Below are 57,573 nucleotides of genomic sequence, written 5' to 3' on the forward strand. Positions count from 1 at the left end.
ACTTATACTTCAATAAGTTTTGAATGCAGGACTTTTACTTGTAGTGGAATAATATCACAGTGTGGTATTAGTACTTTTACTGAAGTAAGAGATCAGAATACTTGTTCCTCCCTGGCTCCCCTGACCTTCGCCTACAAAACATCACTTAAAGAGACACAAAAGGACCACAAAGAGACTTAAAACAGCCGCAAAGAAATAATACCATAATATATGATATAAACCATAATTATAGTCCTGGGATAATTTTCTTAATTCAGCCACATATTCAGCAACAGATTCTGTAGGTTTTCTCATGCGGGAATCAAATTTAAATATCTGGACAATTTCAGTTGGTTTGGGATTAATGTGGTTTTTCAGTAATGCTCCCACCTGTGCAAAAGTTTCTTTTCCCCGTTTTGCAGGACTTAACCCTCCAGAGTTCATGAAACCACCTTCAAATTACAATTTTCAAGATCAGATTTTATGTTTTCCTTTGTTTCTTTTGGGCTCAAAATTTTGATCAAGTAAGTCAAAGTTAAAAATTAATTATCAGGACATATAGGTGAGGTTACGCTGAAAAAACTGATACCAACATGGCATGGTAAAGATTTTCTAACAGATTTTCTTAACGCACATAATAGCCAAAGATTTCAGAGGGTTAAGAGGTTTTTCATCAAACTGTAGTTTTGTGCCCCCACCACACTGAGCAATATGGATTTTTTTTAAATCTTCATCTTGAACATCATTTGCAATAAAAAAAAAAAGTGTTCCATAATTTCACAGTATTCCTCCCAAGTTTGCACATTGCAATTAAATGGTGGCAGTGTCCCTATTATTGCAATCTCATCCACGTGTCCTCCTCCCTTCTCCAAGTACTTTGTTCTCAGGGAGTCTTCAAACAATCAGCCAAGTCCTCTTCATGTGCCCCGGCCTCGGTGCAGCAGATCTCCAAAGTATCTTCGTCGCCAACATAACATTGTGGATCAGAATTTGTTACCCTTTATCGGGCGAAGAACTATATTTGGTAACTTCAGTGGATATCTAAATGGGGTCCCCATGTCTCTCTGTGAGGTCGTAGAACCACATGGATTTATTCAAGCTAATCAGCAAAGATCAGGCTACGTCACAGATGGTGACGACATGACGTTTGACCAAATATTTTGAGAAAAAAGTTGTAAATTTACTAGATTAAAGTGGCAAATCTAGGAGAAAAAAAGTTGCAGATTTAATAGATTTAAAGTGGCAAATATGCGTGAAAAAAGCCGCAGATTTACAAGAAAAAAGTGAAAAAAGCTACTTTTTTCTCACAGATCCACCACTTTAAATCTCATAAAACTACAAAAATTTTTCTTGTAGATTTGCCACTTTAATCTCGTAAACTTTTTTCTCAAAATATTACCCCCCTCCCCCGGGTCCGTATGCTGTTTTACACATTCTGGCAGTATGTAATATCCTCCAATATTCTCTAGGGTTGAAATTTGGAATTTGCAAGTATTTCATTGAGTGCCCTATTAAGGGTTAAAGGAGGACACAGGGCTTCAGGAATAGTTTCTTGTGGCTTTACTCAAACATTTGGCAGCATAGACATTACACCATACGCCACCAGGGGGCATCTACATTACCTTTCGTGACAGGTAACTTTCTGCCAGGTAACACACACTTTATTCCCAAAAGCTCCCTCTAGGGTAATACCAAATAACAATCTCAGGATATTACAGACATGAAACTATGGAAAGATACATAAGAACAACAAAATAGAGGCAAACACTGTGGGGGCCTGTTGTCTCATAATCTGTCCGTGCTCTCCTCACAGAGAGGAATTTATAATATCAACAGTGTTTTATGCCTGAATGTTTTTTTGTTTTTTTTTAAATAAACAGCAAATAATAACAAACACAAAATGACAAATGACACAACATGACATCTAACAAACTCTACACAAACTCTTGCACTGTTGTACACCACACAGAATAAACAGTCTTTTGTCTGTGCTATCTTTTATTATTATATATGGTGTTTTTGGATGAATATTACTGCTGCATTAATGTGTACGTTGTATTTCACTTCTATTTAAGGTTACATTCATTTAAACTCTTTTATACACTGTTAGGGTAGTTTAATCTTAAGAATCTTAAAATAAAATGATCGTGTTTGTAGCTTCACTGCCCTGTGAGAACCACATATAACTAAAAACTCAGAAAAACAGCTGCTTGTAGGACAATCTTCTCAAGACATAAAGGAAATCTTTTTATTACAAACATTGAAAACCAACATGTGGAGATACATGGTTTTAAATGAAGAGGATAAAAAACTGTAGTCTGAAAATAAACTAAAGCTGTGAGACAAATGTAGTGCAGTAAGTAGGAGTATAAAATAACATAAAATGGATACACTTAAGTAGAGTGAAAGTACCTTGAATTTTTACTTAAGTGCTTGAGTAAATGTACTGGTAGTAATGACGGATCAGCAGGGTAAAATTTAAGGCTCAAACATGTAAGATGTGATCATCTCCAGAGCGCCGTGTTCCTCTCATCGCTCAAAGCTGAACATACACTGTAAAAAAAAAAAGTTTTTACGGTAAAAACAATGGCAGCTGCGATTGCCAGAACTTTACCGTATTAAATACGGTTTAACTTTTTTTTTAAATATTACAGTAAAAAGATATTGGCACTGTTGATTTCACATTTAAGATTGCCATTTTATTCAATTTTTTTTCCGTATAAATAAAACATTTTTCCATCAAAAGAAATACTGTTCTGCCATATTATTGACAGGAAAATACTTTATAAATGCTGAAAACGCTAAATATTACAGTATATTTTTGTTAGAGATAAGGTGTTTAGTACATTTAACAGTGAGAAAAAGTATTTTTACAAAAATAAATTAATATATATAGTGTCATCATATATAGTGTGTATGAAGTTACAGTATGTCTGAAAGTAGTGTTTCATAAAAGTAACACTGTTTCAGTATATTTTTGTTAGATTTATGGTGTTTAGTACATTTAACAGTGAGAAAAAGTCTTTTTTACAAAAGATAAATGCAAAAGTGCAGTGTTGGCTTGTATATTACAGTATATATTTTTGTTACAAAGTGTATTTTACAGTGGAGAATTTTTTTTTTTAAACTAAAAATACTGTTTGGCTGATATATACATTTATGGTGTTTCATTGTTACTGAAACTGATTTAACACATTTATCATTTTACGGTCTTTTACTGCCAAGGTTTAGCAGTTTTTCACGGTAAAATCCACAGACATTTTTTACAGTGTACTAGTCAGCAGAGCTGTTTAGAATCTTTTACACGGCTGAAGAATTTCCTCAGTCATGGAAACTGAACCCAAGTGTGATCCAGCTTCCTGCCTTCTTCCTCTTCTGTTTCCTCCGTCAGTGTGGAGCAGCAGCAGCAGCAGCAGCAGCATGGTGGAGCGTGGCTGTGACAAAAGCAGAGGAATGCTGGCGTTGGCTACAGTAAAGAGCATCTAGCTTCAGCCTCTGAGCTGTAATTGTAACATGCTGGTCATAAACACTGAGGGGCGAAGACGAGGGAGGCCCCCAGGAACGAACAGCGATCAGGTTTCAGCACCATGATGAATTCTACATCCCGAGGTGTACAAGTGGAGACACAAACTGCTGTTAACAGCAAATAAACCAGCAGCAGAAGGAAAATAACACTTTCTGAATATCAAGTGAATGTTTATGTTTTTGAGGAGATTACAGTGGTGGAGAGTAGATTTACAGGTATTTGAGCTTTACTTCAGTATTTCTAATTAATACTACTTTTTTACTTTACTAGATTCTCCTGAAGGCTTTAATTACATTTCAGATTAACCCTTAATAGGGCACTCAATGAAGCACCTCATCAAATTTCAACCCTAGAGAATATTGGAGGATATTACATACTGCCAGAATGTGTAAAATAACATACGGACCCAGGGGAGGGGGGTAATATTTTGAGAAAAAAGTTTACAAGTGGCAAATCTAAAAGAAAAAAATGTGCAGATTTATGAGATTTAAACTGGTGAATCTGCGAGAAAAAAGTTTCTTTTTTCCCACTTTTTCTCGTAAATATGTGACTTTTTTCGCACAGATTTGCCACTTTAAATCTCTTAAATCTGTTACTTTTTTCTTAAATCGGAGACTTTTTTTCTCGAAATATTACCCAAAATCCGACATGGGGACCTCATTTTGAATATCCGCTGAAGTTACCAAATACGGTTCTTCGCCCGATAAAGGGTTAAGAGTTCAGATAAAATATGACTCTGTGTTGAATATTAAACCAGTGGTTCACAATATTTTTGACATGTGACCTCTCATATGAAAAGCAGTGTGTAATTGAGGCCCTTTATCTTCAGATCTCTTTGACTTTTTGTCAGTTTCATCAAAGCTAAATTTTCCCTCTTACCTCTTCAAATATTTTCATTTGAATAAATGTTTAACCCCAAATCCTGTGTCCAATTGGGTCGAATAACAAATGATTCATGAGCATGTTGGGAAATCGGTGAGCTGTAGTTACCACTTATGGCCATGGGGGCGCTCTTCAGCAGAATTTAAAAAGGTTATCACAGGTCATTGTGTGCTTAGAGGGGACAGTAGAAGTATTCAAATCCTTTACTTCAGTCAAGTAAAAGTAAACCTGAAACGTAACTAAAGCTGTCAGCTTAATGTAGTGGAGTTGAAGTATAAAGTTACATAAAATGGAAATATTCAAGTAAAGCACAAGCACCGCAAAATGTATTTGACTTATTATTAATAGTACTACCTTTAAATTAAATAACATATTATCATTGTTGATTAAACTACCCAGCCTCTTGGAATTAAGGCTTTATTTGTGACAAACTTTCTTGACAAAGTCAAATATGTGATTACTTTATTCCGCCACTGAGTGAAGGATGATAAAAGGCAAGTTATCTTCAGAGTAAGAAGCACATTGATTTTATTACTTTACAGTTATATATTTTGTATTTTCATGTAAACAAGTCAATATGTGATGATTGATAATGAAGCCACAGTACTGTGATGATGTTAACTCAGCCCCTCTGGGACTGTCACGCTTAATTATTCAGGTTTTAACCTGCAACTTCTGTCCAAAGTAGAAACTTCCCTCCCAGATGAGCTCATCAGCCTCCTGAAGAAAAAACAGATCCAACACTCAGACACTCTACTCCTCTTTTCTTTTTCTTTTTTTGCCATTAGCCTCTTGGCACACGGTTCACTCTGTGTTATGGATTTTGTCCCTAGCAGCACCTGCTGGCCTGCCAAAATCTGCCCTTAGCCCCAAACAAAGGTTTTTAAGTAGCAGAGCGTCGGAGCAGGATGACACATGAAAGTTCAGAGAGCGCTGGTGGCTCTCAGAGAGACGAAACACGAGCTTGTGTTTTTCCAAAACAGAATTATGGAAATAGAAAATGGAAGTGGAAGAGATTTGATGCGATGAGGCCCTGTGTGTGTGTGTGTGTGTGTGTGTGTGTGTGTTTGTGTCAGTATGTGTGTGTGTGTGTGTGTGTGTGTGTGTGTGTCAGAGGAAGTCAAAACCAGTTGGCTGTCAGCTCCATTTGGCTCCTCTCACACTCTCTCCATTTTCTCATAGAGAGCCATAAGGAAGGCCTCAGTATGACCAGTTCCCAGAATGTCTCTCTGCTGTTCCCAACGGTTACAATTCACCCACCACCCCCCCACCCCTCCTCTCCTCCCCCCTCACAACTCCCCTGAGCCCTCATTTAAACCCATTTAAACCCTCCGATATGACTGGGATCAAGTGTCCTGCAGCTTGTCGGACAGAGCAAGGCACTCTGGCTGCTGAGGTCGAGGGTTTGAGTCTCACTGGGGCCGCAAGTATCTGCACTCAGACTACTGCAAGGTGCTTCACATGGGACACGTCAGGCGATACGCTCTGTAGAAGCACCTCTTGTGTTACAGGGACAATTTTCCATCTAATATTTAACCCATAAGAAGCCATGGTGACACACGTGTAACAAACATTTTAAATGTTCTAGAAGCTCCCATATTCAGCTTTCAAGACTGTGTGACTGTGACAAGAAGTGACTTCTCCAAAATGTGGGTGTGACTGGAAACAGAAATGTGTAAAAGTACGTAGCTAGTATCAAAAAGCTTATTTTACTGTCCCTACAGTAAACGTCACATCAGGCTTTTAACCTAAAAATCGAAAACCTGATGTGACGTATACAAAAATGGTAATAGGCCACTCAATTATTTTCACTGTTTAAATTATTTTTAAATTAGTATATGCTCTGCTGTTCAATGTAAAGTACATTTGACCAAATATAAATTAAAAATAATCATATCCTATCCTGTCACAGTTTTGGTATATGTTGTGGAGATGCAAAGAAAAAGGCAAATTTGTGTTTCTGTAAGCAGAAAAGGTGTCTAGTTTATTTATTTTAGAGTAAGAAATATCATAAACATAAATTCCATAAACGCCCAGTTTAACGTATATGTCACATGACAGATCTTTGACATTTAGGGGTAGAATTTTTTTTGTTCTAAAATATTATAAATTAGTTCTATGTGGTCCACTTGGTCTGCGGTTCCTTCAAGGATAAATAAGTCTGGGTTCTTATGGGTTAAGCTTATTGTAGGTGACAGGTGAAAGTAAACTTAGTGCATATTCCTGCGAAAAGTACATTCAAGCCTCTAATATGACCCATTTTATTTTCATTTTCTTTGTGCATTTTGAAGATTTGCATGAGAAACACCAAAATTTGATAAAACTTTTGAAAATGCTCTAAAAAAAATTCTCATTTCGAAAAACAGTTAATGTGGTAAACAGAAGATGGAAACAATTTTTTGGGATAAGTTCTGACGTAGTGAACATTTAAATAACATGACAGCTGTTTGTGCTTTGCCGGAAAAAACAAACAAAGAAGAAGAAGAACCATTTCCCCTTGTGGGCGGCCAAAATTGTCCGTTCAGCAACCTCTTTTTTGTTGTTGTTGTTGTTTTCTCTCTACTTATTCTCCTGTTTACTGATGGATTAGTCTATAGCGATACATTACACTGCTATCTTCTGACCAAAGTGTGTTTATGCAGCTTTGTTTATTTGTTGTAAACCAGTTGATGGAAACGTCCCTAATTCACATTTTCTTTAATACGACATTTCAAAGTTTGTTTCGACTTTAATGGAAACACAGCTAGTCTTTCCTAAATTAGGGCTCCTACTGGTGGCAGGATATCAACATGTCCTCACACCTAAACACAAAGGTTGCACTTTAAAAAAAGGGTTAATATTTTGAAATAGTAAGCTTGTTAGTTAGATTTGGGCACCATAACTAGGCCTACTGATTAGTGACTACAGATGAAAAATAGCCTCTGTGCTAAAAATGTCTTCTTCTTTTTTTTTTTTTTTTAACCATGTATGTTTATTACTTTGCACTCTCAAATAAACTTAACTAAATTGCTTGTTAACAGCAGACCAAACACAAAGCAAGTAATAATATAATGATTTATTAATAATATAACAGTCTAGAAACAGTGTTTCTGCATTACAAATTATTTTGGACAATTTGGATGCAGGAATTTTACTTTTAGTGGAGTTTTTTTAGACTGCGGTATCAAAGTAAAGGATCTGAATACTTTTTCAGTAGTATTTCAATAAAGTCTCTATCAAAACAAGTTCAGATTTCAGTTCACTGATACATTCAACTGTTTATATTATTACAATGTTTGAGTTTCAGCCCCATAAACTTCCACCTGCTTCAGTCAGTGCCCGTTGCTCTGCTCTGTGGCCGCCTGAATACCTTGAATGTTCTGTAATGGTGTTTCAGGCTCTTAATCAGACATTTTCTTTTCCCCGGGTCAGTGGATTTAGACAAACCGCAGGATATAATCCCGTTTTCCACTCACAGATGAATCCGTGAACCCGGCAAATTTTGTCCTCTAAGTAGAGGAGGCGCCGTCCTGCCCTCCGCAGCCCGGCAAGCAGCCAGGGCTGGGTGGGGGGTCCCCGGCTCCAAACACACCAGGAACAGCAGGAACAGACCAACAGGCTTTCTGAGGAGAGTGTGTGTAGGTGTGTGTGTGTGTGAGAGAGAAAGAGAGGGAGAGAGAGGGAGTGAGCAGTGTGATGAAAGAGAAGAACAAGCTGTGAGAGCCAGTCTGACTGCTGGAGGACAAAAACGTTTTTGGAATTTTTGAACAACTTTTACCTTTAAGATTCAACACTCACCCACATTTAACATGAGACTGAAGCTCAATGCTACATTTTTACACCCACATGTCAAGGACATTACTGTGCTGTTTTGAAAAGCCTGCAGTCTTCTGGGAAATATTTTGATATTGGATCCCTGAAACACGGCTAAGAAACGGCCTTCGATACCAAAATGCCTGCAGGTTCGAAATGAAATCGAGCGTGCAAGGCAGTATGGGTATACCCAGGCTAGGAGATATTTGCATCTGCATAGCAATTTTGTTGTTCGTGCAATCAAAACAAAATGGGTTTAATAGCAAAACTACTTGACACTGCAATGAAAAAATACAAAAAATAAGTAAAATAAATGTGTGACCAAAAATGTATTATTGCAGATCAAAAACTTTCAACAAGATCTCCAACCTAAACGACAGAAAACGTGGTTCGTCAATACCCATAGCGACCCATATGATCGTTTCGTTCTAAAAATAGCGCACATGTCATTTTTTTAACACATACGGTTCATAGTTCTAAAAGAAAAGGCTGCAGTTTTGTTAAATTTATGCCACAAAACCTGACCTTGGTTTATGGCAAAAAACTATTTTATAAAAGGCATTATAAAAGATAGTATCAAAAGTAAACAAATGTATGTAAATTCTGGAAGAGAAGTACACGGTCGGCAATTAAGTTGGAATTAATTTGTTTTCAGGTACAGTCTTCTGTGAATTGTTTTTTCATTTTCATTGTGATATGTTTGGAAGAGATTGATTAATAAAGTTTTTAAAGTTTTATATCTGTCAAGAATAAATCCCATTGCCACAGTCATTTCATATGGAAAGAGGTAAAATAAAAAAAACAACGTTTTATTCCTACTTAATATAACCAGAAGGTCGCCAGTTCAGATCCCAGGACTGACAGTCCAAGGACTGAAGTGCACTTGCCCATTTTGACCACGTGTCAACCATCTCTAAGCAATATTTCTTCCCTTTTGCTGGTGAAAGTTCTATAAAATCCATCATCAAATGTTCAAATGGTCTGTCTGGTGGTGGGTGTGGGTGCGTTGGGTGTTGCACAAACCATACATCCCTCCTTTTGACACATGGTCCAATCCATGATCTGACACCAAAACAACATCCTCACCTATTTCTCTACGCCGATCTTTGATGGGGAATGATGAGCAGGAGATTCAGCTCTTGCGTTCCCTAGAGCAGCTAGCTCTCAACCTTGGGGTCGGGACCCCAATTGGGGTTGCGAGACGATTTCTGGGGGTCGCCAAATCATTTTGGAAGTCAGCTCTGTCTCCACTGTGTTAAAGTTTCCATGTGTTAATGTGTTTTAGTCTTTTTGGTCACTTAATGTCTTTCTTTAGTCATTTTGTGTGTGTGTGGTTTTAATTTTGTGTCTTTTTTGTGTCTTTTTTTGGTCATTTTGTGTCTTTTCTGGTCATTTTGTGTCTTTTTTGATCATTTTTTGGTAATTTTGTTTCCTTTTTTTGTTCATTTTGTTTCTTTTTTGGGTGATCTGAACTGTGTGTGTGAGATTCTGTTCAGTGAGCAGGGGGTTGCGGACAACATGCATGTTAAATTGGGGGTCGCAACTCCAAAAGGTTGAGAACTACTGCTCTAGAGAGACAGAATCTAAGTTGTGAATATGGGCAAAGCATTTACAAACAGCAATTGAGGTTGGGAGCAAGATGGCACCTAGAAGAGCTGCGACTTGTCATGGTGGAGAATAGGAATGGGCCACATGTTATTGTTTACGATATATTGTCAAAAACATCCCCCACGGTAAGAATATGTCATCCCACGATAAAAACGATAAATTAAATTCCCATTGATGACCTATGTAAGTGTGCAATACACTCGCAGCCCAACATGTGTGAAATATAAACACCAACTTCTAAAGTTGGTGTGTTTCAACACAGGCGGAATTACACTACTTTTGCATTTTTTTCATCAAAATAATTGCAAAAATGTGAGTATAAGAATATGAATATGAAAACATTTGCAATAGTACTGGAAACACTTTATTGTCTAATCCAGCTATTCTCAACCTTGGGGTCACAAGATGATTTCTGGGGGTCGCCAAATCATTTTGGAAATCAGCTCTGTCTCCACTGTGTTAAAGTGTTCATGTGTTAATGTGTTTTAGTCTTTTTTTGTAATTTTTGTAAAAGGAAAAAAAAATATCATTTTGTGTCTTTTTTGGTAATTTTGTGTCTTTTTTTAGTCATTTTGTGTCTTTTTTGGTCAATTTTTGTCTTTCTGTGGTCATTTTAAGTCGTTTTTTGGTCATTTGATTATTTTTTGGGTAATTTTGTGTCTTTTCTGACAAATCCCAAAGTATCAAGTTCTTACTTTCCAAGGAGTCTCTGGCTTGAAGCTGACTGTTACACACTCAGGAGGTCAGGATGGACCTTTACACTCATAGCAAAGGACTTAAATTAAAAGTAACAATAAAATATAAAAAAAATCTATACAAATGCACAGACAGAGAGATGGTTTAGTTGTTGTCTGCTTCATTATTTGTTCAAAATTCGTCGTATCAACTGAGTTTATGTGATCTGAACTGTGTGTGAGATCTGTGTGTGGGGTCGCGGACAACATGCATGTTAAATTGGGGGTCGCCACTCAAAAAGGTTGAGAACTACTGGTCTAATCAACAGTACTGGTGTTGATCCTTGTCATGTCAGTGTTTAAATTTTCCTAAAAAAAAAAAACAGACCTGAAGCTGGACTATCTTACCTCACAGTGGCCTGATTACAAAATACATCAAACGCCTCACATGTGTAAAGAATGTATTTCTGCCATCTCTCTCTGCATATATCTATGTCATTAATCATTGTTTAATTTCTGCCACATAACACTGCGCCATCCATTTACTCTCCATCCCTCACTGGACCACACTGCACTATATTTGTCTCCTTAATGAGGAAGGGGGCATTCCAAAGGCTTTCTGGGTAATCACAGCATCTGGCACAAAAGGCATCCAGGCAGGGGGATTGTGGTGGAGCATCTCACCGGGCCTCAACCGCCACACTCAGATTTACTTTCCTCCAATGTCAGAGGACAACAACATCCTTCAAACGGTCAGGGTTTATTTCATCCGATGCAGTTTACAACATAAAGACGAGGGTTATGGTCCCTGTAACGAGGCAGACTGTGGTGTCGGGTACCGGCTGTGAAACTGGGCGCCGCCACAGTCTCAGATGTCCCGCGCTCTGATCAGTGATTGTATTTACCTTTTCTCTGTCTTCCCTCCATTAAGGGCGGTAATGAGGCGAGTTGTGAGCTGAGGAGTTCTCCGCTGATGACGATCCGGAGGATTCTTAACAGACAGCTGTTGGTGCAGTCTAACGAGAGGTCCTGCTGATCTGTTTGACAGCTGTGACCCGCTGCAGGCCAGCCCAACGCCGGCCCAACCCTGCTCACTGAACATGTCACACCTCTGATGAGATGAGACTTAACACAGATTGTTTTAAAAATGTTGTATTGCAAGTTGAGAGTAAGATATTTCAAAACTCCTCTGGTAAAAGCTACTTATGATAACTGTTCCCCCCTGTGTTGGAGGTGTTGTGGTATAACAGGGGACTTTTCCCACATCTTCTGGGATTGCCTTAAATTGCAAAACTTTTGGGAGAATGTGAAGCAACAAATATGTGAGATTTTGAATTTAAATAGACCAATTGAACCACAGCAACTAATTTTGGGTACTGTATCATTAACGGATTTAGGGAAAAATAGTGTGTTTATGCTCAGGGTTCTTTTATTGATTGCACATAAAATAATCACAGTAAATTGGCTTAAGCCTTGTCAAACCACATTGGACCAGTGGTCTCAAAGGCTTAAGGATGTAAATTGTATGGAACACATAACTGCAAACCTTCGACTTAACACGGACTTGTATCTTGAAAAGTGGTCACGTGTTATAATGTATTTGGAAAGGTGAGAATACTGTCTCTGTTCAACTGGGCTAGATGGTGTTTTTATTTTTCTATTATTTTATTATTATTATTATTGTGTTTTTTATTACTATTACTAATAAGATCTACAAAGAATATTCCTTCACCTCTTTGCTAAATAGCAAAGAGGTGAAGGAATATTCTTGTCCTTGTATTTTGTCAGTTTGATACCAATATGAGGATTGATACTTGCCATAATGTGTGAGACTCTAATAAAGTTCTAATAAATGTAAAAAAAAAAAAAAAAAAAAGTTGTTCTGCTGTCACTCAAGATAATCCACAGACCTTGATGTGATCAGTTTCACATAATGGAAAGAAAATAGTTTAATCAATTAATTAAGGCACATTATAAAGGGGAACTACACTTGAGGGAAGTGCTGTCACTTGAGTCAGCATCATCTCTGCTGCAGAAGAAACACACTACCTTTGCTCAAAATAAATAGGATTCAAAAGATGACAAATTTGGTCTGATGCCCTCCAAGAGGAATAAGTGGAATAAAAAGGAAGTTTCTTCTGAACTTTCAGCAGTGCTTCACTGATTCAGTACTTTACTAAATTATAATATTAGACTGTGTTACATCCACTGACCAAACCCAGCCAGCAGACAATAACATGACAATCAGAAAATCAAACAAAGTCAAAAGTGAAGTGAACAATTATGATTTATTTTACAACAACAAAAGAAAGACACACTAAGGTGGGGGAGGATGGGACAAGTGATTGTGCCAAAAGAAAGTTGAAACAAATATAACAAAAGAAGGCCTATCTAAACTAGTTGTGAAGTAAAACAAACAAAAGGCCAAACTAACTTCTCTACAAAAAAAGGCTTCTCAAAACAATACAGGGGTGGCACAACCAATAAACTAATGGAGTAACATAAAATAATGTACGTGAATGCAAAATGTACAGGGTACCCCCAACTCACCTAGTCCCCACCTCACCACCACAAAATAGCACTAACAAATCAAATTCAAATGTCAAAACACCAGTCTCAAAGACAGAGGCTGTATCCCAATGTCAAGGATCCTTCCTTGGTAGGATCCTTCCTTTGGAGTCGGGTCCTCCGGAGGCGAGGCAAGAGTCCTTCCTTTCACTGGTGTAACGCACAAATGGGACAGCCTTCAGAGTGTGCAGCTGTGCGTCATTGCGTAACTGGACGTCCTGCTTAAATTCAGCGCCGCTCTCAGCCTTTTGGCTAAGATCAAGTGTAGTGTCTGTTCTTATCAGTTTAATAAAAATAAATAAATACATAAATAAATAAATTCAGCGTCGCAATTTCAAAATCAGTTCATGACATGGATGTGTCTTTGGCATCAGCACTCTGACACATATTTGTAAAAATGGAAGAAGATGCTTTAAGGTTGAATCTCCACGATTTAGCAAGTAAAAGCCACAAAGTGGATTAAACCTGAATATTTAACTGATCCTGGCTGAATTTGGCCGCTACTTAGTTTCATAACAGCAGCGGAGCATAATCATCATGGAGATATGTTCTGTGATTTTTTATTTTTTATTTTACAGTACAGTACAATAGCAGTTATTTATAAATAACAATAACGGATAATAGCGGACTTTCGGTCCCTGTTAACACAATAAAGAAATGTATAACTTTCTGAATGGCATAGTTGCACATAGTACATCATCATCGGACGCATATAAATTAATTAACAATAACTTTAGCGACTGAGACAGCATTAATTAACTTAACCGGCAATGCATTAAGATGACGTTTATTATCTTTAGCTTAATATTCTGGCATTTGTTTATGTATATGTTTTTGCTTGACTTTGTTATGTGACGTAAGTTATGTGACAACATTCAGTGTAAACTGATAATACTTATTTAAATACATATTGCGCCGCCGGCACCGCTGTTTTTACGCTCGCCATTTTTAAATCTCCCGGTAGACCGGTGTGTGCAATGCTTTATGGGTAGTCGGAGTGCACGGAGGACACACACATGCATCCTTGGAATTTGGGCAAAAGAAGGACTCTGTCCTCCGGAGCATCCTCGACATTGGGACAGTCCTTCGGCGGATGTTGATGACGTAGTGTCCTTCAAATCCAGCCGTTTGAGCATCCTTCCTTGACATTGGGATACAGCCAGTGACACAACAAAAACAAGATGGCCACGGTGATCCTCACAATGGTCCCATTTCAGCCTGAACACACCACCTCTGATTGGCCAGCTCCACAGGTGGAAATCAGCTTTCCAGGTGGATCCCAATCAGAGGAGAGGCAGAAACACAAACAGTCCTCTGGCATGTAACAGACTGACACTCATTATCATCCTGTTTTAACACACACACAGCCTCACAAAGAACAGATGACAGAGACAGTTAACGACAGTTAAATGACCAAAATTGTTACGCTAAACACACAAGACACAAATAAAATAGAGTCACACTAGAATAAAAACTAGAGTTGGATGACGATTTCACACACAATCACATTATAACAATCATGATCACATTTATGTTGGTTTTTCTTTGTTTACTTTGGTTCAAAATGTTGATCCAGTATGTCAGAATAAAAAAATCATTATTAGGTCATGAAGATGAGGTTGTGCTGAAGAAAATATACCAACATGGCATTTAAACATTTGTGGTGTATACAGGCAGGGCCGGTTCTAGCCCATCCCCCCCCCCAGAAATGGCATTTTCTGACAAATCAGGAGAAAATAAACTTTGTTTGAGACCTGTTGCTGTCTCAGCAACTCACGCTCACAAAGAGAGTGGCAGTGTTACACGAAGTTTCAGTGTCATAACACCCTAGCTCACTATTTTATCCATTCATCCATCCATCCATTCCAGACACCCCTCTCCCCAGCCACAACGTCCAGCTCCTCCTGGGGGACGTTCCCAGGCCAGGCGAGAGATATAATCCCTCCACCGTGTTCTTGGTCTTCCCCGGGGCCTCCTACCAGTTGGACGTGCCTGGAGCACTTCTAACAGGAGGCGCCCGGGAGGCATCCTTACCTGATACCCAAACCACATCAGCTGGCTCCTTGCGACGCAAAGGAGCAACAGCTCTACTCTGAGCTCCCTCTGGATGTCTGAGCTCCTCACCCTATCTCTAAGGCTGAGCCCAGCCACCCTACGGATGAAGCTCATTTCGGCCGCTTGTATCTGCAATCTCGTTCTTTTGGTCATTACCCAAAGCTCATGACCATAGGTGAGGGTTGGAACATAGATGGACCGGTAAATCGAGAGCTTTGCCTTGAGACTCAACTCCTTTGTCACCACGACGGTCCAGTATAACACCAACATCACTGATGTCGCTGCACAATACCGCCTGTCCATCTCACGCTCCGTTCCCCACCCAGAGGGGGCAGTCCACCGTTTTCCGGCAGTGAACCATGGCCTCAGACTTGGAGGTGCTGACTCTCATCCCTACCGATTCGCACTCAACTGCAAACCGCTCCAATGAGTGCTGGAGGTCCCGGTCTGATGAAGCCAAAAGAACCACATCATCTGCAAAAAGCAGAGATGCAATTCTAAGGTCACCAAACGGGATCTCTTCCTCCCCCCGGCTGCGCCTTGAGATCCTGTCCATGAAGACCACGAACAGAATCGGAGACAAGGGGCAACCCTGGCGGAGGCCAACACCCACCGGGGAACGTGTTTGACGTTGTGCCGAGTATGCGGACACAGCTCTCACTTTGGTTATATAGGGACCGGATAGCTTGTAGCAACCAGCCCGGTACCCCACTAAATCTGACTTTAAGCTGTGGAAATGTTAGCAAAAGATAATATAATTATTTTTGATGGTCACGATACTTCTAAAGAGTGTCGGGAGAGGTGACCACGCCCACCAGTAGACAGAAAGTGTTTACGATTTTATTGGATCGGCAAAGCTTGTAATGTGCTATCTTCCTTCCATATCCAGTATATTTGTTTGTGTTCATTACATCCAATTAAGAGTTTAAGATGTTGAATCACAAAAACACATTAGTTCGTTTCTACATTAAAATGATCCAACACACATGCACCAAGCTTGCTTTTATAAAATCCAAACAGCAGTAACATTTTAAATTTCTCCAGAAAATCTGACTTGATATTCAACCTATACTTGAATATCAGCATCAGCAACATAAATATCAGATCCTGAGCAGCGTCTTTGATTCCCTGCAGGCGTCAGATGATCTGTTTTTGTTCTGTTTCGTGCACCAGCTCTCCTGTCTGAAGCATGGGACATATTTATAAGCTGGGTCATGTGATGAGAGACAGGAATTCAAACATGAGGCGGTGGTCCTGAGTGAAAAAAATGTCTTCCAGAAAAAGAGAAGAGAAGAGAAGAGAAGAGGAGAGGAGACCTTTGACCTTTAACAAGTCCTTTATTGGTCCAGTTTTATAATCACAAAAACAAATGCAAGGAAATTAGACATACGTCCCTGTCACTCCACAAATAAAGTAAATAAATAAACAATAAAATAAAATATATATATTTAGATATAAACATACATACACACACACACACACACACACTCACACACATATATACATACATACATACACACACATACATACAAACATATTCATACACATACATACCCATACACTTTTTTGGAAACTGAGGATGAGTGATTCCTGCGAAACACTGCACAAAATGCCTCCAATTCCCCAAGTAGAAATAAACTCTGCCACTTCTGACACCATTATATAATAAACAAATTCTATTTTAATATGTGCAGCCACTAGACCTTTAGCATCAGCTCAATGTTGGTAGATCCTGTTCCCATTTTTTGATTCCTCCTTGTGAGCCAAATGCTCATCTTAGCCTGGCCCAACAAGAAATGAATCAAACAGACAGGATACAAAGACTGTCTATTATTTTACCCAAATATATATTTCATTACAGTGTCACTTAAATGGGAAAATGCACATATTTAGGGGGACCAACAACATTGATATTGATGAATAAGATCTTCATTCACTTACATAAATGCAAACACATCCTGGAAAGGAGGTTGACAAACAAGGCAACTGGTACTGAACATACCCTGTGGACACACATCAAAGACACACATGGATTTTATATTGTACAGATGTGTCAAAAGAAGTGCACTGTCAGTCCAAGACAATTGTGATTATATTTCAACTTACTTCACTTTCTTCAAAATTAACTTCTGTCCGACCTCCCGTGTCATTCTCACCGGCACCGCCAGTCCGGATTCTTTTCTGGCCCTTCTGGAGCCACGCCAACATATGTGACCAAGATTTGTTCACTTATCCATTCTGCCGTAGGCTAACAGAACTGGTTTCGACCACAGAGGGTTTCGACTTGCGCTGTTGACCGCAAGATCTCTCCGTCACGTCCTTTCCAGCACACTCGACTCACAAGTGCCAAATATAAAATACTGTTCACTCTTTCAAGATGTGATATATTGTCTTATAAGTTATTGTTTGGGTGTATGGCTACTTGTTATTCTTCAAATGTATTTTGTTCACTGCCCGAGGGCAGGTGTGTGGCGTGTCCCGGTGCACACTGGGTAATGTAGTATAGCCATAGGAGTAGAGAGAAATAAAACAGGACAGGGTACTATGAGCTCATGAGAAGTCCCAGTACGGCGTAAAAAGTCCCAATACGCAAGAGGCTAAAATCGAGTGCTGGTACTCCGTACCGGAGAGTACCGGCCCACTTAATGCACTGCTTCCACCTAGACAAACTATCTAACATGCCATCCCAGTTTTTCTTCTGAAAGTCGTTGTTGCCAAGAAAGACACCTAAGACCCTCATGCCCTCCTTGTTCCACTGCAGCCCAGCTGGTAAGGTTGGCTGCTGTTTATTTCTCCATCTAACCAGTAAAAGGCCCTCACACTTTGACCAGTTAACTCAAGCAGATGACGCCTGTGTGACATCAGCATAAACTGACAAGCCAACTGTTTTTCCTCCAAAGGATACCCCTGTGAGGCCCTGTCTGAGCTGCTGTAGGAGGGGCTCAATGGCCACAGTATATAGTAGGGATGTAAATCTCCACCACTGAGGCCAATTCGATACGCATCTCGGTAGGCTGCCACCAATGCGATACATTAATGATATACTGAAGCTCCCTCCAATACGATGCAATATGATTCACTCCTGTTCACGATCCGGAGATACAAAAATGATTTGATAGCAATATGACTTAATTTTAAAACGATTTGGTTCGATATGATCATTCGATACAGTTAGTTGTGGTATGAGACAGTATGTGCCAACATCAGGTTTCTTACCTCAAAAGCACAATTCTGCTTAATTCTACAAACCAATAAATCATAATTTAAAAAAGACATGATTCAGAATTTACAGACAGAGGATTCAATTTTATTTATAATAAGCACTCCTTTACTCCTAATTGTGCTCTCTGTCTCTATAATTATACAAAATGTATCAAACTTCAGTTGAACAGCTTCAGAAAGCTCAGTATTAACAATACTGAAAATAACAATAGTGTAAATAATATGACCAGCAACACATACTACTGTCTGCCAGACTGATGTGGTCGACAATATTTTAGTTAGTTGACTGAATAGTGAACATAAATGGCTGTAATTCCATCTTACAAAGAATGAAAATCAAATAATGTCTTACAGACTCAAGTGTATGAATACAACTATGACTGGCAGCCAGTAACAGCTGCTGTAAACAATACTCTGTGCTCAAATAAAGGTATTTCTTTCCAAAGTGCAATGTCCATAGTACTTCTGTGTACAAGGAGGAAAAAGTAGTGGTGTAATTTCTATGAGAAATTGAACATGTAAATAAAATAACATTTCCCAATAAGTCTTTCTTAACTGCTCACAATGTAAGCAAAAAACATCAACTACTGGCAACCAAACAATGTTTAAGAGCCATTTACTGCCAACACCACACTTCACTGTATGATTTATCTCATATGGCTTAGTTTCAGGTTTTTCTTTAGAATTTAACTGGTCTACTTGTTCTGGGAGTAGCAGACTGAGGTGAGCAGTCACTATGTCACCAGCAGTACTGAATACGTGTTCAGAGGGAACACTTGTTGCCCGGATAGAGAGGTAGGTCCTGGCCAATTTGGACAGAAGAGGGAGATCCACTTGCTTTTTCCACCACTACAACACATCACCATGCAAATCTAAACAATCCCTCCCTCTGTATTTGGCAGTTTCCTCCTTAGCTCTTTCTCTTGAACTCTTCTTCTCTGCTCTTGGAGTGGAGAAACCTCCAAACATCAGGTCCAATGCTGACTTCATGGGAGGCTCTGGGTCATCATCTATGTTGGAGAAGAGAAGAATAATGTTATACAATTTCACAAGAATAATCTCATATCAATTTTGTAAAAAAAATAATATATATATATATACACAGTCCTAGGTTTCAACCAAAACAAACCTTTTTCCTCTTCTTCCTCCTCTCTGTAGGAGCTCTGTTTATCATCCGGGATGGTGGCCAGTCTCTCATTCATCCTGCCATCTTCATCTGCCTGAGAATAATAAGCAGATATAAGCCATTCAATTTCTTTTAACTAAATCAGATAAAAACATCAGTTTTAAGGCAGAACCAATATAGGAGTGAAAATATACTTAAAGGAACACTCCACCGTTTTTTCATATTAAAACATGTTATTCGGGTAAGTAAGACGAGTTGATACAGACCTCTTGCGTCTCAATGCATGCACTCAATCGCCCTGGCGCGCGGAGCTTCTTGGCTAGCACTTAGCTTAGCCCAGTTCATTCCTTAGGATCCAAACAGATGGACAGTTAGAAGCGACCAAACTCCTCCACGTTTTCCCTATTTAAATACAGCTACACGAGTAGTTAAACGACCAAGTATGGCGACACAAAATAAAACGTGGCGATTTTCGAAGCGGATAAAAAGGATAACTATAATGTATGGCGGAATAGCACTTGGGAGCACTTTGACTCGTCGCAGTAATATCATCACTTCCGCTCCCTCTCACTTCCGTCAGGAGTGATGATATTACTGCGCCGAGTCGAAGTGCTCCCAAGGCATTAAACGCTGCATGGTCCTGCTCTCTCCATCACTCCATCTCTCGTTGACACACGTTTGTTACCACTGATGTCGTACCGCTCAGACCTGATCGTCATGAGACACTCTACAAACAAAATCACGGTTTAGAAGTTACAGTAATCTAATTACTGTTTTACTTTACTCATTGCTTGAAAAAAGTAATCGGATTACAGTAACACGTTACTTCTAACGCGTTACTGCACATCACTGTTAACAACACATTTCATGTTTTCATTGTTTATTTTTTCAACAATAAATCAACAATCAAAACAAAATTATATAAATATATATATATATATATATATATATATATATATATATATATATATATATATATATATATATATATACATATATATACATTAGGGCCGGGACTCGATTAAAAAAAAATCTAATTAATTAGAGGCTTTGTAATTAATTAATCGAAATTAATCCCATTTTAATCACATATAAATATTTGACCTGAGAACAGTGAGAAGTAATTTTTTACACATGGATTTTTAGTATACCATTGAATAATGACTGAATGCATAAGCTTAAGACACAAAAATATTGTTTATTTTTGTTCAAGTCCAACAGACCAGTGCAATTTTTGCCATTAAGTGTAACAACAGCATATTTAGAAATATAGTACATTTCAGAAATGCAGGGAGCCTATAGGTAGGTAGATCTTCTGTCAACTATAATACTTTGGTTTTTGAAGTTAAACACAATACTTTCTAGTACATTATATATATATATATATATATATTTTTTTTTTTTTCTTTCTTTTTTCTCATTAGCCTTGGTGAGGCTGCCTTTTATGAGCCGGGTGTCTTACCGGTGTTATGTCAAAGTCTGTTCCCCCGTAGATATGTGTCTGCCTTACCTTAACCTGCACCAACCTGACCCCTGACCCCAACCAGTCCTCCTTTAAGTTGCTTAACATGAGCCCAAGTTTACCTTAACCCCAAACAGTTATCTCTACAAGGCCTAACCTTCAACTTAAATCCTAACTCCAACCGCGGGGGTGATGCTACGGAGAACACCATTCAAACATCATTTGATGGGTAACAGATTTCCACATAACACCTGTATTTTGAAATTTGGCCACACAAGTTAGTACTGTAGGTAAATATTGTTGTTTCTCCCGCTGTCCTAGTCATTCTCTATAAAGTCGAGCCGTTTATGTACGTTCTTCTGGGCTTTTAGTAGTTTAGACATTTTAAATCCTGCTTAAAATGAATATTCAGTGTGCTGTTCATTGTTTGTTTACATCCGAGTACTTCCAATATGGCTGACATCCGGGTAACTGGCTACAATGCACTGTGTAAAACACTTTTAAAAGTGCCGGTCAGAGCTGCTCTGATTTCCTTTTTTTATTAAAAGCCTCCTTCAAATAATAGCCTGCCCCTATTATTAGCCGGGTCCCAGACCGATTTTTTATTAATAGAAGCCCCGGCTACTATTTGAGGAAATACGGTAGGTAAGAAAACAAGAATAGGAGTTACAGGGCAGTGTAAGAAATTAATGATTATTTGATTAAATCAAAGGTAAACAGAAAAGTTTTACCTTGAGAGTTGCAGCAGACCAGCAGTTTTTGTCTCAAATATATGGAACTGAATGCTGCTTCTCCGTGTTTAGTTTTGACTGTGATCAGAATCAGAAGATCAGAAATGGTATATTATACGTATTGTTTACAGTATTTATTGTATACGTTTAATGTATTGTAATAATGTAAATTATGTCTCCAGTGTCTTTTCTGTGGCCTGCACAATTCTACTTATAATTATTGGAGGGGGAGAGTAACTGTAGCCAGTGTGACTCTATCAAGTCGTGTACATTCACAGTCCAGCTGGACAACAACAACAGCATCACATCGTCTGAGTGGAGCTCCGAGTGTGTGTTGACAGCTGCAATGCCCAACAGCCCTGTGTGTGTGTGTGTGTGTGTGTGTCTGTGTCTGTGTGTGTGTGTCACAGTAGCATTGGGGGAGTTGTAACAATGGCAGGGTTCATGCATCTGAAACTCAGCATTACCACCAGCTTCAAACATCAAACCTTTTTTCTCTAAAACTCCAAACCTATACACTTCAAAAACCAACTGACAAAAAATGAGAAATAAATAACTAGAATTAAGCAAATACGGCTTGAAACAAGTAAAATTATCTGTTAGTGCAGTCAGTACATTTTTCTTTGTAAGAATTCTTTAAATAAGTAAAACATATCTAGGCACTGGAAAACCAATGATGTCCAAATATACTTATTTTGAGCAATTGTGGCTTGAAAAGCCCAACTACAATACGCCAGCAATACTTGAAACTAGCACATTTTTTCTCATTTCATTATCTGTGGGTAGATACTGGTGGTAGAAAATGCTTTTGAAATACCATTTAAACTACATGCAACTAAAACTCTCAACTGGAGCCAATATTTTAGGTAAAAACTCACCATATTCAACAGTTGAATAGATTGAAAAGCATGAAAAAGCTCACAATGTCAATCCTAACAACAAGTCTTTACACAAGACTGAAATCCCTGTGAAGAGGTTATTTACTCATATTAGTTACAGAAAGAAACATGTTCCTAAAATAAGCACACAAAGCTATGGTCAGTAGCTATATTATACTCAAAACAAGATAATTAAGATACTATTGCTAAATATAAGAAGAAAATACCTGGTAAGCTTCATGTTTTTTGCAGTGTAGAGTTTAATCAACCTGTATTCACTCATATCATCAACATTATCACGGTATTTAACAAACTGTCTGAATCCCACATAATTAAAATGATTATAGATACAAAAAACAACCAACTAATGAGCATACAGTTCATGGTAACTGATAATCAGATTGGGATATAGATCCTATAGATCAGGGATGGGCAACTGGAGGCCCGGGGGCCGCATATGGCCTGCACCCTCACTTGAAGTGGCCCTCAGCACAACTACATGCATTTGAGCATGAAATCTTAAAAGTGCAGTGTAAAAATGCACAAAATTACTTCTTGCAATTAATGTTGGTCTGCTGTTCTTGCACTGAAAAAAAAAAGAAATGACAGTAAGTGGTTATTTTTTATTTGCTTCAAACCTTTTGTATTCTGATTTATACTGTTAAACATGCATTTGAGCATGAAACATGTTAAGTTACTGCACTGTAAACATATTTAAAATTGCAGTTTCATCATATCTGGTTAAGTGCACGGTCCTATACGTGGCCCTGTGGTAGTGTCGATGAAAAATTGTGGCCCCCTCCGGTATTTAAGTTGCGCATTCCTGCTATAGATCATGTAGTCCCTGATCAGCTGAGATGACCCCCTGGTTCATCCTCCTCTCCGGTTGCAGGATGAGTGACTGGAGGGGCTGTCCGCTCCTTGGGGGGTCAACTGGTCCAGCAGGGAAGAAAGGCCGACTCTCAGCTCGGCGCGCCCAGAGGGTCAACAGTACCCTTGACATGACCCTCCCAGACAGCTCAGCAATCACCTGAGCTGGACCTCGCTGTAACTACATGCAACTAAAACTCTCAATTGAAACCAATATTTTAGGGAACAACTCAACATATTCAACAACTCACAATGTCAATGCTAAAAACAAGTCTTTACACAAGACAATATTCCCTGTGAAGAGGTTATTCACTCATTTTGCTACAAAAAGACATGTTCTTAAAATAAGCACATAAAGCTATGGTCAGTAGGTAAATTATACTCAAAACAAGATAATTAACCCATTGACGCCTAAAACTTCCTGTAAAACCTCTGGGCGATTTTAAAATGAGCCCCTAAAACCTGAAGTTTTTCTGGAAATTCAACAGAAGTGTCAACGCTTCTACTAAATAATAGATTTTTCAGCCTCTGTAGCAGATAGAAATGAAATTCAAAAAGTATATGAGAGCTTATACAAATACTACAAAATGACGTATCCACTTTCCAGGCTTCAATGGGTTAAGATACTATTGCTAGATAGAAGAAGAAAATACATGGTAAGCTTCATGTTTTTGCAGTTTTCTAGATCATATTCTAGATTTTTTTTAAAATCTTCTTCTGGATTTTTTTTCTAGTTTTTACAAGAGCATTTCTAGATCAGTTTCTAGATTTTTCTAGATCCTTTTAATTTTTCGAAATCTTTTCTAAAATTTTCTTAATCCTTCTCTAGAGTTTTCGAAAGCATTTCTAGATATTTCTAGATCTTCTTCTGGATTTTCTAGATATTTGTTTTCTAGATTTAAAAAAAAAAATCTTTTTCTGGACTTTTTTAATCTAGATTTTTCTTGATCTTTCTCTAGATTTTTCTAAAGCATTTCTAGATTCTAGAAAAAAAATCTAGAAAATCCAGAAAAAGATCTAGAAATATCTAGAAATGCTTTCAAAAAATCTAGAGAAAGATCAAGAAAAATCTAGAAAATAATCAAGAAAAATCTAGAAAAGCTCTAGGAAAAACTAGGAAACAAATTGAAAAAAAGTTTAGAAATATCTAGAAAAGCTTTAGAAAAATTTAGAGAAGGATCTAGAAAACTCTAGAAAGTGATATTGAAAAAATACCTAGAGATCTACAGCTTTTCGAAATTTTTCTAGATTATTTTCTAGATTTTTATTAATCCTTCTCTAGATTTTTCGAAAGCATTTCTAGATATTTCTAGATCTTTTCTGGATTTTCTAGATATTTGTTTTCTAGATCATATTCTAGATTTTTTAAAATCTTTTTCTGGATTTTTTTCTAGTTTATACACGAGCATTTGTAGATTTCTCTAGATCCTTTTAATTATTTGAAATCTTTCTAGATTTTTCTTGATTATTCACTAGATTTTTCTTGATCTTTCTCTAGATTTTTCTAAAGCATTTCTAGATTACAGAAAAAAAATCTAGGAAATTCAGAAAAAGATCTAGAAATATCTAGAAATGCTTTCAAAAAATCTAGAGAAGGATCAAGAAAAATCTAGAAAATAATCAAGAAAAATCTAGAAAACCTCTAGGAAAAACTAGGAAACAAATGGAAAAGTCTAGAAATATCTAGAAAAGCTTTAGAAAAATTTAGAGAAGGATCTAGAAAACTCTAGAAAGTGATATTGAAAAAATACCTAGAGATCTACAGCTTTTCTAGATTTTTCTTGATTATTTTCTAGATTTTTATTAATCCTTCTCTAGATTTTTTGAATGTATTTCTAGATGTTTTTCTGGGTTTTCTAGATATTTGTTTTCTAGATCATATTCTAGATTTTTTTTTATCTTTTTCTGGATTTTTCTACATCCTTTTAATTTTTCAAAATCTTTTCTAGATGTTTCTAGATTTTTCTTGATCCTTCTCTAGATTTTTCTAAAGCATTTCTAGATTCTAGAAAAATAATCTAGAAAAATAATCTAGAAAATCTAGAAAACGATCTAGAAATATCTAGAAATACTTTAGAAAATCTAGAGAAGGATCAAGAAAAATAAAAAAATAATCAATCTAGAATCTAGAAAAGCTCTCAAAAGAACTAGGAAAAAAATCTAGAAAAAAATCTAGGAATATACATTTTTTTGAAAAATTAAAAGGATCTAGCAAAAAGCTAGAAGATGACCTAGAAAAAAACTAGAAAATCCAGGAAAAGATCTAGAAATATCTAGAAATGCTTCAGAAAAAAAATAAAATATTAGATATTTTTTACTTGTTTTGGAAAGTCTTGACAAGCCAAATTTTCTTGTTCCATTGGCAGATAATTTTGCTATTTTAAGCAAAATACACCTATTTTTTTTAAATTAATTTAAACAAAACACAACATAAATCACCACTTGACAAACACAGTAAAAAAAAAGAAAAGAATAAGAACAACAATAATAAAATCACAAAACCAACCTAAATAAATAAATAAAACAATAATAAATAACAACTTTAACACATTAAATAACATTAAAACTAAACTAGTCACAAACAAACATCAAACATAACTAGAAAATTTCCTCTGGGAAAATTCTGAAAGGGCCACAGGGGCTACTGCCGGTGTGTGTACACTATGATGAGATTCTTCAACTATGCCCTTTAACGTCAAAAAGTGTGTTTATGTGTGTGTGTGTGTGTGTGTAATTAAAATCACATAAAGTTACCTGTGTGTGTGTGTGTGTGTGTGTGTGTGTGTGTGTGTGTGTGTGTGTAATTAAAATCACATAAAGTTACCTCATTCTCGTGGCTTAAATCAGCAGTTAAACAACATAATTTTCTAGGACAAACAGTTCATTAGTTGTGAAAGGGGGCGTGGTTAATCAAAAAGGGCGGGACTTTATGAAATATTGTTATGTAGAACTGGTCACTGATGAAACATCATCATGCATGACAAGTTTGAGGCAGATTGGATAATGTATGCTCAAGTTATGTGTTTTCAGTTAAAATGTCTATGTTGGGGGGGGGGGGGGGGGGGTTTGGTAGCTAAACAACCAGGTGGAGTCGACCAATCAGAGCAGAGCAATCAACTGAAATTAACCGACAGTGGAGACAGTTCCGCCACACTGAGCAGCCAGAGGTCGACAAACTGAAATTTCTGGCCTCAAACAGAAAGCATTTTTGGCAAAACCATAATACCTATCATTGATCCGACTTCACTTTGAGCGTCCGGAGTTCTTCCTGAACATCTACATATGTTTTTTTTATGAAAGATGAAAAAATAGCTTTGTTAGAGCAATCTAAAAAAAGTGTTTGATCTCCTTTTTTCAGAAATCTTCCTGCGTTTTAAATATGGGATATTAATATTTCCATATATATATTCCATATATATATGGAAATATATATATTTGGAGTGCCACGGGACTCTTATCGACGCTTCCATCTGTTGGTTTTTTGTAACAAAATGTCCCATCCACGGGGCCAACCAAAGCGGTCTCAGTAGCTTCTTGGTTCATGTTCACTGTGGTTTGTTGTTTTGTGAACTCATGAACGCTAGTTGGTGCTCCAGTATAATCGGTCCGCCTGAAACTCATCCAGTGAGAAACGTTCCGCGGTGCAAAAATAAGTGTGATTAAAATGTGTGAATTTTTTTAACGCGTTAATTTTTGTGTAATTAATTAATTTTAATTAACGCGTTAAAGTTGTGGCCCTAATATATATATATTTATATATATTAACTGTACTGAAGTGCAGTACTGGAGGAAGACAGAAGTCAGTCGGAGGTCAGAGGTCAGGGTTAAGGGGTAGGTTTAGAAGATCCATTTTGAGGAGTTGATTTGTGGATCTATTTTGAAACTGAATTTATGATCTGAACTTTATCTGTGCGACAAAGAGGCTTCAGTCTGTAACAGCATTCTCGATTTACTCCTCATGTTCCTCCCAAAACGTCCCTTCACCAGGATTTATCTCTCCTCGTGAGCCATCCTTCATCCTGTCAGAGCAGGTTTCTTCTCTATCTCTGTGTTGTTTCTTTTTTTTTTTTTTGGACAAATGTCAAATGAGATCTCATTTTGGGACTTCATTCCGGCGAGGCATTAGTGATAGCACGGAGGGTTAAACCCCTGGAGACCTGGCCCCAGATCTGTCCCAAATCCAGTCAAGGTGAACATTCCCCCCCTGAGTACTGGAAAATTGGCGAGATTAATGCTGCAGCAGAGGGACGGCGGCACTGATGGCGTTTCCAGATGGCCAATCGGCATCAGCAGCGGTGGCGTTGGCATGTCCAAGCGTGGTCTCCGGCTGCCAGCCCTGGTTTATGAGTCATGTAAAATTGTTTCAGGACTGAGGCTCCAGGGCCCAGTCAGCAGCAGTTTCGGACACCTTGTTAACCACCTCACTCTCAGAAAGTGGCGTGTACCTCAATGAGACAACACAGTCCTTTACCACTTGCTTCAGATTGATTTTATTTTGAACTAAAGTAAAATTTGGCCCCTGAATCAGGCCATACATCTCATTCATCGAGAAGCTAAAAATCTTTTGTGTCCCGAGGTCCGGCAATTAAAAAATATTCAGGACGAAAAATGAGCTGTGTAACGTACAAAATATTCTATTTCCTTCTCTCCTGTGCAAGTTATGACCAGAAATTGCTTTTTATTTCTGGTGTTTTGGCATTTTGTCTCACACAGAAACTGCGTTTTATGTCACTAAAAACTAAACCTGTCACAATATTAGGTAACACATTCTATGAAGACTACATCTATAGTGCATTATGAGCGCATTCATAGTGAATTATAATGCTCATTATAATCAATAATGAGGTTCATATAGACGCATCTATAATGCAGTATAGCTAATCATGATTACTTAACACCAACAATGAAACATCATGATTAGCTATACTGCATTATAGATGCGTCTATATGAACCTCACTTTACTTAAAGCATACATTGATCATTTATTTATACTTATGGCATCCTATGAGTCCTTATAACAATTGATTGTTGAGGTGTGTGTATAGAGGGGTAGTTGTAATGTATTATAAGCCTCATCAGTCAGCCTGTAGTTTATAACCAGTCAAGAGCACTCATAAGACACTTGGATTTATAAGTCATTATAAGCTATATTTATAACTGTTGATATAGTGCATCATGAAGCTTTATATGTGTTTATGAATGCAGTCATAATGCATTATGATTGACTATAATGAGCATTTCACTATGAATGCGCTCATAATGCACTATAGATGTAGTCTTCATAGAAAGTGTTACCCAATATTACAATATAAATATTGATAAATGGACATGACTTTGATCATTTTGGCTGACCTTGATATCTCCCGTTGTGTTTCCATGCAGGTTGTTTACTTAATAATGTCAGCAACACTTTAGCAAAAGAATGTTTGACAAACAGGTTTTACAGACTACTATAAATACCTGGACGACTTATCATAAACATCCTGACTGTGAATTAACGGCATCACTAACTTTGCAGAGAGTGTCTAGTGCTTGTTGTAATCAATGTGTTATTATTAAATATTTGAATATTAATCGATTAGTACCCCACGATTATCTAATAATACTTTTGCATGAAATACACATCCCTAGTGTCATCTTGCTGCCTCCAGCACAGAGATACATCTAGGGTGTGTTTAGCCTAGCTTAGCACAAAGACTGAAGGCAGAAGGAAACTGCTAGCCAAGCAAGGTAGTCACTAGCCCCTCCAGTATTCAACTGGCCGAGACAGAATCTCAGACAGTTAAAAAGTGAGACGGTTCACGGACCACTCAGCGTCTTTGTTGCTATATTTAGCGACTTTTCAGACCCCCTTAGCTTAGACCCCCTTATTTTTCAAAAAAGCGACTGGAGACAAATCCAGCAACTTTTTCTGGTGTTATTGGAGATTCGTTCTTACTCTTCTGCGGGGGCTGGCGGCTCGTTAAGAAGAGAAAAAACGAGTCGAAAGCGGCACAGTCCTCCTGCAGCAGTCTCTCCCAGCTGCAGAGCCGGAGGGAATGTTAACCCCTTATCGTCCAGTCTGCAAATTGCTAATAGGCTAATAGTTAGCTCTGTAGCAGTACAGTGTGTATGTGCTGCTGCTGCTGCAGGAGGTGTTCACTTAGCGATCTCTGTTTACAACAAGCACCAGACACTGTTTAAAAAACTGTTTAAAAGTAGTTCAATAAAAATACAGATGTTTTCCCTAACATGATGGATAATTTGGATTAATAATCGGGATTACAATATTGATAAAAATAATCGTGATTATCATTTTGGCCATAATTGTGCAGCCCTACCCAGTCTTGTAAGACTGTGTCAAATCTATTTTTAAAACGTCCTAGCTATGTGACTGTTAGCTGTAGAAATATGTAATGTTAGCAGAAACTCAAAAGCAATCTAAAACAAGATAAATCTGCATTTAGAGGTATTAAGAATTAACTTTGCAAGCTACAGTCCACCTTCCACACATTATCTTCTTCTATTTTCACACACCTTGGAGAGCTGCGCTCACAATCCGTCTGCAGTTGATTGTTGCAAATTTTTGCGAATTTAAGTAAATTGCGAAAATAATTATAAATTTGAAGAGTTTAAACAAATCTTACAATGTATTTGATGCCAATAGTTTCAATTTTTATTTCAGTGGCACCAAAGTTTTAATGTTCAATAACCACCCCAACTTGAACCATATAAATGTATTTTTGGTCAACACTTTTTACAAGTATTTTTACACAGTATTTTTTCCTGCTATTCTGCGTCTTCTGATAGTAAACTTGTTTATTCCAACATATAGATGTTGTTTTATGTGTTTATGTGTATTATTTATTCACCGTGTTTTCAGTATTCAATCATATATTCTTGTTTCTCTTTTTTTGGTCAGATAGAGCTCCGCTGTGAAGGACAAGAATGATGATATAAAATTGTTTTTTTTGTCACTCCCGATGTCTGTTTGTCATCCAGAAAAGTCTGAAAGTTGTTCAGAAATAATTTAACTTAGAAATTAAAAAAAAAAAAGAAACACATTTTTTTTGGTTTTAAAAATACAAATATATAGGTGAAAATCAGTTAATTTAAAGGCTCTTTCCACATTTTTGAGCACATGAATTACATATAAATGCACACAGCAAAATTGTTGAGTCAATTAACCCTCTGGAGTCTCCAAAAGAACCAAGTCGTGACTTCTTCATCACATCCAGACATAAAAACAAAGCAGCGTGGAGCCCTACTGTAAATTTACCAATAAAGTTCTGTCTGTAAACTCCATGAGGCCAGTTTCAGTTTGATGATGATATACCAAGAAAAACTGGAGACAAGGTCAAATAGATTTTGTATAAAATGATAGAACTGGATGTAACCCTCTTACAGTAGTTTTCAATATAATAGCAGTCTAATGTGACTAACCAGATTAATCCAGGTTTTAAGTTTTTTTTTATTGCTACATGTCAAACAAGGTACCAGTAGGTCCAGTAGATTCTCAGAAAGCCAACAAGACCCAGCATTCGTGATATGCACGATCTTAAGGCTGTGCAATTGGGCAATTAGTTGAAAGGGGTGTGTTCGAAAAAATAGCAGTGTGGCATTCGATCAGTGAGGTCATCGATTTTGTGAAAAAACAGGTGTGAATGAGGTGGCCTCTATTTAAGGATGAAGCCAGCACTTGTTGAACATGCATTTCTCTTTGAAAGCCTGAGGAGAATGGGTCGTTCAAGACATTGTTCAGAACAATGTATCCACAGTACATGAATCCACCGCAAAGTCCCTCTGTTAAAAAAAAGGCATGTGCAGAAGAGGTTACAAGAGGTTACAGTACACAGTGAAGACAGTAAAGCATGGTGGTGCAAGAATCATGATATGGGCATGTTTCTCCTACTATGGTGTTGGGCCTATTTATCACATACCAGGGATCATGGATCAGTTTGTATATGTCAAAATACTTGAAGAGGTCATGTTGCCTTATGCTGAAGAGGACATGCCCTTGAAATGGGTGTTTCAACAAGACAATGACCCCAAACACACTAGTAAACCAGCAAAATCTTGGTTCCAAACCAACAACATTGATGTTATGGAGTGGACCTTAATTATTAATCCAATTGAGAACTTGTGGGGTGACATCAAAAATGCTGTTTCTGAAGCAAAACCAAGAAATGTAAATGAATTGTGGAATGTTGTTAAAGAATCTTGGAGTGGAATAACAGCTGAAAGGTGTCACAAGTTGGTTGACGCCATGCTTCACAGATGAAGGTTAAGCAGTTATAAAAAACTGTGGTCATACAACTAAATATTAGTTTAGTGATCACAGGATTGCTAAATCCTAGAAACAAAAAAGTTTGTACAAAATAGTTTTGAGTTTGTAAAGTCAACGGCGGACACTGCTATTTTTTTTAACACACCTCTTTCAACTAATTGCTCAATTGCACAGCCTCAAGAGCTGCATATCACTAATTCTGGGTCTTGTTGGTTTTCTGAGAATCTACTGCACCTACTGGTACCTTGTTTGCCATGTAGCAATAAAAAAATATACTAAAGACCTGGAGTAATCTAATTAGTCACATTGGACTGCTATTATTTTTGAACACTACTGTATATGTTATATGTGCAACCTTTGTTCACACTTGCAACATTTCCAATTCTTTATAGAGCATGATAGTGTTTTGAAAGTTAAAAAAACAAGATTCAAAACCACATTTGTTGGACTAAAGGACTCAAAAAGACACAAAATGACTAAAAAAAGACAAATGACTAAAAAGAGAAACAAAATGACTAAAAATAGACACAAAATGACAAAAAAGACACAAAATGACAAAAAAAGACACAAAATAACCCAAAAAAGGACATAAAATGACAAAAAAAGACAGAAATGTACCAAAAAAGACACACAATGACCAAAATTCTTACGCTAAACACACAAGACACGAATAAAATAGAGTCCCACTAGAATAAAAACCAGAGTTGGATGACAGGATCATACACAATTACAAGATCACACTTTCTTTTTCTTTTTGGTTCAAAATGTTGATCCAGTGAGTCAGAATAATAAATAAATTATTATTATATAGGTGAGGTTGTGCTGGAAAAAAATACCAACATGGCATTTTTAAGTGGTGTATACAGGCAGGATGAAAATGATTCAGAAGTGGACAAAATAGCCCATGACTCCTTGGAGTTAACATCTGTTTAGAAAAATTACACTCATATCAACAGCGACTTGACAGGGGTGAGGGTCCTGTATTAAAAGACCGGTCCATCATTTATGGGGTGATAGTGATAATCCTTTGAGGACAGGGTTTGAATATTTCCTCAAACACTTCAAGCATCTGCAGCTTCTAACCATCTGTCACATGTGATTGGCAGAGGTTGATGGGTAGTTAGTTTACAGCCTGCTAGACCAAGCGTGGGGCAGAGGGTGCTTCTAGTTCCTGCTGCAGGATCTGAGCTCTGCAGCGCCCTCCAGCAGCAGCCTCTGAGTACTGCAGTGATCTGAAACTGCTGCACGTTTTTATTCAAATCAATAATCTGCATTTGAATGTTTCTGGATGGAGTCAGTGCAGAGCTGCAGGTGGAGAGTAGGAGATGAAGGAGCAGGAGGTCAGTGAATATCTCATCTAGAAATAAACTCAACCACATTTAACACATTCATGCAGTATTTACACTGAAGTGGTGTGCAGCTCCGTAAAGACGTGACATACGAGTCCCGTATGAAGTATTTTATATGACACCAGTGGCGGCTGGTGATAAAAAAATTTGGGGGGTGCACTTGAGGGCGGGGTACAAAATAAACAGTACTTGAACATAAAATTTGCTCTCCTTTCCTTCTGGCCAGCAAATTTTACAATGACTCTCTGATTGAAGTCTGTCATCTTACATACAAGTCTCTTTTCCATGGACAGCATGGCCAAAGCATTCAGCCTCTCCTGGGTCATGGTGTTTCTGAGAAAAGTTTTCACTCTTTTCAAGGTTGAGAAGCACCTCTCAGCTTCTGCTGTGGTCATGGGTGTGGTGATGATGACCTTTAAAAGAGTGATAGTTTCTGAAAAGACCTCCTCTAGATTGTTCTCCATAAACAGATGGAATAGGTCCACAGCCCCAAAGCAGGCTCTACACTCTTCCTTGCTGTAGATGAGACCAAGTCCTGTCTTCAGCTTGCTTCCATTCAGCATTGGGTATGACTTCAAGGTGCAATGCACCTTCAGGAAATGACCTGTGATGTTCCTCAAACCTGTCCCCCTGCAACAAGGTGACACAGACAAGGTGGTCTGTGAAGGAGAAGCGCTGGTGTGTCCCAGGATGGTATTGCAGACCTACAGAGAGAAGTATACAAAAATATGTAGAGAAAATGTAATGTAATGTAATTCAAGTAATTTTACTGCCACTGTCACCTTCTGTTAGTGCTGCATGGTTTTGGAAAAAATAACGTTAGCTATTAAGATATTAAGATATAGCTATTATTTTGAGTAATACTGCAACTGTGAAATAATTTGAAATATTAGAGGGACTAATATTTTTCGCATGATTTTCATTTTCATAAAAAAAGAATAGCTATAGAATAGAAATAGAATAGCTGGAATATCTCTACAACATGACAATGATATATTTAGAATTGTATTTCAAAACACATTTCTCCTTTAACAGATATTACAACCTCCGATGAAACATGGATGAATCTTGAAAAAAAGCTGGCAAATCCACAAAAAAATTCTCACCTTGGAAATGTGAGAGGTGGCCTGTTGCATGATCAGGTTGAGCTGATGTGCCTAGCAGTGGATATAGTGGGCATTTGGGTACACATCTTTCATTTTCCTCTGAACACCTGCAGTGGAACCCCTCATCACATTGGCCATCATACGCCTGGCAGATGAGCTTGCTTTTCTGATCATCAGGAACAATGGCAACAAGACGCTCTTTTAATGCAGTAGCAATGGACTCAGATGTAGCTGACTACAGAGGAATTAACTCAAAAAATCTTTCTTGCACGCTGTGTTTGTCATCAATGTAGCGTAGCACAAGCACAAGTTGGGACTGTGTGGCAATATCTGTTGTCTCATCTGCCTGGATTGATAAAAAATCACTGCTTTGAGCTTCTCTGATTATTTGTTCGATTTTGTACAGTTTTTGAAGTACCCTTAAAAACAGTGGCGTTCTCAAGGGGTTCTTTCAAAGCTCCATCCAGAGAAGCAACAAAATCCACCAACCCACGCAATATCCCAGGGTTAACAGAGCTCTCACTCTCATCATGGCCACGTAAAGCCAACTCAAAGGCCCCACAAAATTTCACACAGTCTATTATTCTACAGTATGTGACGATTTTTTGTCACCTCTTCGTTGTGCTTTCTAATGCCAACTCTATAGCCCTCATCTAACTGTTCAGCAATGCTAACTCTAACGCCAAAAAACCTTAGCTTCAAGCTATTGTCAAGATGACTACGTGGCCACTCAAGATGACTACTCTCGTGGCGTTTGCATTTTTCAGCAAGATGTTTCAGGTCTCTGACGCCTGTTGTTGTCCACAAAACTTCAGTGCCAACACTGAGCAATAAAAAGCATTGGAAAGGTCACATCCAGCTAGCCAACTGTGTTTGGTGTAAAACAAGCGGAAGAAGCTCCGGGTGTAACTCCGTCCACGGTCACTTGCCTGCTGCTGGATTTTTAAGTCTGGTTGGTCCGGCCCAAGCTCCCTTCATCCGCTTTTTTTCCTCAAGCGATCACCTTGTGAAAGGATTCTTCTGTAGGAAAATTACCGAATTTTCTTTCCCTGTTGTTTCACCTGTCGCTGCCATTGTCTCCTCAAAATACGTCCGACTCCGCTGTTTGCATCAGTTACCATCGCGCCTGCGCATCTAGGCGGCCAAGGGTGTGACTTTGATTGGAGAATCTTTAAGTGACCAATTATAGACCAGCACGAAGTCACATGCAAGCAAAAAATTGAAGAACATACATACACACTCATTTGGCCGGCGTCCCTCGTCCTTGAAACGTATAAAAAACTAAACAAATAAAATATGGAATGGAATATGGAATGGGAATGCTGAAAAATGATTAGCCAGACACATATTATGAGTGAACAGATGTTATAATTATTTTTATTAGGTAATTTATGTTTACTGTGTCCATACTTTCTCTTGCAATTTTGATGGGGGCGGCGCCCTAGCGCCCCCTATTAACAAGCCGCCACTGTATGACACCTCTCTAGATTAGTTCAACTTCCATAAAAGTACAAATAAAGATGAATAATCTTTTTTATTTGTTTTCAGCTTTTTCTTCTTTCAAAATTACAAAACAACCAGCAAGATTGAGGTCAAAAGGTCAGCTGTATAAAAGAAGACACTCCTGCTGCTGTAGCATCTGTATAAAAGTAACCTCTACTTTAAAACGGCATCTTTTAATTGATCATTGTCGCACAAATTTTATTACTTTACAATATTCTAGCAGCTGAAATGAAATTTAACAAGACCCAAACTTTTGTTATTTTACAGTTTTCTGCATTGATTTGAGAGAAATTTCCTATTTTTGCCCTTTTTTCTTTACTTTTACTATTTAAGTATGTACATAAATGAGAAATGTTGTATTATTGTACATCAGATGTTTTTGAAGAATTAATGTACACAAAAAAACCCATCCTAAAATGACTAAACAAACAAGTTGATTTTCTGGAGTGCACAATAAAAATTCATGCTTTAGAAAAAAAGAATCCATATTTCATCAAAACAACAAAACAAAAGTTAGAATCATATGACAGCAACAATAAAAATAGGTCTTAATTTATACTATTGTTTATTGTTTTCTTATTTATTTTCTGCATCATTTTAATTACTTCAATTACCCTAAGTTTTGTTTTAACACATTTATTTCCTTTTATTTCATTTCCTTTTATTTTTTTGTTAAATATTCTCTTGATTGAAACCAGTCCCATGTTGCAAGAAAAATCCATTTTATTTAGATATCAAATTTCTTTGCAAGTAAACATTAAAGTATGAGTCTAAAATTAACTTTTACAGAAAAGTTTTATGAGAGCAGAAAAATCCATTTTTCTCTGTTTACAGTGTTCAAGAATGATGATATAAAATTGTTTGCTGTTTTTTTTTTCACTTCCGATGTATGTTTGTCATCCAGAACAGTCTGAAAGTTGTTCAGAAATACTTTAATTTAGAAATTTAAAAAAAAAAAAAATTCGTTTTGAAAATACAAATATATAGGTGGAAAAAAAGAAGGTCTTTCCACATTTTTGTGCACATGAATTACATATAAATGCACACAGCAAAATTAAACAATTTTGCTGTGTGCATTTATATGAGTCAATTAACATCTGTTTAGAAACTTTACACTCCTATTAACAGCGACTTGTGTTTGGTTGTTGTCAGTGGTGAGGGACCTGTATTAAAATTGTATTTAGATATCACATTTATTTGCAAGTAAACATTAAAATATTAGTCTAAAATGAACTCTTACAGAAAAGTTGTATTAGAGCAGAAAAACCCAGACTTTTTAAAAATACGTTATTTCTTTGTTTACAGTGTTTAGTGTTCAGCTCCTGTCCCACCGCTTTGTGCAGCACTATATGATCCTGCTGTTACTGCTCTGTTAGGGGTAATTGTACACTAATTACCGTGAAGTTGTAAACCCCTCCTGCTCCCAGCTGATTGGTCAGACACCAGCGGAGCTCGCCGTGCAGACCCCGCCCCCCGCTGATGTCCCAGGTATAAGAAGCTCCAGGTCAACAGCTGAGAGGACAGAACAGTGTGTGACAGGACTCCGCATTCCCCCGAAAATATTCAAACTGCTTAATTTCTTCTTCTTCTTTCCTGAGAAGAAGTTTTCATTTTCTGGCCTGAAGACGTTTCTGCCTCTTTCAGTGGATTTTTCTTCTTCTGTGGTGTGTTTTGGGACTGAACTATGGAGCTGTCGGATATGTCTTTCCCCATCCCCGCCGCCGATGATTTCTATGACGACCCCTGTTTCAACACCAGCGATATGCACTTCTTCGAGGACCTGGACCCGCGGCTGGTCCATGTGGGCCTGCTGAAGCCGGACGACTCCTCCTCTTCGCCCTCGCCCTCCCCTTCCTCCTCCCCTTCCTCCTCCCCGTCCTCCCTCCTGCACCTCCATCACCACGCCGAGGTGGAGGACGACGAGCACGTCCGCGCCCCCAGCGGGCACCACCAGGCGGGCCGCTGCCTGCTCTGGGCATGCAAGGCCTGCAAGAGGAAGACCACCAATGCAGACCGGCGGAAGGCGGCCACACTGCGGGAGCGCCGGCGGCTCAGCAAGGTCAATGACGCCTTCGAGACCCTGAAGCGCTGCACGTCGGCCAACCCCAACCAGCGGCTCCCCAAAGTGGAGATCCTGCGCAACGCCATCAGTTACATCGAGTCCCTGCAGGCGCTGCTGCGCGGCGGACAGGACGACGGCTTCTACCCGGTTCTGGAGCACTACAGCGGGGACTCAGACGCCTCCAGCCCCCGCTCCAACTGCTCCGACGGCATGGTGAGTTCAGGGACTGACAGGTGTCCGAGAGGGGGGTCAGTTTACACGAGTCTGTCTGAGCGCTTTTTGGATGTGTGCTGTGCGCCTTTACGCACGGATAAGTTGCAAGTTTTGTTTAATTTACCACTTCCTTTTTAATCATTATTTATATTTTTTTTGTTGTTGTCATGGAATTTATTCTTTAAATTTCTTTAATTTCGTTGATAAAAAAGGTCATTTTAACAAATTCCACGCATTTCAGCCAATGAAACTTGCATGTTTATTATTATTTTTTGTTCAAATTAATTATTTTAACCTTTTATTTTGGCGGTGTACATTTCGTTTAATTTCAGTGGTTCATGCACGTCAGTATAACTTTTTAATTATCTCTAATTTAGTGTCAGAAGGAAAATCACAACTAAGTATTTCCAATTTTAAATCTTTTATTGCAACATGTTGGTTTTAAGTGGACGTTATAGGTTTGTATTTTGTTAAATCTCATTAATTCTTCCCTAAACAGTTGCCAAGTCAAGTGATATATTTTATACGAATGAAAATCTCTACTTTTAGATACAAAAAATATGTTTCCTGACTGGCCTACATGTTGAGAAAGTTTGTAACGAATGTATTTTACTTCGTTGTGGCACATAATGCTGTTACACTTAATTCAATGACATGATTTCAATTTTCTTTGGTCCGTCGTAATTCAGACATTACAGAAAAAGTGCCTGAAAGCACCACTAATTAAATAACATTTTAGTTTTCAAAATTATTTTCAGCACTTGAACTTCTTTTTCACTTCTTTTTGTCGTGATCTTTTTCTTTTCTTAAATTGATTATCATGAATTTCTGTGACTGATAAAGTAACAGAAATCTTGCCGGAACGGATTTATTAACTAACGTGTTTCTCTTTTTTTCTCTGCAGACGGATTTTAACGGGCCAACCTGTCAGTCAAAGAGAAGAGGAAGTTACGACAGCTCTTATTTCTCCGAGACTCCAAACGGTGAGAAGATATCCTAATAATAATATTACATTATAATAATAAATATAACATACCAGCCAAAAGGCCAATTAGACAGCTAATTAAAGTAATTAGCCTCTTAAAAATTTGCCTAATTTAACAGAAACAAGCAATAAAAACAGCAGCCTGATGAGGCCAATAAAACAATAAAATATCCTTCAAAATCACTTCTGTCAGAAAAAAAAAAAAAAGGAGCAGCCTGGTTATATAAAATAAGTATACAAATAAATGTAAACTTATTGTAAAAATGTAATGATTTTACTGAAAAAAATAGTAGAAAAAATTTTAATCCAGGTTTAATTCATGTTAAATCATTTAAATTGTTACATAATTTAACATGAACACAGGCATTCCATGTGAGCACATTTACTGAAATATCTAATTTTAATCCAGATATTAAGTACAAATTGTATGTTTTTAATTTACAGTAAAAAAATAATAATAAACCATGTTCATAGAAAATACTCTATTCAACTTCTTTAAGCAGGAAAATATTGGCAAAATTGTTGAGTTTTGTACATAAAGATAAATTAAACCTTCATGTTTAGGCTAACTATACAATTTCAACAGTGAGACCGAAGCCAGGACAGATAAGATATATATAAAGAATTAAGTTTAAAAAATGTCTGAAAATTAATCTGTGCTGTTTTTTGTCCTGCAGGTGGTGTGAAGAGTTCCAGGAGCTCGGTGGTCTCTAGTCTTGACTGCCTGTCCAGCATCGTGGAGCGGATCTCCACCGAGACCAGCAGCCTGCTGCCGGCCCCCGACGCCACCGGGTCCCCGCAAACGGACCCCGTCGGTGAGGCAGCAGCCCCGGGGCCCGTCCAAGTCCCATCCCCGACCGCCATCCAGGACCCGAACCTGATCTATCAAGTCCTATAGACCCTCACATCCGGGACTTTACCCTCCTGTCACACTATCCAGTCATAGAAACACACTTTAATTTATCCTAAGTTATCGGGCTGAACTGACCTGTTACAAAAACCGAAGTGTCCATTCACACCAGTTTTTATTTCCTCAACATGTTTGCAAGCTCGTTCCTGCTGGGAAAATATTATAATAATAACTGAGTGTGAAGGTTTGTTAAAATTTACACTTATTATATTACTTTCTGGCCTTTTCCTGAGCTCTCAGATCGATCCTCACCAGTGGATGGAGTTTAATATTTTATACCAGATTTTATAGTTATTGAGCAAACTCAACGTGCTGATGAAGATCATGAGAAATAGTTGAAAGATGGGCCTTGAATTAACAGCAAAATGTTTATTGCTGAATCTCAATTCAGTCTTAATTCCATAAAGAACTTTTTTTTTTTAGTTTGTCAGGAAAAAATAATTATTGTTCTATGTAATAATTATAAGATAAAATTATAATTAAATTAAAATTAAATCAAATTTAGAACTGATGGGGGGATTTAAAAAAAATATATTCAAAGTTTATTTTATCATTTAAAATTTTCCCTACATTAGATTTATTTTCCTGGCAAGAATGATGTTCCTGTTCATATTTAAGATTATTGCTCCTGCTGTTTAAATACATTTTAGATTTACATAAAAACCTCTCGAATGCTGGGATTTTTATTTTTTTAATTTTTTTTTTCAATTTCTCGCTGTAATTTTATTTTAAGTTATAAGAAAATATTTTAAAGTCTCAGCTGAGTCATTCAGATGTTTTTTTCTTCCTCTCTGTGTAAAAAAAAGTCTATTTGATGGAGGACGGAGGCCAAAAACGAAACAAAAAACATCCATTTACATTCCTCCACATTCGTCCATTTAAAGTTGTAAAAAGCCCCGGCTGTATTCCCTCAGGAAAAAAAACCCAGCTGCAACAATCTTTGGATATTTTAGAAAGATTTCATGCAAAACTGCAGATTTCTGGAGAAAAACTGCAAATCATAATGTGGGAGTATCATGCATTGACTTTCCCATCAGGACTGAAGTCGGTTCAGACCTCCTTCCTGTTAAAGTCAAACTAAAAGTTTCATTTGTCGTTTTCATTCGCTGCAGTAGAGGACCATTTTTCTGTTTCTGTACATATTATGTAAATAAGAGCTGATTTGTTCCAACTGAAAGTAAATGTTCCTGTCAGTATGTGCTTTTGTTTGTTGTGAAAATGTTAAACTTTATATTTATACATCTGAAAACTGAGTGACAGTCTAATGAAAAATAAATGAACCTGCTTATTTATACAAACAAATGTGACTCTGCTTTTTAATGTTTGAACATTCCTTATTTTATGATTAACTTTTTCTTATTTGGCCCTCGGGATGATTAAATGTATTCATTTTTGTTATTTTTCTATTTATATTAATTTAAAAAAAATTCTGAAAGTGCATTTTTGTGGGAAAAGCAAGGGGTAACATTAAATGCACCCAGAAAAAAAAACACTTTTTAAGATATTCAATAAATAATACACTTAGAAAAATGTAATTATTAACTGCAGCTATACATTTTTTTAAAACGCAAAAATACTGATCTTTAATAGCTTTTCAACTTTTTATCTTTATATCAGCTTTTAAAGAATAACCTCAGGTCTAATAAATAATGAGACCTGATTCATTTTAATTTCTTATATATTTTATTTGAACATTTTTTTCTATAGGTCCAGTATTTTGCTTTATAAAGCAGTCATGCAAATTAAATTATTTAATTTTGTTTTATTTGTCAACAGTAAAACATTTGAATTTCTAATGTGGGCGAAGTGATGAATATTAATATTATGACTTGTAGGTTTTTTTAAGATATTTTTTTTCTCTTAAATCATTGTCTGATTTCGAAATACAGAGTAAATACAGAACATTCAACCTTTGAACCTGGAGAGTGAAAGAGCTGCAGCGCCATTATGTGGTCAAGTGAAAAACGGCAGGTATTTCTGCAATTTTTCCCAAGATTATAAGCCTAATAATAATAATAATAATAATAATAATAATCATTCATTTCACCTTTATTTATTTAGGGAGGGCCAATTGAGAGCAAGCTCTCATTTCCAATGACGCCCTGATTACAGCACAAATACAATTCAACACATTACATGTCCATAATAATATACACACAACAGAAGCACATAATGAATTCAACAAGCAAATGTACATTCAGAAATCATAAGATCAACAAGAATGTCTTTAAAATGATTAAAAGGAATAAGTGTATCCAACTGAAGCCGAGACAGTCGATTATTCCATTTAAAAGGAGCGAAATAAACAAAAGCGAATTTCCCTACCTCCGTTTTAACAGCAGGGATATTAAGAGCCAGTGGGTTATGTGCACGAGTGGGATAGTTAAGAGATCTGAAGCTCAGTAGGCTCGATAAGTAGAGTGGATGTTTTTTTTAGTAGTGCCTTATAAATAAATAATATACAGTGTTGCTCCCTTCTTAGAGCCAGGGAAGTCCAACCTACATTCTGATAGAGATGGCAGTGATGGGTCATCAACCTATCGCCAGTGTTGCGAAATGCATTGTGGAAACCTTTAAAATAAATTATCTGACTCAAACACAAAATCCTCTTACCTATTTCTCTGCGCAGATCGTTTGATGGGGAATGATGAGCAGGAGACGTCCAAGTTATCAGCTTAACATATTTTTTAGGGCCAGGACTTTAACGCGTTAATTAGATTAATTAATTACACAACAATTAACCCGTTAAAAAATTGACGCATTTTAATCGAAGTTATTTTTGCACCGCAGAACGTTTCTCACTGGATGAGTTTCAGGCGGACCGATTATACTGGAGCACCAACTCGCGTTCATGAGTTCAGACAACAACAAACCACAGTGAACATGACGGAAGAAACTGATGAGACTGCTTTAGTTGAACCCGTGGATGATGGGACATTTTGTTACAAAAAACCAACGGATGGAAGCGTCGATAAGAGCATGGTTGTGTTGCTATGCAACAAGGAATTCACATATCATCGCAGCACATCGAGCCTCAAGTATCACCTAAATGCAAAACATACATCAGCTAGCGGCTAGTGTGGTAGCTAGCGTGGATTGTGTTTTACTTAAAAAACCAAAGTATTATTACCCAGGGGGCAAAACCCATATTTTTTGGAAAACTGACACGGAATGTTGTAAAAGGTTTCACACCAGAAATGATATCTAGGACCTTCAAGGATCACAACCTGGGTGGACAACCCGGTCAACTAGCTACTGGAAAGCTACAGGGGGCCAAAATCCCCCTTTTGGGGACATTTTCCTGGCGAAATTTTGTAAATGCAAATATTTAGGTACTACAAAGGCATAAATAGTCCTACAACTTTAAAATTTGGCAGAGAGTATCCTGACACATAGGGGAAAACAGGAAAAAAAGATGCTGGGGTTTACTGCAACTCTAGTTTAAGATATCACCCTCAACATGCCAAAAAAGACAAAAAAAAAGTACTGTTCGCCTGACAAATGCTCATGAAAATTCATATTTTTCAACACTTTATGTTGAGTATCTATACCTAACATATATATAGAAAACTTCCCTAATTCATAAGCTTCCATTTGAGTCCAAGATGGCCTTTCTACTAGCTACTGGAAAGCCATAGGGTGGGTCCAAACAATGCAACCCCTATTGTGAAAAAAGAGTCAATTATGCGGATCAGACTCCATTCTATTTCTGAGTGGTTATTTGGAGATAGATTTGGAGAGATCATTCTATAAAAAACTGAGCCAACCTATCGAAAGAGCACAAAATACACTTTCAGATGATGCCTTGGTTAAGCAGCTTGGTTCCCACTAAAGCTACATGAGGGAACTGTGCATTTTGTGGTCTCCCCAAAATGAACAAGCAGTGCACTGGTGGTCTTCTGGATTGCTTGCTGTTCAAAATAGGTAAATATGCTTAAAAAAAATATTTCTTTATAAAATACTGAAGGATTGACATTAATATTATATACAGAAGGACAGTATGTATGTTTGCCACCTATGCTAATTTTAGATTTTTTGATGTTTCAGAAACTGAGAACTGTTTCAGCTAACATTCAGCTAACATTCTGAAAGAAACTGTAAGTCCCTTGTACTGTATTTTTCATTTTATCAATATATATTTTATATATATATATATACATATATATATATATATATATATATATATTTATCACTGATTGAGAGTATTCCATGTGATGTACCAACCATTTGTTTCAGTGCTGTATGGGATTGATGCCACACCATGATGTACACGATGAAACATCTATACTGTATTTAGCACAAGTAAAGAATAGAGTGAGTATATTGAGACAGGCTGCACTACATATGCTTCAATATATTTTTATAGAACATTATATTCAGTGGTGGCTAGTGGTGAAATTGATTGGGTGGGTTAACAAATAAATTATAAAGTAAAAGTAACTCTCTCTCTCTCTCCCTCTCTCTCTCACACAGACACACGCGGGCGCCGTGATCCACCTCATTCATGTTAGCGCCTGCCATTTTTCTTCTTCTTCTTCTTCTTTTTCTCTCCCATCTTGTCATTGGTCTGAAAACAGCAGTATTGGGCTAAATGAAATCAGCCCAAATGACAAGTAAGTCACGGGGGAGTGAAACGACACCTGTCAATAAGTTACCGGCCACCAGCCTGCTTCTAATTGGTCAGAACCGATCGGCCTGTGGGCTGAATGAAAGTAGCCCAAATGGACAGCAAATGGAGAGGGCGGGACATGGACGGGCCTGTCAATCATTTACACCCGGAAAATAAATTAGAGCACCCATTTAGAGATATCCATGTTTTCCTTTTAACTATTTGGTGCTTTTGCCACTTTAGATTTGACTAAAACTACATTACATTACATTACATTACATTACATGTCCTTTAGCAGACGCTTTTGTCCAAAGCGACTTACAATAAGTGCATTCAACCTGATGGTACTAGACATAGACCACAGGAATCAAGTAAGTACATAACAGGCCAAAACAGCCTTATTTCGGCGAGAGAAGAACAATTTCAGCCAATCCTTGATACTAATTATGATGAATCAATAAATCACTACAGGGATTGAATATGAGTCTAAATGCATGTTTCCTGCTGAGAATGAGTTGAAATCACAAGAAAAGAGTCAAAATGATATTTGGGTCTTACAGTGTTAAAACATGACTGCTGGTGGCCAAAACAGCCTTATTTCGGCGAGAGAAGAACTATTTCAGCCAATCCTTGATACTAATTATGATGAATCAATAAATCACTACAGTGATTGAATATGAGTCTAAATGCATGTTTCCTGCTGAGAATGAGTTGAAATCACAAGAAAAGAGTGAAAATGATATTTGGGTCTTACAGTGTCAAAACATGACTGCTGGTGGCCAAAACAGCCTTATTTCGGCGAGAGAAGAACAATTTCAGCCAATCCTTGATACTAATTATGATGAATCAATAAATCACTACAGTGATTGAATATGAGTCTAAATGCATGTTTCCTGCTGAGAATGAGTTGAAATCACAAGAAAAGAGTGAAAATGATATTTGGGTCTTACAGTGTTAAAACATGACTGCTGGTGGCCAAAACAGCCTTATTTCGGCGAGAGAAGAACAATTTCAGCCAATCCTTGATACTAATTATGATGAATCAATAAATCACTACAGGGATTGAATATGAGTCTAAAAGAATGTTTCCTGCTGAGAATGAGTTGAAATCACAAGAAAAGAGTGAAAATGATATTTGGGTCTTACAGTGTTAAAACATGACTGCTGGTGGCCAAAACAGCCTTATTTCGGCGAGAGAAGAACAATTTCAGCCAATCCTTGATTCTAATGATGATGAATCAATAAATCACTACAGGGATTGAATATGAGTCTAAATGTATGTTTCCTGCTGAAAATTATCTGAATTCACAAGAAAAGAGTGAAAATGATATTTGGGTCTTACAGTGTTAAAACATGACTGCTGGTGGCCAAAACAGCCTTATTTCGGCGAGAGAAGAACAATTTCAGCCAATCCTTGATACTAATTATGATGAATCAAAAAATCACTACAGGGATTGAATATGAGTCTAAATGCATGTTTCCTGCTGAGAATGAGTTGAAATCACAAGAAAAGAGTGAAAATGATATTTGGGTCTTACAGTGTTAAAACATGACTGCTGGTGGCCAAAACAGCCTTATTTCGGCGAGAGAAGAACAATTTCAACCAATCCTTGATACTAATGATGATGAATCAATAAATCACTACAGGGATTGAATATGAGTCTAAATGCATGTTTCCTGCTGAAATGAGTTGAAATCACAAGAAAAGAGTCAAAATGATATTTGGGTCTTACAGTGTTAAAACATGACTGCTGGTGGCCAAAACAGCCTTATTTCGGCGAGAGAAGGACAATTTCAGCCAATCCTTGATACTAATGATGTTGAATCAATAAATCACTACAGGGATTGAATATGAGTCTAAATGCATGTTTCCTGCTGAGAATGAGTTGAAATCACAAGAAAAGAGTGAAAATGATATTTGGGTCTTACAGTGTTAAAACATGACTGCTGGTGGCCAAAACAGCCTTATTTCGGCGAGAGAAGAACAATTTCAGCCAATCCTTGATACTAATTATGATGAATCAATAAATCACTACAGGGATTGAATATGAGTCTAAATGCATGTTTCCTGCTGAGAATGAGTTGAAATCACAAGAAAAGAGTGAAAATGATATTTGGGTCTTACAGTGTTAAAACATGACTGCTGGTGGCCAAAACAGCCTTATTTCGGCGAGAGAAGAACAATCTCAGCCAATCCTTGATACTAATGATGATGAATCAATAAATCACTACAGGGATTGAATATGAGTCTAAATGCATGTTTCCTGCTGAGAATGAGTTGAAATCACAAGAAAAGAGTGAAAATGATATTTGGGTCTTACAGTGTTCAAACATTACAGCTGGTGGCCAAAACAGCCTTATTTCGGCGAGAGAAGAACAATTTCAGCCAATCCTTGATACTAATTATGATGAATCAATAAATCACTACAGGGATTGAATATGAGTCTAAATGCATGTTTCCTGCTGAAAATGATTGAAATCACAAGAAAAAGAGTGAAAATGATATTTGGGTCTTACAGTGTTAAAACATGACTGCTGGTGGCCAAAACAGCCTTATTTCGGCGAGAGAAGAACAATTTCAGCCAATCCTTGATACTAATGATGATGAATCAATAAATCACTACAGGGATTGAATATGAGTCTAAATGCATGTTTCCTGCTGAGAATGAGTTGAAATCACAAGAAAAGAGTGAAAATGATATTTGGGTCTTACAGTGTCAAAACATGAGCTGCTGGTGGCCAAAACAGCCTTATTTCGGCGAGAGAAGAACAATTTCAGCCAATCCTTGATACTAATTATGATGAATCAATAAATCACTACAGTGATTGAATATGAGTCTAAATGCATGTTTCCTGCTGAGAATGAGTTGAATTCACAAGAAAAGAGTGAAAATGATATTTGGGTCTTACAGTGTTAAAACATGACTGCTGGTGGCCAAAACAGCCTTATTTCGGCGAGAGAAGAACAATTTCAGCCAATCCTTGATACTAATTATGATGAATCAATAAATCACTACAGTGATTGAATATGAGTCTAAATGCATGTTTCCTGCTGAGAATGAGTTGAAATCACAAGAAAAGAGTCAAAATGATATTTGGGTCTTACAGTGTTAAAACATGACTGCTGGTGGGCCAAAACAGCCTTATTTCGGCGAGAGAAGAACAATTTCAGCCAATCCTTGATACTAAATATGATGAATCAATAAATCACTACAGGGATTGAATATGAGTCTAAATGCATGTTTCCTGCTGAGAATGAGTTGAAATCACAAGAAAAGAGTCAAAATGATATTTTGATCTTACAGTGTTAAAACATGACTGCTGGTGGCCAAAACAGCCTTATTTCGGCGAGAGAAGAACAATTTCAGCCAATCCTTGATACTAATGATGATGAATCAATAAATCACTACAGGGATTGAATATGAGTCTAAATGCATGTTTCCTGCTGAGAATGAGTTGAAATCACAAGAAAAGAGTGAAAATGATATTTGGGTCTTACAGTGTTAAAACATGACTGCTGGTGGCCAAAACAGCCTTATTTCGGCGAGAGAAGAACAATTTCAGCCAATCCTTGATACTAATGATGATGAATCAATAAATCACTACAGGGATTGAATATGAGTGAAAATGCATGTTGCCTGCTGAAAATGAGTTGAAATCACAAGAAAAGAGTCAATATTATATTTGGGTCTTACAGTGTTCAAACTAGACTGCTTGTGCGCAAAACAGCCTTATTTTGGTGAGAGAAGAACAATTTCACCCAATCCTTGATACTAATGATGATGAATCAATAAATCACTACAGGGATTGAATATGAGTGAAAATGCATGTTTCCTGCTGAAAATGAGCTGAAATCACAAGAAAAGAGTAAAAATGATACTTGGGTCTTACAGTGTTAAAACATGACTGCTGGTGGCCAAAACAGCCTTATTTCGGCGAGAAAAGAACAATTTCAGCCAATCCTTGATACTAATGATGATGAATCAATAAATCACTACAGGGATTGAATATGAGTGAAAATGCATGTTGCCTGCTGAAAATGAGTTGAAATCACAAGAAAAGAGTCAATATTATATTTGGGTCTTACAGTGTTCAAACTAGACTGCTTGTGCGCAAAACAGCCTTATTTTGGTGAGAGAAGAACAATTTCACCCAATCCTTGATACTAATGATGATGAATCAATAAATCACTACAGGGATTGAATATGAGTGAAAATGCATGTTTCCTGCTGAAAATGAGCTGAAATCACAAGAAAAGAGTAAAAATGATACTTGGGTCTTACAGTGTTAAAACATGACTGCTGGTGGCCAAAACAGCCTTATTTCGGCGAGAAAAGAACAATTTCAGCCAATCCTTGATACTAATGATGATGAATCAATAAATCACTACAGGGATTGAATATGAGTGAAAATGCATGTTGCCTGCTGAAAATGAGTTGAAATCACAAGAAAAGAGTCAATATTATATTTGGGTCTTACAGTGTTCAAACTAGACTGCTTGTGCGCAAAACAGCCTTATTTTGGTGAGAGAAGAACAATTTCACCCAATCCTTGATACTAATGATGATGAATCAATAAATCACTACAGGGATTGAATATGAGTGAAAATGCATGTTTCCTGCTGAAAATGAGCTGAAATCACAAGAAAAAGAGTAAAAATGATACTTGGGTCTTACAGTGTTAAAACATGACTGCTGGTGGCCAAAACAGCCTTATTTCGGCGAGAAAAGAACAATTTCAGCCAATCCTTGATACTAATGATGATGAATCAATAAATCACTACAGGGATTGAATATGAGTGAAAATGCATGTTGCCTGCTGAAAATGAGTTGAAATCACAAGAAAAGAGTCAATATTATATTTGGGTCTTACAGTGTTCAAACTAGACTGCTTGTGCGCAAAACAGCCTTATTTTGGTGAGAGAAGAACAATTTCACCCAATCCTTGATACTAATGATGATGAATCAATAAATCACTACAGGGATTGAATATGAGTGAAAATGCATGTTTCCTGCTGAAAATGAGCTGAAATCACAAGAAAAGAGTAAAAATGATACTTGGGTCTTACAGTGTTAAAACATGACTGCTGGTGGCCAAAACAGCCTTATTTCGGCGAGAAAAGAACAATTTCAGCCAATCCTTGATACTAATGATGATGAATCAATAAATCACTACAGGGATTGAATATGAGTGAAAATGCATGTTGCCTGCTGAAAATGAGTTGAAATCACAAGAAAAGAGTCAATATTATATTTGGGTCTTACCGTGTTCAAACTAGACTGCTTGTGCGCAAAACAGCCTTATTTTGGTGAGAGAAGAACAATTTCACCCAATCCTTGATACTAATGATGATGAATCAATAAATCACTACAGGGATTGAATATGAGTGAAAATGCATGTTTCCTGCTGAAAATGAGCTGAAATCACAAGAAAAGAGTAAAAATTATATTTGGGTCTTACAGTGTTAAAACATGACTGCTGGTGGCCAAAACAGCCTTATTTCGGCGAGAAAAGAACAATTTCAGCCAATCCTTGATACTAATGATGATGAATCAATAAATCACTACAGGGATTGAATATGAGTGAAAATGCATGTTTCCTGCTGAAAATGAGCTGAAATCCCAAGAAAAGAGTAAAAATGATACTTGGGTCTTACAGTGTTAAAACATGACTGCTGGTGGCCAAAACAGCCTTATTTCGGCGAGAAAAGAACAATTTCAGCCAATCCTTGATACTAATGATGATGAATCAATAAATCACTACAGGGATTGAATATGAGTGAAAATGCATGTTGCCTGCTGAAAATGAGTTGAAATCACAAGAAAAGAGTCTATATTATATTTGGGTCTTACAGTGTTCAAACTAGACTGCTTGTGCGCAAAACAGCCTTATTTTGGTGAGAGAAGAACAATTTCACCCAATCCTTGATACTAATGATAATGAATCAATAAATCACTACAGGGATTGAATATGAGTGAAAATGCATGTTTCCTGCTGAAAATGAGCTGAAATCACAAGAAAAGAGTAAAAATGATACTTGGGTCTTACAGTGTTAAAACATGACTGCTGGTGGCCAAAACAGCCTTATTTCGGCGAGAAAAGAACAATTTCAGCCAATCCTTGATACTAATGATGATGAATCAATAAATCACTACAGGGATTGAATATGAGTGAAAATGCATGTTGCCTGCTGAAAATGAGTTGAAATCACAAGAAAAGAGTCAATATTATATTTGGGTCTTACAGTGTTCAAACTAGACTGCTTGTGCGCAAAACAGCCTTATTTTGGTGAGAGAAGAACAATTTCACCCAATCCTTGATACTAATGATGATGAATCAATAAATCACTACAGGGATTGAATATGAGTGAAAATGCATGTTTCCTGCTGAAAATGAGCTGAAATCACAAGAAAAGAGTAAAAATTGTATTTGGGTCTTACAGTGTTAAAACATGACTGCTGGTGGCCAAAACAGCCTTATTTCGGCGAGAAAAGAACAATTTCAGCCAATCCTTGATACTAATGATGATGAATCAATAAATCACTACAGGGATTGAATATGAGTGAAAATGCATGTTTCCTGCTGAAAATGAGCTGAAATCACAAGAAAAGAGTAAAAATGATACTTGGGTCTTACAGTGTTAAAACATGACTGCTGGTGGCCAAAACAGCCTTATTTCGGCGAGAAAAGAACAATTTCAGCCAATCCTTGATACTAATGATGATGAATCAATAAATCACTACAGGGATTGAATATGAGTGAAAATGCATGTTGCCTGCTGAAAATGAGTTGAAATCACAAGAAAAGAGTCAATATTATATTTGGGTCTTACAGTGTTCAAACTAGACTGCTTGTGCGCAAAACAGCCTTATTTTGGTGAGAGAAGAACAATTTCACCCAATCCTTGATACTAATGATGATGAATCAATAAATCACTACAGGGATTGAATATGAGTGAAAATGCATGTTTCCTGCTGAAAATGAGCTGAAATCACAAGAAAAGAGTAAAAATGATACTTGGGTCTTACAGTGTTAAAACATGACTGCTGGTGGCCAAAACAGCCTTATTTCGGCGAGAAAAGAACAATTTCAGCCAATCCTTGATACTAATGATGATGAATCAATAAATCACTACAGGGATTGAATATGAGTGAAAATGCATGTTGCCTGCTGAAAATGAGTTGAAATCACAAGAAAAGAGTCAATATTATATTTGGGTCTTACAGTGTTCAAACTAGACTGCTTGTGCGCAAAACAGCCTTATTTTGGTGAGAGAAGAACAATTTCACCCAATCCTTGATACTAATGATAATGAATCAATAAATCACTACAGGGATTGAATATGAGTGAAAATGCATGTTTCCTGCTGAAAATGAGCTGAAATCACAAGAAAAGAGTAAAAATGATACTTGGGTCTTGCAGTGTTAAAACATGACTGCTGGTGGCCAAAACAGCCTTATTTCGGCGAGAAAAGAACAATTTCAGCCAATCCTTGATACTAATGATGATGAATCAATAAATCACTACAGGGATTGAATATGAGTGAAAATGCATGTTGCCTGCTGAAAATGAGTTGAAATCACAAGAAAAGAGTCAATATTATATTTGGGTCTTACCGTGTTCAAACTAGACTGCTTGTGCGCAAAACAGCCTTATTTTGGTGAGAGAAGAACAATTTCACCCAATCCTTGATACTAATGATGATGAATCAATAAATCACTACAGGGATTGAATATGAGTGAAAATGCATGTTTCCTGCTGAAAATGAGCTGAAATCACAAGAAAAGAGTAAAAATTATATTTGGGTCTTACAGTGTTAAAACATGACTGCTGGTGGCCAAAACAGCCTTATTTCGGCGAGAAAAGAACAATTTCAGCCAATCCTTGATACTAATGATGATGAATCAATAAATCACTACAGGGATTCAATATGAGTGAAAATGCATGTTGCCTGCTGAAAATGAGTTGAAATCACAAGAAAAGAGTCAATATTATATTTGGGTCTTACAGTGTTCAAACTAGACTGCTTGTGCGCAAAACAGCCTTATTTCGGCGAGAGAAGAACAATTTCACCCAATCCTTGATACTAATGATGATGAATCAATAAATCACTACAGGGATTGAATATGAGTGAAAATGCATGTTGCGTGCTGAAAATGAGTTGAAATCACAAGAAAAGAGTCAATATTATATTTGGGTCTTACAGTGTTCAAACTAGACTGCTTGTGCGCAAAACAGCCTTATTTCGGCGAGAGAAGAACAATTTCAGCCAATCCTTGATACTAATGATGATGAATCAATAAATCACTACAGGGATTGAATATGAGTGAAAATGCATGTTGCCTGCTGAAAATGAGTTGAAATCACAAGAAAAGAGTCAATATTATATTTGGGTCTTACAGTGTTCAAACTAGACTGCTTGTGCGCAAAACAGCCTTATTTCGGCGAGAGAAGAACAATTTCACCCAATCCTTGAGACTAATGATGATGAATCAATAAATCACTACAGGGATTGAATATGAGTGAAAATGCATGTTTCCTGCTGAAAATGAGCTGAAATCACAAGAAAAGAGTAAAAATGATATTTGGGTCTTACAGTGTTAAAACATGACTGCTGGTGGCCAAAACAGCCTTATTTCGGCGAGAAAAGAACAATTTCAGCCAATCCTTGATACTAATGATGATGAATCAATAAATCACTACAGGGATTGAATATGAGTGAAAATGCATGTTGCCTGCTGAAAATGAGTTGAAATCACAAGAAAAGAGTCAATATTATATTTGGGTCTTACAGTGTTCAAACTAGACTGCTTGTGCGCAAAACAGCCTTATTTCGGCGAGAGAAGAACAATTTCAGCCAATCCTTGATACTAATGATGATGAATCAATAAATCACTACAGGGATTGAATATGAGTGAAAATGCATGTTGCCTGCTGAAAATGAGTTGAAATCACAAGAAAAGAGTCAAATTATATTTGGGTCTTACAGTGTTCAAACTAGACTGCTTGTGCGCAAAACAGCCTTATTTCGGCGAGAGAAGAACAATTTCACCCAATCCTTGATACTAATGATGATGAATCAATAAATCACTACAGGGATTGAATATGAGTGAAAATGCATGTTTCCTGCTGAAAATGAGCTGAAATCACAAGAAAAGAGTAAAAATGATACTTTGGTCTTACAGTGTTAAAACATGACTGCTGGTGGCCAAAACAGCCTTATTTCGGCGAGAAAAGAACAATTTCAGCCAATCCTTGATACTAATGATGATGAATCAATAAATCACTACAGGGATTGAATATGAGTGAAAATGCATGTTGCCTGCTGAAAATGAGTTGAAATCACAAGAAAAGAGTCAATATTATATTTGGGTCTTACAGTGTTCAAACTAGACTGCTTGTGCGCAAAACAGCCTTATTTCGGCGAGAGAAGAACAATTTCAGCCAATCCTTGATACTAATGATGATGAATCAATAAATCACTACAGGGATTGAATATGAGTGAAAATGCATGTTGCCTGCTGAAAATGAGTTGAAATCACAAGAAAAGAGTCAATATTATATTTGGGTCTTACAGTGTTCAAACTAGACTGCTTGTGCGCAAAACAGCCTTATTTCGACGAGAGAAGAACAATTTCACCCAATCCTTGATACTAATGATGATGAATCAATAAATCACTACAGGGATTGAATATGAGTGAAAATGCATGTTTCCTGCTGAAAATGAGCTGAAATCACAAGAAAAGAGTAAAAATGATACTTTGGTCTTACAGTGTTAAAACATGACTGCTGGTGGCCAAAACAGCCTTATTTCGGCGAGAAAAGAACAATTTCAGCCAATCCTTGATACTAATGATGATGAATCAATAAATCACTACAGGGATTGAATATGAGTGAAAATGCATGTTGCCTGCTGAAAATGAGTTGAAATCACAAGAAAAGAGTCAATATTATATTTGGGTCTTACAGTGTTCAAACTAGACTGCTTGTGCGCAAAACAGCCTTATTTTGGTGAGAGAAGAACAATTTCACCCAATCCTTGATACTAATGATGATGAATCAATAAATCACTACAGGGATTGAATATGAGTGAAAATGCATGTTTCCTGCTGAAAATGAGCTGAAATCACAAGAAAAGAGTAAAAATGATACTTGGGTCTTACAGTGTTAAAACATGACTGCTGGTGGCCAAAACAGCCTTATTTCGGCGAGAAAAGAACAATTTCAGCCAATCCTTGATACTAATGATGATGAATCAATAAATCACTACAGGGATTGAATATGAGTGAAAATGCATGTTGCCTGCTGAAAATGAGTTGAAATCACAAGAAAAGAGTCAATATTATATTTGGGTCTTACAGTGTTCAAACTAGACTGCTTGTGCGCAAAACAGCCTTATTTCGGCGAGAAAAGAACAATTTCAGCCAATCCTTGATACTAATGATGATGAATCAATAAATCACTACAGGGATTGAATATGAGTGAAAATGCATGTTTCCTGCTGAAAATGAGCTGAAATCACAAGAAAAGAGTAAAAATTATATTTGGGTCTTACAGTGTTAAAACATGACTGCTGGTGGCCAAAACAGCCTTATTTCGGCGAGAAAAGAACAATTTCAGCCAATCCTTGATACTAATGATGATGAATCAATAAATCACTACAGGGATTGAATATGAGTGAAAATGCATGTTGCCTGCTGAAAATGAGTTGAAATCACAAGAAAAGAGTCAATATTATATTTGGGTCTTACAGTGTTCAAACTAGACTGCTTGTGCGCAAAACAGCCTTATTTCGGCGAGAGAAGAACAATTTCACCCAATCCTTGATACTAATGATGATGAATCAATAAATCACTACAGGGATTGAATATGAGTGAAAATGCATGTTGCCTGCTGAAAATGAGTTGAAATCACAAGAAAAGAGTCAATATTATATTTGGGTCTTACAGTGTTCAAACTAGACTGCTTGTGCGCAAAACAGCCTTATTTTGGTGAGAGAAGAACAATTTCACCCAATCCTTGATACTAATGATGATGAATCAATAAATCACTACAGGGATTGAATATGAGTGAAAATGCATGTTTCCTGCTGAAAATGAGCTGAAATCACAAGAAAAGAGTAAAAATGATACTTGGGTCTTACAGTGTTAAAACATGACTGCTGGTGGCCAAAACAGCCTTATTTCGGCGAGAAAAGAACAATTTCAGCCAATCCTTGATACTAATGATGATGAATCAATAAATCACTACAGGGATTGAATATGAGTGAAAAATGCATGTTGCCTGCTGAAAATGAGTTGAAATCACAAGAAAAGAGTCAATATTATATTTGGGTCTTACAGTGTTCAAACTAGACTGCTTGTGCGCAAAACAGCCTTATTTCGGCGAGAAAAGAACAATTTCAGCCAATCCTTGATACTAATGATGATGAATCAATAAATCACTACAGGGATTGAATATGAGTGAAAATGCATGTTGCCTGCTGAAAATGAGTTGAAATCACAAGAAAAGAGTCAATATTATATTTGGGTCTTACAGTGTTCAAACTAGACTGCTTGTGCGCAAAACAGCCTTATTTCGGCGAGAGAAGAACAATTTCACCCAATCCTTGATACTAATGATGATGAATCAATAAATCACTACAGGGATTGAATATGAGTGAAAATGCATGTTTCCTGCTGAAAATGAGCTGAAATCACAAGAAAAGAGTAAAAATGATACTTGGGTCTTACAGTGTTAAAACATGACTGCTGGTGGCCAAAACAGCCTTATTTCGGCGAGAAAAGAACAATTTCAGCCAATCCTTGATACTAATGATGATGAATCAATAAATCACTACAGGGATTGAATATGAGTGAAAATGCATGTTGCCTGCTGAAAATGAGTTGAAATCACAAGAAAAGAGTCAATATTATATTTGGGTCTTACAGTGTTCAAACTAGACTGCTTGTGCGCAAAACAGCCTTATTTCGGCGAGAAAAGAACAATTTCAGCCAATCCTTGATACTAATGATGATGAATCAATAAATCACTACAGGGATTGAATATGAGTGAAAATGCATGTTGCCTGCTGAAAATGAGTTGAAATCACAAGAAAAGAGTCAATATTATATTTGGGTCTTACAGTGTTCAAACTAGACTGCTTGTGCGCAAAACAGCCTTATTTTGGTGAGAGAAGAACAATTTCACCCAATCCTTGATACTAATGATGATGAATCAATAAATCACTACAGGGATTGAATATGAGTGAAAATGCATGTTTCCTGCTGAAAATGAGCTGAAATCACAAGAAAAGAGTAAAAATGATACTTGGGTCTTACAGTGTTAAAACATGACTGCTGGTGGCCAAAACAGCCTTATTTCGGCGAGAAAAGAACAATTTCAGCCAATCCTTGATACTAATGATGATGAATCAATAAATCACTACAGGGATTGAATATGAGTGAAAATGCATGTTGCCTGCTGAAAATGAGTTGAAATCACAAGAAAAGAGTCAATATTATATTTGGGTCTTACAGTGTTCAAACTAGACTGCTTGTGCGCAAAACAGCCTTATTTCGGCGAGAAAAGAACAATTTCAGCCAATCCTTGATACTAATGATGATGAATCAATAAATCACTACAGGGATTGAATATGAGTGAAAATGCATGTTGCCTGCTGAAAATGAGTTGAAATCACAAGAAAAGAGTCAATATTATATTTGGGTCTTATCAGTGTTCAAACTAGACTGCTTGTGCGCAAAACAGCCTTATTTCGGGCGAGAGAAGAACAATTTCAGCCAATCCTTGATACTAATGATGATGAATCAATAAATCACTACAGGGATTGAATATGAGTGAAAATGCATGTTGCCTGCTGAAAATGAGTTGAAATCACAAGAAAAGAGTCAATATTATATTTGGGTCTTACAGTGTTCAAACTAGACTGCTTGTGCGCAAAACAGCCTTATTTCGGCGAGAGAAGAACAATTTCACCCAATCCTTGATACTAATGATGATGAATCAATAAATCACTACAGGGATTGAATATGAGTGAAAATGCATGTTTCCTGCTGAAAATGAGCTGAAATCACAAGAAAAGAGTAAAAATGATACTTGGGTCTTACAGTGTTAAAACATGACTGCTGGTGGCCAAAACAGCCTTATTTCGGCGAGAAAAGAACAATTTCAGCCAATCCTTGATACTAATGATGATG

General features: G+C 37.2%; 1 protein-coding gene and 1 non-coding gene across 2 annotated transcripts; both read left to right on the forward strand.

Moving 5' to 3' along the window:
- The first annotated feature begins 13,259 nt into the window (after positions 1-13,259).
- On the forward strand, positions 13,260-13,457 carry LOC131974028 (U2 spliceosomal RNA). The gene has a single exon (XR_009394601.1). It is a non-coding gene; the product is annotated as a U2 spliceosomal RNA (small nuclear RNA).
- Positions 13,458-37,095: 23,638 nt separating this feature from the next.
- LOC131973402 (myoblast determination protein 1 homolog) lies at positions 37,096-41,062 on the forward strand. Its single transcript, XM_059335384.1, has 3 exons — positions 37,096-37,873; positions 38,778-38,856; positions 39,536-41,062. The coding sequence occupies exons 1-3, from the start codon at positions 37,283-37,285 to the stop codon at positions 39,754-39,756; spliced, it is 891 nt and encodes a 296-aa protein (XP_059191367.1). The 5' UTR covers positions 37,096-37,282; the 3' UTR covers positions 39,757-41,062.
- The last annotated feature ends 16,511 nt before the right edge of the window (positions 41,063-57,573 follow it).

The sequence above is a fragment of the Centropristis striata genome, chromosome 6, assembly GCF_030273125.1.
Source record: "Centropristis striata isolate RG_2023a ecotype Rhode Island chromosome 6, C.striata_1.0, whole genome shotgun sequence".
Lineage (NCBI taxonomy): Eukaryota > Metazoa > Chordata > Actinopteri > Perciformes > Serranidae > Centropristis > Centropristis striata.

Coding starts and splice junctions, on each gene's coding strand:
- LOC131973402 (XM_059335384.1), top strand. CDS start 37,283: ATGGAGCTGTCGGATATGTCTTTCCCCATCCCCGCCGCCGATGATTTC. Junction 37,874..38,777: donor CCAACTGCTCCGACGGCATG/GTGAGTTCAGGG, acceptor TTTTCTCTGCAG/ACGGATTTTAACGGGCCAAC. Junction 38,857..39,535: donor TTTCTCCGAGACTCCAAACG/GTGAGAAGATAT, acceptor TTTGTCCTGCAG/GTGGTGTGAAGAGTTCCAGG.